This window comes from Nelumbo nucifera, chromosome 6, assembly GCF_055504915.1.
Source record: "Nelumbo nucifera cultivar China Antique chromosome 6, China Antique-T2T, whole genome shotgun sequence".
NCBI lineage: Eukaryota > Viridiplantae > Streptophyta > Magnoliopsida > Proteales > Nelumbonaceae > Nelumbo > Nelumbo nucifera.
The window spans coordinates 26738968-26811056 of record NC_142654.1 but is presented as its reverse complement, the minus strand read 5'-3'; the positions used below and the strand labels follow the sequence as shown (position 1 = coordinate 26811056).

The 72089-nt window shown below is 42.2% G+C and overlaps 1 protein-coding gene, 2 non-coding genes and 1 pseudogene across 4 annotated transcripts; 1 reads left to right on the top strand and 3 right to left on the bottom strand.

Annotated features, from left to right (window-relative positions):
* The first annotated feature begins 2774 nt into the window (after nucleotides 1-2774).
* On the top strand, nucleotides 2775-6899 carry LOC104598715 (endoglucanase 8-like). The gene is made up of 7 exons (XM_088890122.1): nucleotides 2775-4133; nucleotides 4314-4721; nucleotides 4814-4906; nucleotides 5160-5324; nucleotides 5444-5558; nucleotides 6215-6381; nucleotides 6476-6899. Exons 1-7 carry the CDS (start codon nucleotides 3921-3923, stop codon nucleotides 6854-6856), a joined length of 1542 nt encoding a protein of 513 aa, XP_088746248.1. The 5' UTR covers nucleotides 2775-3920; the 3' UTR covers nucleotides 6857-6899.
* Nucleotides 6900-30543: 23644 nt separating this feature from the next.
* Nucleotides 30544-31481, bottom strand: LOC104598595 (21 kDa protein pseudogene; annotated as a pseudogene). The gene has a single exon (XR_016077687.1). The product of XR_016077687.1 is annotated as a 21 kDa protein pseudogene (transcript).
* Nucleotides 31482-42236: 10755 nt separating this feature from the next.
* On the bottom strand, nucleotides 42237-42309 carry TRNAE-CUC (transfer RNA glutamic acid (anticodon CUC)). Its single transcript has one exon. It is a non-coding gene; the product is annotated as a tRNA-Glu (tRNA).
* A 22770-nt stretch (nucleotides 42310-65079) lies between these two features.
* TRNAE-CUC (transfer RNA glutamic acid (anticodon CUC)) lies at nucleotides 65080-65152 on the bottom strand. Its single transcript has one exon. It is a non-coding gene; the product is annotated as a tRNA-Glu (tRNA).
* Nucleotides 65153-72089: the final 6937 nt, after the last annotated feature.

Sequence of the window (72089 nt, the reverse complement as noted above, 5' to 3'; positions counted from 1 at the left end):
CCCATGAGGTTTAAAAAAAGGGAAAATCTATGATGCGGAAAAGATATGGTATGGGAAGATTTTTGAGTCTTTTTACAGATAAAAATATTCACCTTATTGATATATGCATTGACAGATAAATGATACTTTAAAATTAAGTAAGGAGATGTTTCCACATGTGCTGTTAAGTGTTTGGGAGGTTGGTTTGAACCATGTGGAATCTCCTGCCCATGAGAATTCTGCTCAAGTCTATTCACAATACACTAACTTTGTGAATTAGGAACATCTCTCCCTACATAATACTATACAGCAGGATTAAATATTCTCCATATACGGCTGCGATGTTATATGTGCGGAGTTCTCATGAACAGGAGATCCAGAATCGGTTTTAATATTGCTATGTGAGGAGGAAATCCAAATTCTTGGGGTTAAGGTTGGATTGGCTCTTTTTGGGTTGCTCAGTTGGTAGGGATGGATTATATTCATCAAACGGGATTTCAGCAAATTTTCCTATCCACTCTCATCCCCATGCAATATTAATTAGGGAAATTGTCCAAAACCCACCATCAGTTTTTCTGAATTCTCTTAAATCCATCATAACTTTTCAAAACGTCAAAAACTCACCATCTCAGTAAGATAACAGTAACTTCACTAACGGACATCGTTAATTTACCATTTTACCCTTTACGTTCGGTCCATTTTGCAATACCAAAATTACCCCGTCGTTATTCAACCCAAAATCCAAGCATTAGCCGCTGCTTTCTTCCTCCTTCGGCCACTCTTCCCCTTTGTTTGAGATTGAAGAACAGGATGCGTCTCTGAGAAGAACAGTCTGCAACTCCCCCATCATTATTCAACCCAAAACAACTGCTGATTTCTTCCTCCATCGACCCCTGCCTCCCCTTTGTTTGAGATTGAAGAACAGGATGCGTCTCTGAGAAGAAGAACTCTCGTACCTTCGTCTGATATGAAGAACGGTCGGATGCTCATCAAGACTGTTCCCTTCGTCTGAGAAGAAGAGCAGTCCGAATACAGTTTGTAACTTCTCACCGGTCGCTACTTCTCTCATCGTCTGAGAAGAAGAACGGTTGGATTACTGACTTCAGCGTAGTGGGATTAATGTTGATCATTGCCATCAGATTTTGAATCAAACTGAATCATATTTTTGCCTCTCTTTTTGTATGGACTGGAAAATCCGCGCTGCTGACTCAGTTGCAGATCTACGATTGTGAGGCACCGCCCTGATCACTGTTGTCTGCTGATCACTACTTTGACTCTGGAGTACTGGATTCTGAACCTGCCCAGCTGGAGCCATGGGAAAAAGTGGAATTCGGCAATATTATTTGCCCCAGTACTCCGTGTCCTCTCACAAGGACTGCTTGCTGTTCTCCCTTGGAGTTCACTATCTATGGACATCTGAAACTTCCAATTTGCATCCCTACCCCTGTGGAAAACAATGCTAACATAAATTTAAAAGCAATAAGTTACATAAACAGTCATAAATCAAGAAACTAAAAGTTAAGGTCTCAAGGAGGAATTTATCTTGAGCTCAGTGAATTGGAGAATTGAATACTACTTTTGGGTGGAACCATTAGCCATTAGTGCTATGACTATGCATTTATCAATGATTAATATAGGAAGAAAGGAGACCATATGGAAGTTCATTGGAGCAAATCTCCCCACAAATATATTTCTTATGAAGCTCCACGGTGCAATGAGTTGAGAATGCAATTTCAATTTTGAATGTTCATTTATCCATTCTGAGCACCCCTACGGGGACTTAAGGCAATATAAAAGCTGCCCAAATTGGAGATATGACTATTGGAACAAGGGCATTACGGCCACTTTATACACTGAACTATATAAACACATTTCTGATGTACCCAACCTATTTCTCTTTTACACTGAAATTATCCCCATCTTGTGCAACAAATCTTCAACTGTAGGTCCAGAAGAATAATCAAATTCTTCAGATATGGGTTTCTGCATTGTTGAAGCTGAAGCAAGGGTGTGCATCTTAGTGTCATCGATCACCTGGACATAGATATGCTTGTTGGAGCGGAAGACAGACAACCTTGGCCTCTCTGGTGTCCCTTCAACCTTCTTTCTAATACGGGCATGTCGAGCAAGCCTGTCTTCCCTACTGGTTATGGCCTTTGCTTAAATAACCAGAGATGGACTTGCCTTCGCTGCTACGAATTTGGGTCCAAGAGTGAGTTGTTGTGAAGAAGCGAGAGCACTGTGAAGGAAGGAAAGAGAACCAGACATGATTTCTCCTCTCTCTCTCTCTCGCTCACTCGGCTTGTTGTGCCATTTTGGGCGCCTAAGGGCATTTCGGTAAAAAAAATGTTTAGCAGGCTGAGTCACCATTCAGGGGCAATTTATTTATAAAATATTCATTTAGGCTGACGTGGACAACTTGAGTCATTCAGCTTTAACGGCGGTGTAACGGATGGTGAGTTTTAAAAAATAAAATTCACTGATATGGTGAATTTTTGATGCTTTAAGAGTTGTGATGGGTTTATGAGAATTCGGAAAAACTGATTGCGGGTTTTGGACAATTTCCCTATTAATTAAGTCTTCCACGTCCAGCAAAACCAGCAAAAGTATTGCCGAAAATTCAGCCCACCTTCTCGCCTAAATTTATCACCATCACCGTAGGATATCAAAAAACATTTAGACAAATGCTGCCGGCCATTGAAGAAACCCCGGAATTAGATATACCGTATACGTACCTATACCACCCTGTAAATCGTCGTCAAGTACAAAATCCCACTTCAAAACGCCCACATCGCGCCCAGCCCAGGTGAGAATCAAAGCCAAGGTGTGAGTTAACGCCAGAAGTAGATGATGAACCATAGTCGCCGGAAACTGGAGGGCCGGAGAGAACAATACCGGAAAAAGAACCACCATCCTCTGCTCTGGCGGCACAGAATCGTTGGGCAGCAATACTCTTCTTCGTCACCACCAAATCCTCATTAATAGCACAAGAAACACCACTACTCCCGCCCCAATCGACTGCTTTAAGAAACGAATCACCCTGAGCATCGCCAAAAAGAGATACATCCCTAAGGTTGTTGGATATCCTGTTACCAGCCATAACATCACCAGGACGTTCATCATTGTTAACTGTACCAGTGTTGAGACTGGGAAGAGCGGTGCCCATATACTGCATCATCTTAGGCATGCCATGGAGGACAGGTTCAGAAGCATTGGTGGATGAACATCAGGGGAAGACAGCGTCTTTCCCAAAACAGATCGGACTATACACAACCAAAACCTTCTCTAGCATAGTCCGATCAGATTTGGAAGATAACAACAATAAAACGAGAAAAAAAAACAAATTAAACCTCACATGTGCGAGACAGAAACTCGTAGAAGCAAGAGAGAAATTCATACCTTGGAATGTATCTATATTTACCATATATATATATATCTATTATTTGTAACATATATATAAGATATATTATCTTGTTTTTGGTAATTTATAATATCTTATATATATAGTATAATATTTCACTGAATATTATTGTTTTTATATATATGGTATATATATATATATATCTTGTACTATATGTTATACCGTATACTATATATGTAGATAAATATTTGGCATGGATATATGTATATATGGTATAATATATTGATACATAAATTTATTTATATATATTTTCTTTAATTTTGGTAATAAAAATAATTTAAATTAAAATTTTAATTTTCAAAAACTAGAATTTTATTAATTAATACGGGCAAGCCTGGATGCTTGGCCTGATCTAATTATTCTGTTACTGTTAGCTTGCTTCATTAAACGTCAATAACTAAATTTAGTTGGAGTCTTGAAGAAGACCATTTTACCAGAATATCCAAGTAAGGTTCTCTTCTCTTTATAAGTAAGAACCCCTGAACTTTCGCCTTTCATTGAGAGCGAGCGAGCGAGCGAGATGGGTTGGTTGATTTCCTTCTCCCTTGTACTGTTCTTATCTGTTTCAAACGAGATGACGCTGACGGTGGCTTCAAAAGGACAGCATAGCTATGCAGATGCATTGGCCAAGAGTATATTGTTCTTTGAGGGCCAGAGGTCAGGAAAGTTACCGGCTTCACAGCGGATGACATGGAGGAAAGACTCCGCCTTACAGGACGGCCACTACATGAAAGTGAGTTTCTTTCTCCTTTTTGATCATTGAATTGAGGGAAGACTCCGGGACTCTGTGTCTGTGTTATTGTCTTATTGACACAGAACAGAGACACAGACTAATATTTGTCTTCTGAGGCAGCGTTTAAACTTAATTTGAAGCTTGTAGATCTTGTCAACTGATCACAAAAGATGATTTCAGGTGGACCTGGTGGGAGGTTACTACGATGCTGGGGACAACGTGAAATTTAATTTCCCCATGGCATTCTCGACGACAATGTTGGCATGGAGCGTGGTGGCGTTCGGTCAATCCATGGGCTCACAACTTCAACATGCTCAGGAGGCAATTCGCTGGGCAACGGACTACTTCCTCAAATCGACAAGCACCCCGGACGTGGTCTATGCTCAAGTGGGGAACCCTTACGGGGACCATGATTGCTGGGAGAGGCCTGAGGACATGGACACACTTCGAACTGTTTATTTTGTTACTAAAGACCACCCTGGTTCGGAGGTAGCAGCAGAGACAGCTGCTGCACTTGCAGCTTCTTCCATGGTCTTTGCATCCTCTGATCCTTCCTATTCAAAATCTCTTCTTCAGAGGGCCAAAGAGGTGAACCTACTCAGGAACTTGAATCACATTTCATTTCTTCTTCTTCTTCAACTAATGATGAATATATATATATATGTGTGTGTGTGTATTAGGTTTTCCGTTTTGCAGATACGTACCGGGGATCGTATAATGATAGCATAGGTGGAGGGGCGTGCCCATTTTATTGCGATTTCAGTGGTTACATGGTATGAACTATCGACTTTTTCATCTGTTTTCGTTTCTTCCATCTTCCTGTTCGTTGTGTTGCTCTCCATTAATTGTTATATCTTTATCAGCAGCAGTTTCTTGTGTTCTTTATTTATATTCATCATGTTTTTGTACAGAAGGGTTGTGTATAATAATGAGATTCAATCCTTTCATTTACTCTTTAATCCTCAAAGTTTTTCAGGGCTTCCATCCTCTGATATGATTTTCTATTGGGGGTGGGGTGAATTGTAGGATGAATTGGTCTGGGCAGCTGCATGGCTATACAAGGCTTCTGGGAATCAGGAATACTGGGACTACTTAGCGAACAACATAGATAAATTGGAATCCATCTACTATGCCCCTACTGAATTTGGCTGGGACAGCAAGCATGCTGGCATCAATGTTCTCATGGCTGATGTAAGTCCAACTCCACCCGACCGCTTTTAATCATTCACATCTATGAACTACGTACTGAATATAGCTATTCATTCAAACTCTCTCTTTTGATCTCTCACTGTAATTTCTTGATATTGTAGGTATCGCCGTCGAGGTCTAATCCATCTGGTATCCCAATGTTACATGCGAATGCTGACAAATTTATTTGCTCGGTACTTCCCGAATCGCCAACGAAAAACGTCCGGTACTCGCCAGGTTCGTCGACTGTAGGGTGTTCAAATTTCGTCATCAAACCGAAAACCCAAATAGATCCAGTAAAAAAATTCAACTGAATTGAACCGAAAGAATATATATACTTATATTTTAATTATAAACAATAATATTTTATATTAATATATAATATGCATTTTAGTTATAAATGTTGATATGTTTTAATAACAAATATTATTATAAATATATATAACATCCATTTTTTCTGCATAAATATAATATACATTTATATTTTAATATACTGAATTAATTGATTTAAAACTGAAATGAATCGAACTAATTTGAATTCAGTTCAGTTTGATTCGATTTTAAAGCCTGATTCAGTTTGATTTATAGAAATGGCTTAACTGAAATATTGATTAAATACCAAATCGACCGAATGAACACCCCTTATTCAGTCTTCACAAAATTTGTTCTCACACCGTTCTCGCAACACTTACAGTCTTACATTTGAAACATCTGTTTATTTATTTATATATACATTTTTATTTATGAAAAATGTTCCCAATGCACATCTGTAAAAGCCTATGAACACGGTGTGAGCACAGTTTGTGAGGACTGAATCCAAATTTCCTTCGGAGATAGCCATTACAACAACTAATACAGTAATACTCAATAGAGAAAATAAATTGCTGATGCAGGTGGGCTTCTATACAAAGCAGAAGCAACCAACATGCAATGCGTAACCGCCATATCATTCCTCCTCCTTGTCTACGCTCAGCACTTGAGTGCCAGCAACAATGTCGTTCACTGTGGAGAACAAGTTGTGGCCGATCCAAACAGGCTCATAGCATTCGCCAAAAGCCAGGTAATTTAATTGATTAATGGGCCAATTGATTGCTATTTTTCTATTGGGCCAAGCGACTATGAATTAACAATTGGGCCGGAATTGGGTTTGTCAGGTGGATTACATACTGGGCCACAATCCTCTGAACATGTCTTACATGGTTGGATACGGGAATAAATTTCCACAGAGGATTCATCATCGAGGTTCTTCGCTTCCGTCGGTTGACAAGCACCCAAAGCACATGGGCTGCAAGGATGGGACTCCCTACATATTAACCAGTAACCCAAATCCTAATGTGTTGGTAGGAGCTGTCGTTGGAGGCCCAGCAGTAGATGATACATACGCTGATTCTAGGACGCTATTCAGGCAATCAGAGCCCACCACATATATTAATGCACCTCTTGTGGGTCTGTTAGCCTACTTTAATTCTCATTCAATGACTTCTAGATATTACCATCCAAACTTTCTTATGGACGCCAACAAAATGACTGAATAAATTTAATCACATTTCAGGCGTTAGAAATAAAAAAAAAGAGAACTCAACATTTTGATGATTTTATTTTTAGCAAATTTCTTAAATTAACCTTAAGGTTTAGAAAATTGGTTAGCTATATCCTTATTATTTTAATATTGTCTTAAAGTATCTCTATTATTTTTGACAATTGTCGCACAACTTCCTTTATTAATTCTGTCATAGACAGTTTATACGTGATTTCACATGTTTGATTTAATTTTAAATAATATCCAAAATTAGAGGTATAAATTGGGCCGTATTGTTTGCGACCTAGCACGAATTTGGACCGACCCGACATGATCGAATGGGCGTGCTAGGCCTCGGGTTTTAGGTTTGCGGGCCGGGTCGGCACTGCTAAGCACGACCCATATATATTATTTATATATATTATATAATATATTATCTATTATATAAATTATAATAATATAATAGTATAGTATATAATATATTAATAAAATAAATAATTATTTTCAATTTTAATATACTAATATATTTAATTATTGCATGTATAAGTAATTATATACATCAAAATTCATATAAAATTAAAATTTTAAGCCTTTTCAAATTTTTTTTAAATAAATAGCTTTGACCTGGCCTAACCCAAAGCTTGGCCCACGGGCCTGCCTAGCCCATGGCATGGCACGACACAGGTTCGCACAAGCTTGCGCCATGAGTTATGCCAGGCCGACCCGGCCCACGGCATGGCACGATACAGGCTCGCACAAGCTTGGGTCGTGGGCTGTGCCGGGCCGACCCTCAAGTTATTACACGGCCCGTATTACACCTCTATCCAAAACCACACGCCCCCATGTGACGCAGAGTGATGAAGGAAGATTTGGCCCGACCTCGCAAATCCCGCCACGTGGCAAAAAACAAGTAGCTCGGCACTTACCGAAGGAACAAACACCAAAGGGAAGAGACCAGCGGTCCAAACTCCCTACAAAGTGCCCGAACTCCCTACTTAGAGCTCGAACTCCCTGCAAGGAGCCCGAACTCCCAGCAAGGTGTCCGAACTCCCTATTTAGTGCTCGAACTCCCTACGAGGAGCCTGGACTCTCCCTTTGGCCCGGAGTCGCACAAAGCAGAGACCCGAATAGGCCCGTCCTATGACAGTTCGGGCCCCCCCTTATCCGAACTCAAGACTTCGCCTCACGCACCGCTCCGGGCACTTCGCTTCCGGAGCATTGAACTGGATGAACCACACCGTACCTAACACCGAAGGAGTCCGTATCTAGGGGCGGCGCACCTGATTGACTTGGGATCCGATGCCTGATGGCCGCATTTCAAAAGGCCACTTGCCACCGTCACCTGTCAACCGCTACCTCCAGTTACAAAGACGGCTCTAACAAAAAGAGCAGTGACGGTTCTGCCCCAGCAGAGGCTATGACGCCCGAATTGGCAGAAGCACGGAAATACTCATTCCCGACCTGGCAGGAGTCTAGGAGTGAGTGCGCGAGGTGGTTATAAAAGGCTCTCCACCCCCAAAGAGGAGGTATGCAAACTTTGCGCTATCTGGTTTTACCTTGCCTTTGAAGGATTCTAACTTAAGCTTCGGAGCCTTTACACCGGGTTCCCCCCGGAGCTTCCTCATCTCCTCCGTTTTAGGTTCTCTGCAACTCAGTTCAGAGGCAAGGTCGTTGATAGCTAAGACCGGTCGGATTGCACATCATCAATTGGCGCCGTCTGTGGGAAAGCTTCAAAAAAGCCTCCCTCCAAACTCTCATACCCCCTTTTCTTCTTCAAAAAACCCAACACTCATGGCCTCTTTCAGCAACGCCGGACGTGGCACAGAGACAAACACCACCGGGGAACAACTTCAAGTTCCCGTGGTGTGCGTTGGATAGTTCACCATCCCCCTTTCGGTGGATGGAATCCCCAGCTTGAATGCGCCACAAGCAGTGGCGCCCGTAAGCCTTCCTGCCACAAGCATCCCCTTTCCTCCCCCTATTGAGACAACCTTTACTGAACCGACTGCCGTCCCCCTGGTAGCCAGCCAAAACCGGTTGGACGACCTGATGCAGTGCATGCGGGCAATGCAAGCCCAAATGCAACTGTTCGAGCAACACCAGCTTCACCAGCACCAAGTGCTGCACAACATCTCCCAGTATCACTATCAATAGTAGTTCCCCCAACTGCCACTGAACCAACCACTACTTCCACCTTGCCACCCCGCTCTGAGGCCGGTCAAGGCCTCCCCGCACGATGGACGCCTCACCAAGGAAAGGCCTCCAGGGCCCAGAACCCCCATAACAGCCAGGCCTCGTCCCCAGGCCGAAGAGAGAAAAAAATCATCCCCGCCACGCAGCTCGCAGGCGGGTCGGGAACCTCGCCCGCAAGATCGGCACCTCGGCGCTCCAAGCCCGAGTTCCCACTCACGGAAAACTGATTCGGCGCTCTGGCAGCAGCAGACTACCAGCATTCCGGGCCCATCGAGCTCGACAACACGGAGGCCAACAGCGCCAGTACAAGGCCCACTCAACAACGAAGGCGCCGATGAAGTCGCCGAACCGCCACCCGAGTCCTGTCAGAGCTCAGAGGCAAAGAAGAAACGAGCTCGGACGAGGTAGGAGTTGCCCCGATTCTCATAGTTCCTTCCCCCCTCGCATCAGAACTCCTGGCGGTCCCCTTGCCTAGAGATTTCAAGCTCCCACCAACGACCACGTTGACGCTTTCTAGTCCCAAATGCACCTCGCTAGGGCCAACGAATCGTGCATGTGCATGGCCTTCACCACCACCTTCAGGGGGGTAGCCCGCACTTGGTACAGGAACCTGGCCCCCGGGTCGATAAAGTGTTGGGCTCAGTTCGTGCAGGTCTTCACCGCACACTTTGTCACCAGCAAATGATGCCCCAGAATAGAGGAAAGTATCTTCGGAGTAGTCCAAAGGGAAGGAGAATCCATACGGGGCTACATCAAGCGATTCAATGAAGCATGCTTGCAGATACCGCGGTTGGACCCCGCGGTGCAGTTCGCGGCGGCAAAAAGAGGGGTAACGCACAAAGAATTCAAATGGCACATGGTAGCTAACCAGCCCGCAACCGTGGCCGAATCCCTCAAGCTCGCGGACAAGTTCATGAGGATAGAGGAAGAAATCAACCAACGAACCGAGGGCGGGAACTAGAAAAAAAAGAGGGAAGGCGAGCCCTCCAACCCAGTCGACAGGAAAAACCTGGCCCGAGAGCCGAAGCCGAACCAGTCGTTCCGAGCTCCCCTAGCAGTTCGGACGGATTACACGCCGTTGAACACAAGGCAGACCGAGATCTTAATGACGATCAAGGATGCCCCATACGTGAAGGGGCCACCTCGCCTAAAGGGAAATCCGAACAAAAGAAATAAGAATTTGTATTGTAGTTTCCATAGAGACCATGGTCATAGTACCGAGCAGTGTAATAATCTCCGGGACGAGATAGAGGGGCTCATCCGTCGCGGATACTTGAGAAACTTTGTGCAACACAACAATAATAACAATAAGGCAGGTCGGCAAGGGGAGCACGAAAAGGATGCCCCCGAATCTAGCAGTAGAACTGCCAAACCGTTGCAGCGACAACCTCCGGAGGAGAGGCCAGTTCGGGGAACCATCCATGTAATTGTGGGAGGTTCGGTGGTAGCAGGGTGTACCTCGGCAGCAGCCCGGACTTCAGTTCGCGAAGCGGCCCTCGAGAAATGGAACCCCCCAAAGAGACCAAAGACCGAAGAACCAATCTTCTTCACGGAGGCCGCGCGGGGGGTCCGCTACCCCCACGATGACGCGCTTGTCATTAAACTAAGGATCAACGACTTCGAGGTCAGACGCGTACTCGTAGATTTGGGCAGCTCGGTAGACATCCTCTTTAAATCAGCATTTGACCAGCTACAGTTACAGAGGAGCGAACTAAAACCCGCGAACACTCCCCTGGTGGGTTTCAGCGGAGAGGAAGTCAGGCCCCTTGGAAAAATAACAGTACCTGTGGAAGTTGGCACATGGCCTTGTGCGGTCAGACTCAACCATGATTTCCTGCTGGTCGCGACCCCCTCCCCATACAATGCCATAATAGGGCGGCCTATCACGCATATCCTACGGGCGGTGGTCTCCACCTACTATTTGGCCATGAAGTTCCCTACGGACTTCGGGGTGGGGGTAGCGCGGGGTGACCAGCTCGAGTCCCGCAAGTGTTATGTTGCCGCCCTGAAGGGAAAAACCAAAGCAGCCGACGACCTCGAACTGGAGCGGCCTGCGGAGCAAGGCGAGGAACGAGCTTCGCCCACAGAGGAAACAGTCGCATTCCCGACTTCGGCTACGGACCCAGCTCGCACACTCTAGATCGGTGCTTCCGTCGAGGAGCCCCTAGGAACCGAACTGGTGAGTTTTTTACTTCAAAATTTAGATATTTTTGCGTGGTCCGCGGCCGATATGCTCGGTATTAACCCTGGCCTTATAACTCACAAACTTAACACTGACCTTGTAGTCAGACCCGTTAGATAGAAGAAACGCAACTTAGCCCCAGAACGCTGGAGGGCGGTCGACGAGGAGGTCGAGAAGCTCATCGCAACAGACTTCATAAGGGAAGTCCATTACCCGAGATGGGTGGCCAACCCTGTGCTGGTAAAAAAGGCGAACGGCAAGTGGCGCATGTTCGTCGACTACACCGACCTGAACCGAGCTTGCCCGAAAGATTGCTTCCCCCTCCTCAGAATTGACCGCCTAGTGGACGCGACCTCGGGACATGATTTGCTATGCTTCCTGGACGCCTACTCAGGCTACAACCAAATCAGGATGGACCAGTCCGATGAGGAAAAACCAGCTTCATAACCGAGTTCGGCCTGTACTGTTACAAGGTCATGCCCTTCGGATTAAAAAATGCTGGGGTGACCTTTCAAAGACTTGTAAATAGGCTATTTCGGCCCCTGATTGGCACGAAGATAGAGTGTTATGTAGACGACATGGTCGTCAAGACACAGTTTTCACAAGAATTAATACAATACTTAGATTCTGTCTTCCAAATCCTGCGTCAGTTCAGCATGAAATTGAACCCGAACAAATGTGTCTTTGGCGTCACCTCGGGCAAATTCCTAGGCTACATTGTCAATCGGTGCGGTATTGAGGCCAACCCGGACAAGATAAATGCCATCCTAGATATGAGACCACCTCAGAAAGTAAAAGAAGTTCAGAGGCTAAACGGCCGCATAGCCGCTCTGAACCGCTTCATGTCCAAATCAGCAGACTGCTGCCTACCTTTCTTCAAAGCAATCAATGGCAAAGGGTTCGAGTGGACCCAAGACTGTTAGCTCGCGTTTGACGAGCTAAAAGGTTACCTCGCTAGTGTGCCAACCTTAGCCCGGCTCAAGGTGGGCGAGGTCTTAGAACTGTACCTCTCGGCAAGCGACGAGGTGGTCAGTTCGGTACTAATAAAAGAAACAGACCGGGTCCACCGACCCATATACTATGTTAGTAAAATTTTGCAGGGAGCAGAGATAAGGTACCCGCAGATAGAAAAGCTAGCGTACGCACTGGTGATAGCAGCTCGTAAACTCCGCCCGTACTTCCAAGCTCACACTGTCATCATCTTGACCGATAAACATCTGAGACAAGTTTTACTCAAACCCGAGGTTTCCGGTCGACTGACGAAATGGGCCATCGAACTCAATGAGTACGACCTCCAGTACAAGCCAAGAACTGCTATTAAGGCCCAAGCTTTGGCAGATTTTATCGCCGATTGCACGTTTAGCCTCGAAGCCCCTGAGCCGGTCGAGCCCGAGATCCCCAGCACGGGCGAGCTCGGAGCTCCCGAGCCGATAGTGTCTGAACCCCGTGAAGTAGCAGCCAGTGTAGCATCTCTCCTGGTTAGACCAAACGCACACTGGGATGAGGAGCCCTGGATCCTTCATGTAGATGGCTCCTCGAACCAGCAGGGCAGCGGGGCTGGAATAGTGCTACGCGGCCCGAGCGGAACAAAGATGGAATACGCACTACCCTTTGAGTTCACGACTTCCAACAACGAGGTGGAGTATGAGGCACTGATAGCCGGGCTGAACCTAGCGCAGAAGGTCGGAGCAAAGCACATAGTTATCTGCAGCGATTCCCAGCTCATGATCAACCAAGTTACTGGAGAGTACAAAGCACGCGAGCTCACTATGATTGCATACTTGGCAAAAGTAAAGGAGGCCCTGCTTAACTTCCAGTAACATTCAACAAGCAAATCCCGAGGTCAGAGAACACTAAGGCCGACGCCCTGTCCCGACTAGCCAGCACGAGCCACAACGCCATGAGAACCGTGTACGTAGAAGACCTACCTCGGCCCAGCATTCTCGGTGGGGCAGAAGAGGTCGCTCCCGTCTCTGAAGCAGAGCCGAGCCGGATCAACCCACTTGCGAGCTTCCCGCTAGATGGAACCCTCCCTGCGGATCGCAATGCATCCAAGAGGGTGCAGCGCTAGGCAACCAAATACGTCATAATAGGCGAACGGTTGTACCGACGATCCTACACTTTCCCCTACCTGCGCTGCTTGCGCCCTGCCGAAGCCGAGCTCGTACTCCGCGACACTCATGAAGGCTTGTGCGGCGGACACCTGGGGGGCAGAGCCGTCGCTCAAAAGGCACTTTGACAGGGATACTACTGGCCAACGATGAAGACAGAGGCCGTCGAGCTCGTCAGAAAATGCGACAAGTCTCAGAAGCATGCTAATATCCACCATCAGTCTGTTGCCGACCTCAAGTACCTCACCAGTCCATGGCCTTTCGCCCAATGGGGCATCGACCTTCTGGGGCCATTCCCACCAGTGACAGGTGGGAGAAAATTCCTAGTGGTGGCAGTAGATTACTTCACAAAGTGGATAGAAGCTGAACCTCTAGCAACAGTTACAGCCCGAAACATACAAAACTTATTTTGGAAGAACATAGTATGTCGCTTCGGGCTACCTCGGGTATTGATCTCCGACAACGGCAAACAGTTCGAGGATATCAAGTTCCAAGAATGGTGCCAAAGTATGGGAATTAGTCAGAACTTCACGTAGGTTGCACACTCGCAGGCAAATGGCAAAACAGAAGTAATGAACAGAGCCATCCTCCGCGGACTGAAAGCACGACTAGACCGAGCTAAAGGGTTGTGGGCGGATGAGCTACCAAGTGTTCTATGGGCACACCGAACCACGGAAAAAACCGCCACAGGAGAGACCCCCTTTAACCTCACCTACGACACCGAGGCGGTAATCCCGGCGGAAATCAAAGTACCTACGCTGCGACTAGAAGCATACGACGAGCAGACAAATGAAGACGAGTAACGCACCAACCACGACCTACTAGACGAGGTGAGAGACCTCGCGCACATCCGAACTGCGGCCATCAGCAAAAGGTAGCTCGGTACTATAACGCGCGAGTAAAGAAGAGGAACTTCCACGTCGGCGACCTGGTTCTCCGTAAGGTCATGTTACCCGAACCCGGCGTAGGAAAACTCGGACCAAATTGGGAGGGACCCTACAGAGTAAAGAAAGCACTCGGGGGGGCATACGAGCTCGAAACCCTAGAGGGAAAACAAGTACCCCGAGCATGGAACATTGTCAACCTAAGGCGATACTACCTATAGGCCGCCAAGCAAAGTTAATAAAATCACCACCAAAGCCTATTGGCTAGAATGCCAAGCTAACGAAGGAACCTCGGCACAAGCAAGCAAAGAAAACAGGCCGCGCGAGTGCGGAAACCCGGGCAAAAAACAGACCGGACGTATAGTCAGTTCGGCAAATACGTTTAGTTCGGCAAATATGCTCAGTTTGGGAGAGAATAACCAGCGGTTAAACAAAAGTCATTCCATTGCAAAAGTAGGGTAGTACAAAAAAAAAATTTTTTTACAAGCCCGGAGCTATTTCTTCATCATCAGAAGGCACTTCGACAAAACCCAAAGGCCCCACCTCGCCCTTGGAGTCTGGCTCGACGTCAGTAGCATTAGCCATCTCCTGAGTTATGTGCGAAGTGGATATGACGCTAACATCGAGCTCGGGGTACGTATTCCGGATCATCCACCGGCTTTGTTTAAAACCCCTCCTATATGAATCCACCATCAGGTCATCAAAACCCGACGAAGCGATGTACTCATCGACGGCCTTCTTCTTGGCATCTTTGATACCTCGAGAAAAGATCTGTGCCCTCTCCCTGATGTCCTCCTAAAGATACTCGACCTGATGCTGCAAATCCAGCCTCATGTCCGCCATGTGCTTCACCACCACTCCCATGACCTCGGTATCTCTCTGAGACCTCGCCTGCCTGACCCGGGAAAAACGAGCAGTCTCTTCAGCAGCACGACGAGCCTCTTCAGCAGCTCGCGCTTGCCTCGAGCTCCTCTCCACCTGAGCCGCCAAGGTGTGAATAGAAGAATTCACCTACCAAAAGAGACCGAATGATCAAAAGGACCAACAAAACAAAAGCCAAAGAGCTCTAAAAAAGGAGAACACTTACCACCATGGCATGGGTAACGGCTCGGCAGGCCACTTGATGCAGAGGGAGATCAGTCCACGCCGTGACCTCCTCGGGGAAGATAGCCTCTTTACTCTTTTGAAGAGCATGGGTCGGCATCAACACACTCCTGAGATCCCCCGGGGCCCCCGAGCCCGAGGGCCCAACTCGCGTATGAGCTGACCCGGAGTAAGCAGGAGCACCGGAGTATGTAGGAGCCCCTGTGTATGTAGTCTCAGCATAAGGGCCCCCTGCCGGCTCCTGGGCGGATCTTCTAGCTGGTAGCCCGGCTCCTCGGGCTCCGCATCCAGAGGTGTCTCGTCGCGAGTTCGCTTGGCAACCCGCTTTTCTCCTCTTCATACCTTGAAACAAGTGCCCCCCCGGGTCCCTCGCGAATCCATCACACCTACGAAAAGAAGTTCGCCATTAGTAAAAAGCAAGAAAGACAGCAAGATAAGAGTCTCTAAGTGAAGAACCTACCCGAGCTCAGGCCGGCCGCAATGAGCTTGGCCTCCGTCAGATACTGTTGACACTTCAGCCCAAGCCACGCCCATTGCCGGAGGCCCTTCGCCGTCTCCTTATCAAGCGTGACCTCGGAGTCAGGAGTGGCCATTCCCCACCCGGTCTGAAAAGGCCACCCTAGTACACTTCGCACCCCGAAATAGTCCCGCTTCCATGCTGGGACCTTGTTGGGGAGCTCGTGTAGAAGCTTAAAGCCCGGGCGAGGAGATAGGTAGTAAGCCTGCCTGCGCCCGGGGAGGGGATCCGCTTGCTTCTTAAGCATCAAGATTGAAGAAAAAAATCTCCAAGTCCAACGGAAAGCTCTCGTCGCAGAATTAGGAGATTGTCCCCACCAAGTTTCGAATGGAATTTGGGTGAAGTTGGCCGACCATCACGTCGAAGTGGTTCAAGACTTCGACAAAGAGGGGGTGGAAAGGCAATTGCAGCCCCGCGGTGAGCTGCTCCCGGAATATCACGATCTCTTCAGGACCGTGTTCCCAAGAAAGCTACCCGAAGGTATGAAATAAGCGTACTCCCCGGGCAACTTATAGTAAGTAATGAGGGATTGAAGCCCCTCGGGCGTCATGGTCGAAGGGCCAAACTTGTCTAACATTCGACCCCGGCGAGAGGTGAATGCCAAACTATTCGAAGCGCCACAGCCTACGAGCTCGAACTCTTCCTCGAGCTCTACCTCCGGCTCGCTAGGGCTATCTAGGGATGCAACCTGGTTCGTAGAACCTGCATCAGACCCGTTGAAAGGACTATCTGAGCCATCTGAGCTAGACATCGGGAGTGATGAGATCTAGGAAAGTACTCACCTGGACAAAAGATGTAGACCACAGGAGCTCGGACGAACGGAAGACCTTGAGCACGATCTGGAAAAACCTGGATGCGAACTGGATGCGAGCTGAAACTCAGACGCGAGCTCGAGAGAAGTACAGAAGTGACAACTAGGGTCCCCCCGCTATTTATGCTCACAGTGACCGAAAGGCAACGGCTTAGATCAAAGCCCATCCGACGGCCTACGGCCGCACTAACCGCACATCCCCCTGAGACGTGATTGGCGCACGTCTTTCTGAAACTGACAGAACGCCAGCGCACGTTTCCTCAGAAAAAACGGCAGCGACACGTCTTTTTCAAATTTGAAGAAAATGCCCGATATCGCGGCCCCAAGTGGCGCGCTTTTTTCTAAAATTTTGAAGTAATGCGCGCGCCGCCACATCCATCAGCATTTAGACAGTCCGGCGCGCTTCCCGCCTAAATGGACGCTCGAAGAAGCCCAAGAAACCCCGACAACACACCTCGCGCCAACAGAACCAAGATTCAAAGTGCAGAACAAATCTACCTGGCACCTCACGAACTCCCCGCACCAGGGCAAGACCCTTAGCACGAGGAGTGTGGGGCAATTGATGATGGAAGATTTGGCTCGACCTCACAAATCCCGCCACGTGGCAAAAAACAAGTAGCTCGGCACTTACCGAGGGAACAAACACCAAAGGGAAGATACCAGCGGTCCGAACTCCCTACAAAGTGCCCGAACTCCCTACTTAGAGCTCGAACTCCCTGCAAGGTGCCCGAACTCCCTACTTAGTGCTCGAACTCCCTACGAGGAGCCCGAACTCTCCCTTTGGCCCCGAGTCGCACAAAGCAGAGACCCGAACTGGCCCGTCCTATGACATTTCGGGGCTCCCCTTATCCGTACTCAAGACTTCGCCTCACGCCCCGCTCTGGGCACTTCGCTTCCGGAGCATTGAACTGGACGAACCACACCGTACCTGACACCGAAGGAGTCCGTATCTAGGGGCGGCGCACCTGACTGACTTGGGATCCGATGCTTGACGGCCGCATTTCAAACGGCCACCTGCCACCGTCACCTGTCAACCGCTACCTCCAGTTACAAAGACGGCTCCGACAAAAAGAGCAGTGACGGTTCTGCCCCAACAGAGGCTATGATGCCCGAACTGGCAGAAGCACGGAAATACTCATTCCCGACTTGACAAGAGTCTAGGAGTGAGTGCGCGAGGTGGTTATAAAAGGCTCTCCACCCCCAAAGAGGAGGTATGCAAACTTTGTGCTATCTGGTTTTACCTTCCTTTGAAGGATTCTAACTTAAGCTTCGGAGCCTTTACACCGGGTTCCCCCCGGAGCTTCCTCATCTCCTCCGTTTCAGGTTCTCTGCTACTTAGTTCAGAGGCAAGGTCATTGATAGCTAAGATCGGCTGGATTGTGCATCATCATAGAGTGTGTAGCATTTCCTACAAATCATCTTGTCCACATTGTCGTCTACTCTACCTCCAGATCGGTGTGGATGGAGAAGACCATCAGCATTGGTACAACCCTCAAGGAATCAAGGGTGAGGGTTCCTACTGCAGTGAACGAATTAGGAAGCTCTGCTACTCTGTTTTGCAACCAAACTGATGGCCTTCGTCGCCGTGGAGACTTAAACACGGACTTAAACTTCGAACCTTCGAGCTTCAAAAGACGTAATACACGAACTTTGACGAACCTCCAGCTTTGCTCTGAGACCATTTGCTACTTTTAAATGACGTAAACACGAAGGCCATATGCTGCTTTGCTCTGCGACCGAACCTCCAAGCTTCAAAAGGTGTAATATAGGAGAAACTCCGAACCTCCGAGCTTCAAAAGACGTAATACATGTGATGCTGATTAATCCGAGGTGGTGCACAAATTGAGGAGAGCAACTAGATAGTTTCTTTCTGGCAGGGCGGGGCCGAGCTACAAGGACGAGGCCACGCTTCAAGGCCTTTGATCAAGGATGAAGAAGTCAGAGGCCCGAGGAGTTATCCCTGGGTAAGTACTCCGACGCTCAAGTCAATAGGAGGTGGTAGATGGTCAGGCCGAGCTATAAGGATGTTGGTCTGAGCTAAGTAGCAGTATGGGTGTCAGAAGTTGGATCCTTACCTTGAGCGTGGAGTACCTTTTTATAGCCGAAGATCCATGTTCTGCTCGGATCGGGCTTCCGGTGTTATCGGGATGAGGTTAGCCATCGAGGTTTCCGGGGTAGAGTCCCGTTCCCCAACGGAGTCCTCTTCCTTATTCTCTTTATCCGTAGTTGTGCTCATCCATGTGACGTGTAGTTGACGTGCCTGGAAGGATAAGATGGGGGACCACAATAATAGCATAGCTCGGCCGAGCTATGCCGACGTTGCCGAGATAGGATGACGTGACAGGGCGATAGTTGGGCAGCCACGTGTCTCGCAGGGCCAGCTCAACCATGACCCAAACACCACTCCCCCTGTTCTGTGGTCGAGGAATGAAGTAGTCCAATTCGTTCTTCGCCTGAAGAACTTCAAGTTGATGTCTGGGTGGGCGTCTGGCCCCTTCGGTGTTCCTCGACGCCTGTCGCAATGTTGGGAACCGGGCAATATGGAAAGTGGCCGGGGAATCTGCCCGTTGTCGGCTACAGAACTCTAAGAGCTCTGACTTCGGAATCCAAACACCACTCCCCCAGTTCTGGAGCCAAGGAGGGGGAGTGCCTAGTTCGAAGTGTTGCGCGGTTGCGTAGCTTGATAGAGAGCCAAGGTGTCGAATTGAGTTTCCAGGTCCATCCTCCTGGTGGAGCCGAGGAACGACTCTGATTCCATGTGGAAGTCGAGCTTCTGTGCCATGGTGATGCTCGGCCATGGTGCGCCGAGCTTTGGAGTTGGGTCCGAACTTCGGAGTTGAGGCCGCTGTGATGCTCGACCATGATGTGCCGAGCTTCTGAAGTCAGAGGCTGAGCTCCGGAATTGAGGTCGTGATGCTCATCCATGAGGCGCCGAGCTATGGAGGCAAGCTATGGAACTGAGGCCGTTGTGATGCTCGGCTATGACTTGTCAAGCTCCGAAGCCGAGGGCCCCTAGGTGCCGAGCTATTGAGATCTTCGAAGGCCTCCAGGTGCCGAGCTTGTTGTGATGTTCGGTTGAGGCTTGCCGATCTTCGAAGCTGAGGGCCTTGTTGGTGCCGAGCTTGTTGTGATGTTCAATTGAGGCTTGCCAATCTTCGAAGTTGAGGGCCTCGCCGATGTCGAACTATTATGATGCTCGGTTGTGGTATGCCGAGCATTGAAGTTGGGGTCTCTGCAAGTGCCAAGCTATCGTGATGGTCGGTTGTGGTTTGCCGAGCTTCGAAGTTGAGGATATGCTCTTCGACTGAGGAACTTGTTCTTGAAATTTCGAGATCCGGGCACCACTCCCCCAGTTCCGAAGTCGAAGAGTGGGATGCTCGGCTGGGATAGAGCGAGGCCTTCTTTGCTGTTGGGCGCTCCGATGAAATCAGAGGAACTGGTTGACCCGGTAGGCCTGAGTGAACCTCAAGCACATGCGTCGGTGGTTGGACCACTGCTGTGGGGTTGAATGGAGAAATTAATGCACTGGCCGTTGCTTGTCAAGGTTGCCGCTTCGATTTTCGAGGCTTTGCGCATGCGGTAACAGTCACGTCGATTGGTCTTCCTGAGCTTTGTCAGGGCAACGCTTGATCTCTACGGTAGATCTGGCGTCAATTCGCATCCCTATGGGCTATAAGAAGGGGTGGAGGGGCATTCCCCCTTTGCCATTTATGAGAGGAGTTGTTGGGATAGCTCGGCGGGGTGTTGTCATCGTTGCTCGACGCTTTATTTTTATTCATCGACTTCATGCTCGGTAAGATGTCTTCCTCATCTTCCCATTCTTCTTCCACTTCTAGCTCTTCTGGTTCTAGTGGGTCTGATTACGAGTCCGAGGTTGGGGTTTTCTAGGATGTTGAGGTTGAGGAGGTCGAGGTTGGTCCCTCTAGTATAGAAGCTGAGCTTCCGCTGCGGGCTGGTCGTCGGTTTGGGACCACACCCTGTGTGTTGGACCTCGAGGATATGGCTCAGATCCAAGCTATGTATGACATCCCTGAGGATTTTTGAATGAGGTGCTTGCAGCACGGTGAGATGGCAGCCGATGCTCGGCCCGATGAACTTTGTGTGTACGATAACAGTCTAGAAGCCGGGTTGAGGTTCCCTCTGAACGAAGGGGTTGCCGAGGTACTTGCATGGTTCTGAGTACTACTGGTGCAGTTGATGCCGAACTCCTTTAGGTTTTTGGTTGGCCTTCTGTCCTACTGCGCCGTCCGTGATATCGAGTTGACCCTAGGTATGGTAAGCTTTAAACCTGTTCATGGGTCGGGCTCGGGCCGGCCCGTCGGGCCACCCGGCCCATGAACAGGTCTAGTGAGCTTCCTTCTTCAGCTCAAACCTCACCAGCCGGGCTATTACTATTTCTCGACTAGGAAGAACGCCAAAGTGCTGGTCGCGGCTCCTTCCTCTGTGAAGCACTAGAAGGAGAATTTTTTCTTTATCCACTGCCTTGGGGGTCCCCTTCCCGGCCGTGCTACAAGATCCAAGAACGAGAGTGACCCAACCTCAATGGTTGGCGCTTACTTGGGAGGAAAGGTCAGCTCTGAGCATGATCCACAAGATAGACGTAACTATGTATACATGCTCGGAGATGCTGATGCTTGGCGGGCTGATGCGTAGGGTGGCTAGTTTGTCCTTTTCGTTGCTTTATCTTCCTGTACTTTCTTTGCTTCTTTGTTCTCGTACTTACTGTCGTGCTTCCGTGACGCAGGTGTTGAAATGGCGAGTGAAGAGGAGATCGTACACCGGATGAAGGAGAATCGCCAAAAGTAGAGCTAGGCTGGCGCGGTACCACAGGTTCGTGCCAAGGTAGTTCCTCCCTCGAGGTCTTTCGAGAGGGCACCTCGTCGGAAAAAGAGATCTCGGCGACAGGGAAACGGTGACGAGGACGTGGTGGTCGTGGAACTTGGGGAAGCTCGGCCGACGACTTTCCCTATGCAAGTCGAGGTGAGTAGCAACAGCTCAGACATCCATGTGTCGCACTGGACAGTTCATAGTCGGGATGGCCTAGAGACTCCCAGAGTTCCCAAGCAACTGCTCCGCGAAATGATGACAGCCTACATCAATGAAGAGGCCGGGAATACTGGGAACAACATATTAGAGTACTCGCTCATCCGGGCTGCCGCTCAGGTAAATTCATACTTTGGTTACTATTAATGGACTATTTAGTTACCCACTTATCGCACTTCCTGCCATTTCCAATATTCCTCATCATTCCTCTTTTTTTTTTTCTTTTTTTCTTGCATTTACTTGGATAAAGTCCTTATATTTAGATACTTTTTTTTTCACAACTTCTACCCATAGACTTTTTCATTTCGTAACAATCTCCAACCTAGCTTCATTATATTGGAATTATTAATCCATTCCGAATGTCTCACTACTAGGCCGCCATTTGCCTTGAGCATTATGACCTTATGCCATGTTTTAAAGGCATGGATGTTTTTTTTATCTCCTTTGCTCCTCCACAAGAATTTTTGTTGAAGTTTGTCCATTTCCCTCATTAATTTTCTATGAAAATGAAAGATACTCATTTGATATTGGGTTATATTGCCAATGGTTTCTTTTAATAGGGGTAGTCTTCTACCTTTTGATCGAATTCTACCCCTCTATTCTTCCTTTTATCATTGGGCCTCCCACATACTTACCCCTCACTTCCTTTCCATGGATCTTAATGATTTTTGATATAATTTTCTTTAACTTTTTTAGTAATATTTTTTGAAAACAAATTCTGATTTCTAATAATTAGGGAGTTGACTAGTTGCTTTAGCATACTTTTCTAGGATGCCCTTGATTTTTAGTGTATTTACGATGGAGGCTTTCTAAAATATCATGCAGTCATTTGCAAATTGACATATTTTGGCTATTTCTATCTGCTTGGATACGAAGGCCTTATTTTTCTTGGTTGCTTTGATTATTTGTCTTGTCAAAGCCTCACCACAAAGTACAAAAACGTAAGGGAACAAATGGTGTCATTGTCTATTCCCTCGTGAGGGGTGAATGATCTCCGAGGGATCCATTTACTACACTTGGTAGCTCATTGATGCTATGTACTCCATCACTAAATCAATACATTTTTTATTTAGTCAAAAATTTTCTGGAGTTTTTATTAATGTATGATCATTCTAGTCGATCATATGCTTTTTCCATATCTATTTTATAGGCTAATAGGCCAATTCTAACTTTTTTTTGTTTCTTATCGTATTTATTATCTCATGAGCCACTAGTATATTATTTATTTGCCTATCTGGTACAAAGGCAAACTGGTAGTTGGACACCATTTTTTCTAGATGATTTTTTACTCTATTTATTATAATTTGATAACTTATAAATGACATTGAAAAGACTAATAGGCCTGAAATGGTTGCTTTTTGGATTCTCATTTTTGGGGATTGAGGTGATAAATACATTGTATAATTGTTGTCATTTTTCTAGAATGAAAGAAAGCTTCAATTACTAATTTTGACATTCTCTCCTACTATTTCCCAATGGGTTTTGAAGAGGTTAGCATTTAATCCATCAAGGCATGGAGCTTTAAACCCCCCCCCCCATATGACTTCAGAGCTTTCATTATTTCCTCCTCTTGAACCATTTGGCTTAGATGTTCATTTTCCTCTAGAGCTAGCAGGGTTGGTTTGATTAACTCTAGAAATTGGTCTGCGTTCTCAGTTATCCTGGCTTAACTGTTTTTTAAAAGCTTCACTCAGACTTTCCTTAATTTTGTTCAGTCCGGATGAGCTGGAGACAAAATTATACACACCCGCCTGAACTATCAATCACAGTTAAACACATTAGTGCTCATTGTGTATTCAACCATGATAGGTAATTCAGCCGGATGTGCATGTTTTTGTCTCAATCCACCCCCAATTTTGTTGGGGTCCTTTGTCCAATCCCTTGATTAATTTTTGATTTTGGTTATTTTATTTTTATATTTTTTTATGGTGGCTATCAGTTGAAAAACCTTTGTATTTGTATCTCCATTTTGGAGCCAATTAACTCTAGATCTTTTGGGCCTAATGTAATTCCTCTTTTTTTTTTAGGATTTTCTTGAGCCATTTTTGTAAGGCCTTTTCCTTATTAATGGATCCTCCATCTAGGTTCATGGGTAGTTTTTGTTGAGTCTCCTTGAAATTTTCTAGAGTACTTGTTTTTCTTTGAACATATTTCCAAATTTATTTTTATTCCATTCTTTTAAGTTCTGGGCCAGCTCTTTTGTTTTTGTTGCAAATTAAAACCCACTCGATCCATTATGATCCCTCAGCCGTTAACAAACACCCCCAATGTTATTACAAAGGAAACTGTAAGGCTGTGTTTAGTTGGAAAGGTATATTACATATTACATACGTGTATATATAATTGGGCTGAGTTTAGGTGGAATAAGGTTAAAGTTTGTTAAGCTACTTAAGAGCAAAGTCTAGGCCCAATACAAAAATAAAAAAGCTCAACCTTTTGGACCTAAGTCCAACGATAAAAATGCAAACCCACTTTGTATAAAATGGGCACTGTTGGAGTGAGGGCTCTATACGACTGCTTGTGGGGATTTTCATCAAAATTAATTATGTCCAAAGTCAATTAGTTTCAAGAGTAAGACGTACAGAAAGGTTGGTCCATATCCACTCCGAGGGCTGGATTTAACATTGGGCTTTCTTTTTATTTATTTATTTATTGAGAACTTAAACCTTGGTCCTTAAGTACATCTTAACTTTGGTAGATCTCTTTATTTCCCAATTTAGCCATCCTAATTTGTACTCGTCAAAAATTAACGCCCCGTTTGGTTTGCGGGAATAGGGGTTTGGAATTGGAATTGGAATGGGTTATTTCGATTTCAACTGTTTGGTTGAGAGGAATTGGAATTCCATTCTCATTCTTGTTGGAATGGTATTCCCCCATTTGAAGGAATGGCCATTCCCTGCCTTTTCCTTGGGAATGAAATCTCATTCTTATTGATTTTAATTTTCATTCTCATTCCTGTCTGAACCAAACAGACTATGGGAATAAACCATTCCAATTCCAATTATGAACCAAATAGACCCTAAACCTATTTTTATTTATTTTTCCTTTAGGCTTAGTTTGAAAGGAGTACAAATACAAATATATACAATATAAATCTATACAAAATATAAAATTTTACATTCTACATATTTGTATTTATACTTCTTTCAAATGGAACCTTAGTTTTCTCTATTTCCTTGGGAGTCGAACTGATCCGGATATGCACATGGATCAGGCATATGTGATGATGTGGGGAACTTGCGGATGCAGCTGCTTGAACCGAAGTCTCTCTCTCTTATATATATAGAGAGAGAGATAGATAGATAGATAAATAAAGCTTCAACTTTGAGACAAGGTCAATCATCAATGCACTTTGTCTAGTTTAATGAAAGCTCTACTAGATTAGGTCCATTCGTATCTCGTCATATTTCTGAGAAGTTTACCAATCAATTAGTTACTGTTTGTCTTTGAACTTGTCTGTTTGTGTTATAACTGTTCAACAGTGTGATGTGGAAGTTCATGAACTTCAGTATTCTTGATTTTTTTTTCTTATTTTCAGAACAAAATGCAAAAGGAATCAGAGTTTTAATTGTTTGTCTAGGGACCATTTTAATTATTGCCTCCATGGACCATCTAGATAGCGATATGAGGATTGAAGCTTGAAAAAGTGTTCATAATTTTAATGCTCTGAGAAGGAAGACCACTTGCAAGCGTTAATAATGAAGGAGGCATTTCTTTTTTTGATCAATAATACTTTCATTAAATTATCAATAGAAGATTTATAAGAGGAAGACAAACATATTTATCTTCTAAGAGCAACAAAGAACCTCAAGAAAAGGAAAAAACGGAAAAAAACACTAAAGTTACAGTTTAGCCCAAAACAGTGAATCCCTTTCTGCCCATTGTTTAGCTAAACCGTCAGCTAGGGAATTAGCCGATCTTTTAACCCAACATATCTTAACTTCCATCTCCCGCACCAGCCATTTGAATTTCCTCCTCTTGTACTTCCATAGGCCATTGTTATCTTTAATCAGCCACCCTATCACCACCTCTGAATCCCCTTCAATTATGAATTTTCTGATGTTCAACTCCTTAGCTTTCTGGACTCATTCCATAACTGCAAAGATCTTAGCTCTAAAGGAGTCACCCACTCCAATTGGGCCTGAGAACATGGCAGAAATGACCCCATTCTCATCCCTAAAAACACTCACAATCCTCGATTTTCCCGGATTTCTCCTACTACACCCATCAAAGTTTAATTTCAAGAATCCACCAGGTGGAGGGGTCCAAGACACACTCATTACTGACTTGGTCTGTGTGTAATTTGCAATTTCACCCCACCTCCTCAACATGTCATTTACAGTGTAATCTGTGAATAGCTCGAAAGATTTCAACCACTGTACAACCATAATATGTATGATAGCCCTAGATCTACTGCTCCTCTCTCAGCTTTTGAGAATATTCTGAAGTTTCTTTCTTCCCAAAGTGTTCAACATACTGAAGCCCTTAGTCCTCTCCACATAGTCCTTCCCCTTTTTATCCGCCACCTGAAAAAAGAAGGGGAAAAGAGGCCCTGCAAGTCTGATGGAGGATTCCAGCTACATTCAAATAAGGAGAAAGCCCAATCCCAAATTGACCTCGCAAAATGGCAAGACAACAGTAAGTGAAAACCAGTCTCCTTCTCCACTTTACAAAAAACACACCAATGAGTGAAGGAGGCATTTCTCTTAAAACAAAAAAAAGTTTTTATGCTTTAATCAAGCAACAGAAGAAAGAAAAAAATGTATTCAGTCACATATGCTTGGATGAATTGTAATGGGTTTCTGACCATTGTCGGCAATGGGCTGAGGACTGAAGGGCATAGATTAATTTACAAGCCTGAAGAAGAACTGGACATTGGCCCGGCTAGGCTTTTGCTACGTTTCAGCCCAGCCATTTCAGTCTTTATCATGGCTAAAGATAGAAGGAAAAACTTCCAAGGGATGTCTTGTCAAAGCTGAAACTGGTCATCTCCAGACCCCAAACTGGACCATCGGCATTGTAATGAAATACAAAGTATTTTTGTCTATACATCTTATCATATGTCTAGGTTATGATCAATGAGTTAGAATTAAATTTAATGACTATTTATTTAGTTGTAAAAATTTCTATGTTACAGAAAATTATCTCAAAAGAAAAAGTTATGATCTATATTTTAAAATCCATTTGGGCTTTCATTTGATATGTGGCGAAGGGTGTTTTGGGCTCAACCAATCCCACAAACCTTGCCACTCAACTGAAGTGGTGAGGAAGGTGAGGGAAATACCTATTAGGGTTTTTATCTGAATTCGAATTCGAATTTGATAATTTTAAGGGTGATCTGGGTTTGATTTGGATCATATATGGATCAATCCTATCCAATCTAATATGCTTAATATTTATATTAAAGTTGGATTAGTTGTTATAATTTTACCAAGTTTCGTAAAATTTATTTTCAAATCTGATATCCCATTCAATCCAAATGTATTTGCAACTCTAAAACCTAGGGGTGCAAGTGCTTGGGTTGGGAATTTATTACATTTTCAATTGGCCCTAACTCTAACCCAAGTCCAATGTGATTATAATTTTTTAAGTCAGGTAACCCGGCTTACAGGTTGTAGCTCTGAAATTGGTGGTTTTAATTTAGGTTGTATTTAGTAACATTGTTATTTTTATTTGTAACATTTTAGATTGGTCAATACAAATTTTATGAGATTATATTCTTAGAAAACATCAAATTTGGTGTTTTTATTATAAATGCCAACACCCAATGTCCCAATTCAATGCTTGTATCTTTTTAGTGGAAGTGGTTATCAGGTGAGATGTGACAAGACAATTTTTCAAAATTTTGTATTGGCCTATCTAAAACGCTGCAAGTAGAAATTGCAATGGTACAGAAAACAACCTAGTGTTTAGAGACTCAAATAATGGTTCTTTCTTGGTTGTTTCCTTTATAAATCTTGTATAGGTTTTTTCAAGGACCCAAACAATGAACTGGTCAGGGGTTCGGTTCCTAGGTTGAATGGTTCGATCGTTCGAACCGAACGGATAGCCTGTTTTGACAAAAAAATTTAAAAATAAAAACCGGCCAAACCGTTAAACGGTTTAAATCATAGTTTTCAAAACCGGACTGGACTGAAAACCCGGGAACCGGTCAGGTGACTGGTTTCGTTTCCCCCCAAAACCGGATTTTCTCAAAAAACCATTGATTTTGGTTAGCAAACCACTGAACCGGGTGGTTAACCGTTTGAATGGTTTTGACCATTTTTTTATTTTATTTTTTAAAATTTTTTTGTCAGAACGGGCCGACTGTTCGAATCGAATGATCGGACTGTTCGACTCGGTAACTGGACCCTTGACCGATTCGATCTCCGATCGATTTTAAAAACCATGGTTCAAATGGTTTGATCACCCAGATTAACGGTTTGCTGACCAAAACAACGATTTTGAAGGAAAAAACAGTTCTAGGGTAAAATGGAACCAATCACCTAATCAATTCCCAGTTTTTCCAGTCCAACCTTCCAGTCCTGTCCGATTTTGAAAACCATGGGTTTTTCTATCTTTTACTTCTTTTCCCTACCTTTTCTATCAAACCGAAGGTAACATTAGGTTCAGTAAAATATATAAAGTGTAAATTTTTTTATTTTTATTATTATATACATTTGTATTCGCACTCTTTCAAAATAGAGCCTCAACAAAAGCTGATATTATCTTACTACGACTAAAAATAATTTAAATAACAACTCCAACTAGTTATAATTATTAATCTTGATTTTAGTTTTCAATTAATGGACTACATGACCTCAACCAAGTGCGGGCCAACTATTTGGACCTTTAAATCGACCAGCAAAAGATATTTTTTAATTCAAATGAAGATATTTTTATTTCGGTTTCATGGCCAACCAATATATTTTGGTCTCAGACGTCTATGCAGAAGATTTTTTCTTTTCTGCTTTCATATAATTGAAAAGTCATTGTTTTGAAGTTGAATGCTTATATCAGGCATGTGCTTCCATATAAAATCCACATCCGAGGTATATAGGCACGTGATTATTGGTCCAAAATCTGACCGGACCCATCTGTTGTACTTGGACCAATTTATGATAGAAAATGGATTATTGTGAGGATCCAAAACTGCAAATATGGTTAATTGATCCGGGTCAAAAAATTAGGAGCCAACCCGCCTATTCGATGCCTATGGCTTGAACCAACTTAACCTGTCCTGCCCTGACAAAGAAGGGGAGGAATTATTGAATCCGACCCGAGGAGCCGTCCCATATAGTCAATGAAGCCTAGTTAACATGAATATTTCAATGCTTCAATGTCAATGGGGCATTCCAGTGTGGGTTCACCTCGATTCGAACTCAACCTAAACCGGGTTATTGCTGGTCTGACCCTAACCTGATTGAGTCGGGTTTGTGCGGGCTTACCACTTAACCAGACCAAATAACATCCCTATTACTACCTGCCAACAGAAATGTGGATATGGATGACAATGTCGAAAAGATGGATATTTGGATATATCTCTTCCTGCAATCATTCCATGTGATATTATCATCCATAGTTGCAATCAAGTGACGCAAGTTTACTGCAAGTCTCGCCATGTTCATGAACGAGTCGCAAGCGCCAAACGCTGTTTATGCTATTCAAGTCTAACAGCTGACTAATTCTGATTTAATTTCTTTGTAACTTGCGCAGTTAGCTGTGTTGGCGCTGTTTGGTTCGCACTTCGCAGGAATAGGATCTGGATTTGGATCATTCCAGTTCTAACTGTCCGGTTGAGTGAAATCAGAATCGCATTTTTATTTTTGTTGAGATGACATTCCCCTATTCGATAGAATGGCCATTTCTTCCCTTTCTCGTATAAATGAAATCTCATTCTAGTTTATTCTCAATTTTAATTCCCATTCCAACTGTCTGAATCAAACAGGTTATGGGAATAAGGGAATGTTTGTAACCGTGGCCGTTTTTCAAAAAAGCGGTGCCACATCGGATATACATAGGCGTTTCAACAAACACCCATATATATGAATGTTTGGTTCGGGCATTTATTGAAAAATCGGGCATAGCTCGTAAATTGTGACCCCACCGATGCATGAACATCAGTGAACTGTTTCCTTGGCAAGGGCCAACCTTTAAACAGGAGACATGTTCCGCATGTCACAGAGCTAGGCCAGCAGCTACTTGTGTTATAATCAGAAAACCAGAGAAATTTAATTAGATTATTTCAACAATGTTAAGGGTTCAATTATTGCACCATGTTCTGTGGATGAATTAGATAGAGATAATGGATTGATGATCATGACTTCTTAACATGACTGCTCGGAGGAAACACCACCCCACCATGCATGAATACGTGACCATGTGCATTCACTTAAGTCCGGCCGCTCGAAACACTGCACAGCATTTGTACTCCATCGCTGTCAAGCTTGACTAGCTATATATGTATTTAATTACATGGAGATCTTTTTTAATTGTACCGCTCCCAATGAATGTACCCACTGGTTCAAAAGAGAGAAGTTAGTTTGTCGTGGCAAAGTAGGATTCTTTTCAAGTTTTCTTAAAAAAAGAAGATATCCGGCCAGAATCTGTTTGAAGATTCCTAGGCAAAATATCTTATATCAAACTTTTGAAGCCTAATCAAGAGGAAATAATTGATCAGACTTGGATAAAGGGTGCTCCACCGACACGTGATGGACCTCTACATGGTTGGGTTTCAGTCATCATCTTCATCATTTAATCCTCGACCCACCTATCTGAATCCCGTTTCGCCATTCCCTTTTATTCAAGCTAGGATTCAGCACGCTTTTTTATTGTTCACAAACTCTCTCTCTCTCTGATCAGAAATGGAACCAACCAGCACTACAAACTTTTTTCTTAACTAAAGTAAGAAGCGATTTATATTTTATAATACACAGCTTCATTATAGTTTTCTACTTAATTAATTAATTACAATCAGAAGAAGCAGGACAATTACAACAATTCATAGGAGCAAGAAGCTACGGTAGCAGGATTGCAGTTGCAGAGGCACTTAAACACAACTAATCCACCAACGAAACCATTACTAACAACAAATTAACAGAGCAGGAGCGATGAGTGAATTAGGGTGAGGTCTTGACAAGTCCGTTGATGAAGGACAGAGCATTGCTTGTGAGCTGGGCAAGGTTCAGAATGCGGGCTCTGACTGTGGTCTTGATACTCCCGTCGACAGCCTTGCCAGCGAACCCGTCCATGCATGTGTCCTCGTTCGTCAAGGCCGCGCTCACCCATGTCTGGATGTTGCTTATCTGAAAGGCCAAGTTGGGTCCCCCCAGATGACCCATCTCCGCCATAGACCTCTGCAGCTCGTCGACCGAGTCTCCGACGGTCTCGACGCAGTCTTGCATTGCCGCAGCCTCCCTGGGCTTCATTCCGTGGCTTCTTGATAGCTCTGTCATCATGGTTGAAGTGGAGCGGGCGTTTGTGAGGGAAACGTTCAGGGCGGCGTCGGCCAGCAACTTTGGGTCTGTTTGAATCGCGCTTGCGTAGCCCGAGAGGCTGCTGATGCACAGCTTCGGATACATTGTAGTGTCACAGGACGTCTTTATGAATTCGGTGTTTGTCGTCCCAGGATTGAGTACTCTCGCAGCTGAGCATGGTTTTGGGTTGCAACTGATGAATAATACCAACAGAATGAGCAAACCTGCAAAGACACAGCGACAAGAGCTAGAACCATTGAACCTTTCCATCTCTCTCTCTCTGAAACAAAATGATGGGCAAGAGGATAATTGAGGTGAGGCGATGACTGAAGAGAGTAAAGGTCCCTCCCTTTTATAGGAGAAGTATTTCATGCTTGTGGTTCCCCACAATGATCAATAATTGTAACTCGAAAAGCTACATCAAACCATACATATATACAATGCAAGTAGTAATACACAAGTATATATATAGATTTTAACCAGAACTTTATTCAAGTCAATAACACTATATATTAATAAGGAAGGCAACCTTTGATCCTAAACTAACATCTGGGGAAGCTATAAAACTAACCCAAAATTGCTGCTAGACACATTTGCTTTAATTTGATCAACAACGTAAAAAGCACAGGAGATGATCCCTTGATTGGTTTTCTTGGGGCCCAGGAAAGGAGCTAGGCTGAGAGTGATATGACGGTGAAATTGTGAGATGATGAGAATCATATCTGGGATAATCAGTTGAAGCCCTCAGGGTCAGGGTGGTTCCTTTCCTTAAGAAGATGCATATTGGTGACTATGGGGCCATCTTGATCCATAGAACAGAGCAGTAAAGAGTAAGAATAGGTTGCCAAGAGGGGGCAAGTAGGACCGGAGTCTCTGGCTAAGGTTGGCAAAGGTTTGCATCATGATTTTGAAATTTCGACGTGATAGAAATGAAACCTATATATAAAACAAAAAAGAAAAATAATTATGTGTGAATGCATTTCATTTCCACTAGAAACTCCATCGAAGATAACGAATGTGTGAAAAATTGATACTTCATGGAGGATACGTAATTATACAGCACAAAAATTCCTTCAATTCCCAGTCCCAAATCCCAACCTAAAAATTAAACACACACACACCAAGAAAAAAACACAAGATATCTTACCACCAAACAGGGTCACACACCACAAGCAAAAACTGAACTTTATCAAAAGTTCGCTCAACTAGAATATAAAATAAAAGCCACACTTCAGTTATCATGCTAGCTGCTTAATTATTCTCAACTAAAAGGGAGAAGAAATTCAGAATCTTCACTATTTTCATATATATATAATCTGTAAAAAGGAAGAAGCCCCTTCTTCATGGTCTATTTTCAATTTCAGGAGTGAGTCCCACATAAAAAGGAGCTAAATAGAAGAGTGACCTGTTGTATAGCTCCATGATGCAAAAAATAAGAAAAAATAAAAAATAAAAAATAAAAAAAGAAAAGAAAAAAGAGTGACCCTTACTGAAACGGTGACTTATCTCTGTAAACAAACGATTTTCAAAATTTGAAATCAAAATTGCCAAAAAAAATCGAAATCAAATCAAAGATCACAACAACAAATTGGTTTCTAATTTTGTGGCAAAAATTTGTTAAGCAGGAACTATGGACGTAAAAAAAAAAAGCAATAAATCCTAAATTGAAGACAAATGAAGGAAAAATCCAAGGTTTTTAAAATCGAACAGAAACTGTTCTGGATCCGATTCCCAGGTCAAATGGTCTGATCGTTTGAATTGAATAAACAGCCTGTTCTGACAAACAAAAAGTAAAAAGTGGCCAAAAATTATTATTCGGATCGACGATTGAACTTCCCAGATCAACGGTTCATTGACCAAATCAATAGTTTTTTACCAAAAAGTGGTTCTGGGCTGAAACAGACTGATTCCCTAGTTTTTCTGATCTGAACGTCTGGTCCAACTCGGTTTTGAAAACATTCGAAAAAAATCTATAATGCTGATAGATTGATAATACAAAATGAAATAGGAGAGAGTTCATTATCAAAAATTATAAAATGATAATAACAATGTTTGAACTCATGCTACCCTACTAATGCATAACAGCATTCCACCATTAATCCATCAGACCATTTACACCTATCCTTGTCTCTTTAATATCTATATCATAAAATATGTATACATTTTTTATTGAAATATTAATGAAAAGACTTAAACCCTGGTCACTTTTATTTAAAAGCTAAGAAGAAATCATTTAGTCACTACTTTTACATGTTTTATAATATACATAATATTTTATATCTTATTTTTATGATGTCACGGATCACTGGAGGGCCAGTGGTTAGACCATTTGACCCATGATGACTGCAAAATTCTAATTTTGTATCCTGTCTCTCACAACATTGCTCATGCCCTTACCATGAACTTCTTTGTTTTCTTTCTTTCTTTTAGCCTGTTTTATTTGCATGTGTATAAATGCATAGGAGTGCAAATGAAAAGAATGTAAAATTTGGCTTAATTTTATTTTGGGTTTTACTTTATTCTATTTTAGGTCTTATTTTACTTTATTTTTACTGTAATCAAACAAAATAAGATAAAATTTGTAATAAAAATAAATCATAATTTGCACCAATCGTTATGTTTTGCATAGCATTTGAATCCACTCTATGTTGTCTGAAACGGGTTTAATTCATGTTGTCAATTGAGAACTGAAATGGTAAGAGATAATGACACTCGAAATTTTATATACAGCTAACACTTCATAATTTGGATGCATGGTGAAACTTTGAAGTTTCCTGCAGGTGCCCCATATGTATACCGTCTCAGTGTGTATTGGGAATATCGAGATCAAATCAGCCCCCCACAACGTCCCACAGCACATCCCCGCCGTGTATTGAAAATATCTTTTGATGATAATACTAGAAAAATGATAATGTTATCATTGGGAGATGTTCCCAATACATAATAGGAATGTATTGTGGGACATTGTGGGGGCAATCTTGTAGGGACTAATTTGAACTCGGGAACATCTCTCCAATACACAGTTCGGATGTACTGTTGGGTGCCTGTGAGGCGCAAATATAATGTAAACATGAAACTTTGCTGTGTGAAGATATACCTGCAGAATAAAGTATACGGGTCATTGTTTTTTCATGGAAAGTGCTTCTTACATGAACCAAAAGAACTTGGTTGGTAGTAACAGAAAATGTTTTGTTTTCTTCTACGTGAGTTGTACCGTAAAGAAAATGTTTTGTTTTCTTATACGTGAGTTGTGCCGTAAAGTTTCAGAGAAGGTCGAGAATAGTTCATTAATTGCACCTGTGAGATCGATATTACATCTTAAATAGAGTCAAGAGGAGATATAAAGATAAAACATATGATAAAACTCTATCCTAACCTATTCTTATCCTAATCTGATTCTTCATCTTATCTAAACTTTAGGTTGTGTTTGGTTGCAGTGCAAATTTATTTGTATTAATACAAATGCATGAGAGTGCAAATATAATAAATGCAAATATTTATTTAATTTTGCTTTGATTTTTACTTTATTCTACTTCATGTCTTAATGCACTTCATGTGTACTGCAATCAAATAAAATAAACTAAAATTTTGAAACAACAGAATTTACACTTAAATCATTTGCACTGCCACAATTTTATATCAGTGCAAATTTATTTGCATTGCAATCAAATACAACCTTAACAATCTATATATATATGTTCCCTAATATTGACATTAACATTACCAGTTTTGATTCAAATTCTCTTAAATTCTCTTCTATATCAGTGCAAGTGCACAATTCAGGCAAGGAAGCTGCCAAAGAGGAGATGCAGGCCGAGACACGTATTATGTGGGGTTGAGTATCGGTTTGTAATAGTCAAGTATAGATATGTGGCTCTTGAATATGGGTTTGTAATAGTTGAATATGGATTTGTAACAGTTGAATATAGACTTGTGACAATTTAGTACTGGTTCAGTGGGTTGTAATGATTTGTAATAGTTGACTTTGAGTTTGTAACTGTTTGTAGTGATTGTGTATTACGGGGGATCCAGGGGAGCCATGCCCCCTTATGGTTCAGAAAATCTTCATAGTAATACAGTTTTTTATGTAAAATTTCTCCTCCCCCCACTGTCCATCTCAATGGTTCCCCCCCTATGGGTCCATCTATATTTCATTTAGGTTTTGACCTCCTTTATAAAAATTTCCTGGCTCTGCCCTTATGTATCAATTTGTAACAGTTGAATAATAATTGGTACAGATTGATACTAACATGATATATATCAAGATATTGTGAATACTGAATAGCCAAAAGTTTTATGAAGGGTCTAAGACCAATGGTTTCCTACTCCCAATTAACCAAATTAACCATCCAATTTAAGGTTGTGTTTGGTTTGAAAGAATAGGTAGAGAAAGGTATCTTGTATAGGTTTTCTTATTTTTCCCTTCCTTTCCCTATCTTTTCCTTCAAACCAAATATAGCTTAAAAGCTTAAGCTTTTAGGTGATGTCTCGGAATATGTTTTTATTATCCTCACATGGCCCCTCATTCAAAAGTCCATTGGGCTTGAAACTTGGATAAACCTAGGCCCACCGTATCTTATGCTAAAATTTAATTAAATATGATGGAACGACAATGATAAAACATTAGACCAGTTGGTCGAATAGTTTTGATACCATGTCATTCAATATAAATGCCCCATTTGCTTTTTGGTAATTTACTTATTTGGGTAAATGCAGCTACCTGGGTAAGTTTTTCCTAGGAAACACTTACCCGGGAATGATCATTTTAGCCATGTTCTTTTATTTCTCATGTAAATAAGGCAATGATCATTTTAGCCATAAAAATCCATTATTAAAAAGAGCAATTTTGTCTCATTCAATTGTTGGCAACTTTCCCCCTTAGTGGGAAAGTTATTTACCCACCTAGGAGATGAGTATCATTTACCCGGATAAGTGATACCCAGGAAAATAAACTTTCCCTGGTCGTCACATAAATCTAAAAAAAGAACATGGAATTCTCGGTCATGGGAACCAAAATCCCATTAACCAACTTTCCCCCCTCTCAAAATCCAAAAAAAGAATGCCCCAAAAAATTTAAGCTACTAGGTGAGGTCTCTAAAATAACTTTTTATTCTCTAGCATCTATGCACCAAACACCACTTCAAATTAATACTTTAAACCTTCGAGTTAATGTTAGACTGAAATGTTATTGGATAATTTGGATCCAATTTTTTGTCACTAATCCAATTCAATCCAATAACGTAATGGTTTATTTGGATTCTGATTGTGTACAATCAAAATTCTATCTGACTGTCTATAGAGGATTCTAGATAGGGACGGCAATTTCCACCCTACCTAGTGGGGCTTTTTTTTTTTGAAAGCAAATTTTAGGGTGAAGACGGGTTTTGGGATTTTACAAGTTGTACAGACACATGCCAGTGGGATATGGTGGTATTAGACTAAACCTGACCCTCCCCAACTTATAAATTGAATTTACTAAAACACCCATAATTCTTATAATTAAATTGTTTTTGTAACGCATGTGAACTTATATGTTAGATTAAACAATGTTTTGAATATTAGGTGAAAGGGTAATTGGTAAAATGTATTTTTATATGTTTCAATCAAACAATTGAAAATTTTGATGTTTGTTCATATTATTTTGCTTGTTTATTACTTTATATATAATAGAAAATTAGATGCCCGTTTGAAACCCAACCTGTGCCAACTTGCTGAAAACCCACTCAAATGTGAATAGGGTTTTGCATTTTCATGTGATGCTGGTTTGGATTCTGAAAATCCAACTTGCTGTGAGTGTTGAATAAGGTACATGTTGAGATATTTGGGGAGACAGAAAGAGTCTAAAATTTACAAAACCCTCCCATTCTGATATTCTGATATGCTACAAACAAGGGTGCGTTTAATGGGCTATATGTAAACACTTGAAATGGAACCGTTTTATTTATTTATTGCATAGCATTTGAGCCCACACTATTATCATCCGAAATGCATCCGATTCATGTTGTTAAGGAAGAAATGAAATGATGGGAGTCCCTTACTTCTAAATCCTAAAATATGGCATTCCACTGTTTTAAATACACAGCACCCCACTGTAATGTTTGAAGATAAAAACCAGAATAAAATACACAGGCTCATATCAATTGCTTTCTGGAACTGTTTGGAGGGTTCTTATATGTAACAAGATAACTTGGTTGGTGGTACCAATAAATGTTTTGTTTATCCTTATATGTGACTCATCGTGACGACATCATCAATTTGATTGAAATTGTCTTAAATTCCCTTGTACAAAAGTGCACGAATCAGGCATGGAAGAGATGGCACAGTATCAGTCCGTGATGCACTCAACCAGCTTCTGCTTGTCCTGATGATAAAAATCCAAGACATTTGAGTAGTTAAGAATTGAAAATGTTAGAAGGGAATCCCATGGGCCATGGCTGTTGCCTTCATCACACACTCTGAAGCGATTGTTCCCTCCCTTCTCTGCAATAGATTACCTTCACATCAACGATTGCTTGATCGATTAAATCACCTTGTCGAAGAACACCTTCCTGTTTCCTCTGGTTCTTTATTTCCCTGTAGAAATATTGTTTTTGCTTTGGATTCTCGTTGAATGTTACAATTATATATTACACCAGAAAAAACCAATCCTTGTTTGACAATCACACAGTGTATGGTCTGTTCATGCCAATGCCAATGTTTTAAAAATTGACCCCGAATCGGAATCGTTTTATCCACCGGTTTTTATGTTAGCGGTTTGGCTGTTCAGTTCAAATAGACAGTTCGTTCTGATTTAAAAAAAATAAAAAATAAAAATAAAAAATAACAAAAAACTGTTGTCTGGGCTGAATGACTTGACGGTTTAATCGTTCAGGCCAATGAATTATTGACCAAGTCAATGATTTTTGACCGAGGCCCATGTTAAGGGTGAAATGGAACTGATTTTCTGAATGGTTCCCGAACCAAATGGTCCAACCATCTAAGTTAACAAATGGTTTGAAAACACTGGTTCATTCATATTCTTTTCTAATTAGCACATAGTTAGATGTCAATGGTATTTCCCTCTTCAGCAGAATAACTCACCAAGTGGCCTAGGTTAATTATTTTACTGGTCCGTGGTCTGTGGCTACTTGCTTCCCTTCTCTTGGCCACATTCTTTGCTCCAGTAGGGATGTCAACGGGTTAGGTTTAACACAGGTTTGCCTCAATCCTAACCCAACCCTACAGTGCCTTAATCCGAACCCGAGCTGACCTGTCTTAAAATACATAATTTTTAAACTCGACCTGACCCTATAGGGTCTAACTCTAACCCGATACTGATCCGACATGACCCATATCATTTCAATTGTATTTTTTAACACATTTTGAAGACCTAAAATCCATTAATTTAAGTTAGAAAATTGTTCCATATAATCTAAGATGTTACTTTTCCCATTAAAAAAAAAGAAAAAAAAATCAAAACCAACATGTAAATAAATCTTAAACTTTAAAGCTATAGAGTTAGAAGTCAAAAAGTTATAAAAATACTTTGTATATATGCAGAATATCATGACCCAGCGGAACAGGTCAACCAAAATCCAAAGTTGACTTGAACCTGATTTAGATTGAATAATCAAAATCCTAAATTGACCATAAAACCAAATATGTTGACCCTAATCTGACGGAACAGGGTCGGGCCAAACTACATTTACGATTTAACCCGACCCATTGACATATCTAGACTCTAACAATTGCTTGTTTGTTAAGCAAAAGCAGACATGCAAGCAATAATATCATATTGTTGTACTATCCTAGCTGCTAACAAACAACATCCTTTTATATTCCTTGACACTTAAGATTTGTTCAGAATTGAAAGAAAATCTGGAGATTTTACTCACAAACTCAGACAAACTCGGTATTTGGTTGTATATTTTCAAAAGAAAGATGGAGAAAAGGAAAGGCAACTTGCTGAGTTATGTTAATTTTATATTTATGGACCAGCCGACCAGGTAGAAGATACCTAATATATGTCGGTGAGTATAATTGTGGAAATACATTTAAGAGCCCAAGAACTGGATGCATTTAAATCTGAAACAAGTGGAAAATATATAAAAGAACATAGGTTCTTGCACATTAATTGAGTAAAGCCCAGAAATTCTAATGCCTTCAACTCCGTAACCTTTATTTTTTATTTATTTATTCTTTTTGAGAATTAACCTTTATGTTATGTTTGGTTTGAAGGAAAAGATAAACTTATATAAAATTTGTAAAAGTTTTCTTATCTTTTTCTTCCTGTCCCTATTTTTTCCTTTAAAACAAATATAATCTTAATGAAATAATCATGGGTTAAGGCAAAAACCAGCGCATTAAGAATTCCTTTTTCTCCTTTTTTTTTTCTTTTTTGCTTTTTTGCTTTTTGGCTTTTTGGTCTATGTAGATGTGTTGGGGAAAGGGGAACAAGGTTAGTGGTAAGCAGTTGGGGGGGGTGAAGGAACCCCTTTGCAACCCAGGTCAGTGTTATCAAATAGCATTCATTTTCTTTTTGAAACCTCAACTAGCATAGATGATGGAGGGTCCCCACATAAAGTTGATTGAACATTGAAGCCAAAACAACTAAACAGGAAATAAATTACACACATGCAAATCCTTCGTGTTGTTAAGTCGTTTCTTCTTTCTGGCCTAGGTGGTAGGAAACAACGTAATGTTAGTAGTTGACAGTTGCGTTATATTTTTAGTGTTTGAAACAAAATATGCTAGTCATATTAACTAATGTTTAGAGAATATTGGACCAGGCATAGAATTGGAGAAGGGAGAAGGTTCATGGGTCAGAAGTTCGACAGGGGTTGAAATAGAGGTCGGACCATGATAATGTGATAGATACATATATATACTATACATCACAAAAAGACTGTATAGTATATAATATATTTTACAAATTTTAAAGTATTTAAATACAGTGGATGGATGATAAGATTCTTAATTTTTAAAACAAATGATTAGGTTCAAGTCTTTTAACTTGCTTTCTTTAAAATACCTTTATAGTAATGTAATATGTACAATAAATAGTTACTACTTAACACAAGTAAAGGGGTGGATTAATCTTAATTAAGTAATCTCTGAAATGAAAGGTATTTGGTTCAAATCTTATTAACAACATTTTAAAATTTCACTTATGTATGGATCCGGGCAGTTTCACAAAGCTAGGACCGGTTCATTGGTTTCTTGGTTAAACCGACCAATCAGCCATCTTTTAATGGGTTTTGAACAAACCCGATTTTTGGGGTGTGACTGAACCGGTCAAGGCCCCGGGTTACGGTTCAACCGGCCGCTCCGGTTTAATTTTCTTAACATTGATATTAACAAGCTTTTTCTTGTCTTTTTTTTTCCCATTTTGTTAACTCTTTCTGTTTCTAACTCCAAATTAAATTCCTCAAGTAGACTTCTGCATCTAAACATCTAATTGATTAGCTCGGATCTCCTACCCACAAGCAGATCCAGGATCGGCTGTGGATTACTCTTCAAAGAATGTTGATAATTGAGGTCAAATCCATAGCTAGCTCGCCTATATAATACATAGGAATCGATCGAATCCCACAACATCCCAGATCAGCCATATAAGTGTAGTTAGGGCTGGCCTTGGATTATTGGTTAATTAGGGCCCCAAGCCTATAAGGTCCTGTTTGTTTTTTGGGAAGATAATTGGGTAAATGTATTTATTCATATTCTTTTATTTTTCAGATAAATAAGATAATGACTGTTTTAGTCTTACAAAGTCATTATTAAAAGGGGTAATTTTGTCCAATCTAAGTGTTAACTATGGTTTTCAAAACCAGACCGCAAAAATTGGAAACTGTTTTTCTTCAAAACCGTTGATTTTGGTCAGCAAACCGCTGAGCCGGCCGATTAACCGTTCGAACCATTTGAATATTTTTCAAAATTTTTTTAATTTTTTTTGTCGGTAACACAAACGGTCGAACCGTTTGAACCTGTAACCGGACCCTTGACCAGTTTGATCACCAGATAGGTTTTAAAAACTATGGTGTTAACAACTTTCTCCTTGGGTATAAAAATTATTTACCCACCTAGCTAGAAGATATGTATCACTCTTCCTGGTAAGTGATACATAGGAAAAATAAATTTTATATAGACACCACATAAATCTAAAAAAAACAAACATACGTACAAGATGGTCAACATGGTCAAGATCATTAAATGCCTTTATCCCTACATGTCACTCGACATGATCTTTTATCATAAATAATGCCATGATCTGTTTATTACGCATACACTTTCCAAAAACAATTAACATGATTTGCTTTTAAGCTTCCATCCGAGAGCTGTGCTGTCCCAGATTTTGTGGCTACCCGCGGCACTTGGGGCCTTTGTCGTATCAAATCATCTACAACAATAACAAAGACTATAAACCATGGTTACCTTAGTCGATACTAGATAGAGATGCTTACTGTTTGGGCTGTTTCCAACATGTGTCGTGGCACCAGTTATTAGCTTTGGTACTCTGTTTGATAGCATAAAAAAGGGAAAAGGGAAGCCCATATACTTTTAGGAGTACTGTGACACACGACACTTAGGTCCTATGCGATCGATCTCTTTTGCCTTTGTTTGATTTTCGGGACAAGACTAAAAGCTAATAACCCATTGCAAAGGCGCCAATTATTAACACCAGATATATCCTCAACATCAGCTGGAGGATCACATAAAAACAGCAATGATGATTTTGTATCATAGCCATGCTAACTTATCAGCACACCTATTGAGGTTGACTATTTTACATTAAATTGATAGTTTTTTAAAAATTTAGGTCCTGCAGTGACATAGATTATTTTTAAAATTTAATGTATTAATATGAATTTTTCTTTTTAAAATATAACAAAAATTGCATGATAATCAAGAGCCGGGTTTCAGTCGGCTTCTTTCAACCTTCCATTGAGAATATTTTCCCATGAAATAAAGTACATAAGTATGGAGATATTCCCAATGCAAAAGCTGTAAAGAGTATTTTCCCTGCACTGACTGAAGCTGATCTTAATAATTAGGAGACCATCTAGGATTTCTTCAACAACACTTCAAAGTTCAAACTGTTTATGTACAAAATGGTATATTTCCGTTGCCGGGACTCGAACCCGGGTCTCTCGGGTGAGAGACGAGTATCCTAACCAACTAGACTACAACGGAAAGAGGCCTTTTCATTCCAATAAGCTCTTATAAAAACGGAAAGTAGACACAGTCGACAAATAATATGTAGGAATTCTCAAGCCAGCCAAAAAAGAAAAACAGATACTATTAATTTATCATCTATTCGAAGCTGCCACAGGTATTAGATAAATGTTTGGATTTCTGCTATTATTTTTTAACAGAGGTTGTTGAATATCAATGGCTTATTACATGGAATTCCATTTTTTTGGAACCAGTTGAAGGAGTGGGCATTATTGGTGGAGAGGAAATAATAAATTGGGGTTGGACTGGGTCCATCCATTTGGATGGATTGAATGGACCAATAAGACATATTGGATTTGAATGGACTGGATGGACCAATAGAACATATTGTTTTGGACCGGGTCTATCCATAATGAATTTATATTGGATTGGGCCAATATAACATATAGAAGATTAGAACATAGGTGTCAATGGACCAAGTTTGAGTTAAAAAACCAATCTAAATTAATAAGAACTTGAACAAATTAGATAGTCTCTAGACCAGTCCAAAATAATCATTGGACTGGATTGGACCAGGTCCAATTGTAATAGACTCACATTGGACTGGACCGGATTGGACCAAATCCAGTCCAATTGACACCCTTACTGCTGAGGGCCTGTTGCCATCTGATCATTGGCCTTGGGACCAACAACCATGGACTATGTTGTCGCTTTGGTCAAACTGTCAATCGTAATACACATTCAAATACATACATATATACATTAGGCATTCTTTTTTAAATTAATGATTATTAATTCTGTACTGGAGGTGTTTCACCATCTTAGAAGATTGAAGAGAACTCTTAAAGACTCTCCCACTGTTCTGTTGAATATGTTCGTAGGCATGGTAATGGGGTAGCCCCATACACCATCATCTTTTCTTTTCTCTTCTTTGAATTCTGATTGTAGCTTTGAGCAGATAATAAAAATTTGCTTTATTAGCCAAAAGAAAAATAATAATAAGAAGCATCCATTTGACATTACAACATTGGACGGGATTGGGTTGGGTTGGAAAATGAACACCTTTTCTCTTGCAGGCAGAGCTACCCTTCTAAACACATCCATAGGTACGATGCCACAGTATGTGATGAGAGCTTTTAGAATTCTAAAAAATGTAGTTGAGGATATTGACAGAAAAACAGAGAGAGTTCCTATGAAAAAACGGAAGGAAAATGGATAAGCAAAATCAAGTGGAATACGGTATGCAAAATGGAATCCAATGGTGGGTGGGGTATTAGAAATTTACATTGGGTAAATACTGCCTGCATTGCTAAGTTAGGGTGAAAAATCCTTACCAAGCCAAATAACTTATGGGTGCAAGTAGTTAGAAGTAAATATTTAAAATGTGAGTATATTTGAAATGTCGCCAAAAACCAAGAAAACATTTCATGGGCTTTCTTGTAGGGATGACAATTTTTCCCATTTTTTTGATCCTCGTGGAGATCTGCCCCGAATGGTGCGGGGATGGGGATGAATTTTCATTCCTGTTAGCGGGGATGGGGAGAGCACTCCCCGCCCCACGGGGACCCTCATCCCCGCCCCATGGAATCCTCACTAATATATATATATATATATATATATATATATATATATATATATGTTAAATATGTATATATGTACACATATATCGATATATTAATATTTTCAAAAATATGGTTGAACTTTTTGTAATAGGATCGTAAATTATAATTATTTTATTTTTTATTTTTTTTTATTTTTTATATTTTTTATATTTTTAAATAAAATAAAAAATAATACAAAAATGATTAACATTATTACCACTCGAACCTGGGTCTCTCGGGTGAGAGCCGAGTATCCTAACCAACTAGACTACAAGGGAATTAACTGTTTGTTTTCTTTCCTTCCATAAAACAAATATTCAATGCCATACATAAAAATACTATTTTGAGATGGATAATCGTGGTAAAGTTTGAAAATATGTTTCTTTCCTCCAGAATTTTCAATTGGCTCTTTCCTTCCCTCCCATTGTAACATTCTGACTAGCAACTTCGAATTGTTGAATACTTTGATCTATATAATTGAAAAGTGAAAACCATTAGGAAAAGCTGAAGCCAATCGTTTGCGGTTTAGATTTTGCAGAAATTGTGGGATAAGTGTGCACCATGCACCGCAAATCAATTACTGACCACTTCGAACTTTTTGGAAATTGGACTTAATCAGAGTTTCGGATTGGATTTGGATTGAAAATAACACATATAAGTGGTAGACCCACATTGAGCTTGGGCTTAATCAAAGTTTCAGATTGGGTTTGGATTGAGATTAACACATGTTGAATCCCATTCGTTGACATTGTAGCATTGAAATTAAGGGAGTGTTTTTGTAATGTAGATGATAAATTGGGTGGTGTGTTTTCATTCACACCACACTCCAACAGAATAGTTGATCTGTGATGGAGAGTGATTTGACCCAACCTCGTAGCACGGGGACATGTGGGTACAACCTAGCACAAATGACAACTCAGCGTGGCAGTCTGGCCATAAATCGGCGTAATGAACTCGCCGGAGCTCGGCGATACAACTCGGTGGGCGTGGCAACTCGCTGAGAAGAAGCATCCAGCTTACCCCGAATTCTCCCTAAGGGAGGAGCGCCCCGAGCTCCCTCCATGCGAGGACTCCCGAGCTCCTCCCTGCAGGTCCCGAACTCTTCCTTCCTGAGAAGGGAACACCCCGATCTACGGGTAAGTATCCCGAAGTGGAAGCACTTCGGGACAGCCCCATCAACACTCCTGCCCATACTTACCTAAGGCTCGCCTCAAGCATAAGCACCTCGGCGTACCCCCAGCACCCCAGCGTAAGGCAGATCAGCGCAAAGTAGCTCGGCAATCAGTAGGAAAGATTTGCCTAACAATAGTACCTACCGAATTTGGAGGCTGCGCCCACGTCTCTTGTAAGGTGCCTGCCACTTCTGCCAGATGTGGCACACCTGACAAGTTCGTACCCTGCAACGGCTGCCCGCATCCGCCACCTCGGCTCTAGTAGTAACGGCTGTGGCAGAGGCGGTTATGCCTGATTTGAGTGATCCCCAATATAAAAAGACCCCGACCCTCGAGGAGCCAAGGTACTAAACTTGCGCCATCTCACTCTTAGCTCTCTCTTTGTATTTTTCAGTTCTCTCAGAGTTCTAACTTAAGCATCGAAGTGTTCCCGCCGGGTGAGCTCCCCGGGAATTCTTCACCTTCTGCTTCGTCTCAGGCACTGTCCGTCACCAGCTAGGAGTCAGGTTTCTGCTAGCTAGGAGTGCCTGGATCGCGCAACATCATTTGAAGCAGTTTGTGGGAACCGCTTCAAAAAGCCTTCCTCCAATCTCTACAACTCTCAAAACTCAGCATCCATGGCTTCCTCTAGCAATGCCGGACGAGGTGCAAACCGAAACACCTCTGAGGAACAACCCCAGCTTCCTACTGTCTACATTGGACAATTCACTGTCTCCCTCTCTGTGGACGGAGTTCCCAGTCTAAATGTGCCTCAGACAGTGGCACCAGTGAACGTTCCACTTCCCTCTACGATCGGAACAACCTTCGTTGAACCCTCCATCATCCCTCCGGTGGCTAGCCAAAGCCAGCTTGAGGACCTTATGCAATGCATGCGAGCTATGCAATCTCAAATGCAACAGTTCCAATAACTTCAACTTTATCAACAGCAAGTGCTGCACCAAGTTTCCTAGTATCAGTATCAACAGCAGTTTCCTCCACTGCCTCAGGCCCAGCAGCCGCTCTCTCTTCGGCATCCGCCACGCAGCAAGCCAAGCCCCGCTGCCGGAATGTACTTCCTTCTCGCCGTGGAGAGACCTCAACATCATCTCACGGCGGGAAAGAGAGACCAACTACCCCTGCCTCACAGCCCGCAGTCAGGTCGGGAGACTCTCAGCTAGTTAGGCCTGCGTCGCCTCTGCATTCGCAGTTCGAACTCCCACTTGCTGAAAACCAGTTTGAGGTGTTGGTCGTAGACTTGAGGCAAGGCCCCTCGGTTCGCAACTACCAATAGCAGTCCGAGCCCCTCCCTGGGCCCATCGAGCTCGGTAATACCGAAGCCAACAGCACCAACGCCGGGCCAACATGGAAGCAGCGGAGGCGCCGCCGAGCTCGCCGAGCTCCCACTCACGATCTTGTCGAGCTCCGTGGCAAGGAAGAGGTAAGCTCGGGCGAAGTAAAAGTTACTCCACTTCTTTTAGTTCCTTCTCCTCTGTCGCCAGAACTTCTTGTTGTTCCTATGCCGAAGGACTTCAAGCTTCCCCCACTGGATAAGTATGACGGATCCTTCGACCCGAACGACCACGTGGATGCCTTCCAGTCCCAGATGCACCTGGCAAGGGTCAGTGAATCCTGTATGTGTGTGGCTTTCTCCACCACCATCAAAGGGGTAGACTACACATGGTACCGAAACCTTGCGCCCGGATCGATAAGAAGCTGGGCGCAGTTCGTGCAAGTCTTTGTTTCCCACTTTGTTACCAGCAAGAGATGCCCAAGAACTCAAGAGAGCCTCTTTGGCATAGTCCAGAAGGAAGGGGAGTCCATCTGAAGTTATATCAAGCGGTTCAATGACGCTTGTTTGCAAATACCCGATCTGGACCCCGCAGTTTGGCTCACTGCGGCTAAGCGAGGCATCACCCATAAAGAATTCAAGTGGCACGTAGTTGTTAATCAACCCAAGATTGTGACCGAGTTCCTCAAGCTCACAGATCAGTTTATAGGGACGGAGGAGGAGATCAACCAGAAAGGTGAACAAGCCCTTGAGAAAAGAAAAAGGGAGACAGAGCCCCCAACTCAGGGCGATAGTAAGAAGAAGAAGAACCGAGCTCGGGGGGCAAGGGCAGGACAACCTTTCCGAGCTCCAGCAGTAGAAAGGATGGACTACACGCCCCTGAACGCAAAGCGGGCCGAGATCCTTATGGCCATCAAGGACGCCCTGTATGTGAAGTGGCCACCTCGGTTGAAGGCAGACCCTAATATAAGGAATAAAAATTTGTATTGTAATTTCCATAAAGACCACGGTCATAGTACCGAAAACTGTAAAAACCTCTGCGACGAGATAGAGGAGCTCATTCGTCGCAGATACTTGAGGAATTTTGTATAGAATAATAATAATAATAAAGCAGGTTGGCAGGGGGAGCAGAGTAGAGATGCTCCCGAACCCAGCAGGCAGGCAGAGCAACCGCTGAGGCAGCCCTCGGAAGAGAGACCAATTCAGGGGACTATCCACGTGATCGTCGGAGGTTCGATTGTCGCGGGCTGCACTTTGGCTGCAGCTCGGACATCGGCTCGCGAGGCCGCTAGAGAAGAGCAGAATCCCCCGAAGCGGCCAAGGACGGAAGACCCGATCTTCTTCACAGAGGACAACGTGCACGGGGTCCACTACCCCCATGATGACGCGCTCGTCATAAAGATAAAGATTAATGATTTTGAAGTCAGCCGTGTCCTCGTCGACTCAGACAGCTCGCCGGATATCCTTTTCAAAGCAGCATTCGACCAGCTCCAACTCCAAGAAAGCGACTTGAAGCCCGCGCATACTCCCTTGGTAGGCTTTAGCGGAGAGGAAGTCAGGCCCCTAGGAAGGATTACAGTACCTGTGGAAGTCGGCACCTGGCCTAGCATAGTGAGGCTCAACCACGACTTCTTAGTGGTCGCAACCCCCTCCCCGTACAATGCCATAGTAGGTCGGACGATCACCCATGCCCTACGTGTTGTGGTCTCCACTTACTATTTGGCAATGAAGTTCCCCATAGACTTCGGAATCGGGATAGCGCGGGGTGTCACAAGTGTTAAGTTGTCGCCCTCAAAGGGAAAGCCAAGGTGGCCGACGACCTCGAGCTGGAGCGACCTGCGGAGCAGTATGAGGAGTGAGCTACACCCACAGAAGAGACTGTCTCCATCCCAGCATCGACAGAAGACTCAGCTCAGGCACTTCAGATCGGCGCTTCTATTGAGGAGCCTCTGTGATCCCAACTGGTAAGTTTCTTACTTAAAAATTTAGATGTTTTTGCTTGGTCCGCGGGAGAGATGCCCAGCATAGACCCCAACAGGAGGTCGGGAAGCTCCTCGCAGCCGACTTTATCAGGGAAGTCCACTAACTGAGTTGGGTAGCCAAACCCCGTTCTGGTAAAAAAGGCTAACGGTAAGTGGCGCATGTGCGTCGATTTTACCGACCTAAACCGAGCTTGCTCGAAGGACTGCTTCCCACTACCCAAGATCGACTGTCTGGTGGACGTGACCTCAGGGCATGAGTTGCTGAGTTTCTTAGATGCCTATTCGGGCTACAACCAGATCAGGATGGACCCAGCTAACGAAGAAAAGACTGCCTTCATAACCGAGCTAGGCCTGTACTGTTACAAGGTCATGCCCTTTGGGTTGAAAAATGCAGGGGCAACCTTTCAGGGACTTGTAAATAAATTATTTGAGCCATTAATTGGCAGGAAGATAGAATGATATGTAGATGACATGGTCGTCAAAACCCAAATTTCACATGATTTAATACAAGATTTGCATTCAGTTTTTGAAATTCTGCGGAAGTTTAATATGAAATTGAATCCGAATAAGTGTGTCTTCGGTGTCACCTCGGGTAAATTCCTAGGGTACATCGTCAACTGGTGCGACATTGAGGCTAACCCGGACAAAATTAATGCTATCCTAGAAATGAGACCACCCCGGAAATTGAAGGAGGTTCAGAAGTTGAACGGCCGTTTAGCTGCTTTGAGTCGTTTCATGTCCAAGTCGGCAGACCGTTGCCTACCTTTCTTTAAGGCAAGAAAAAGCAAAGGCTTCGGATGGACCGAAGAGTGGCAGCTTGCATTCGATGAGCTCAAAAAGTACCTCACCAGCATCCCAGTCTTAACCCGACCCGAAGAGGGTGATGCTTTAGAGCTGTACCTCTCGGCAAGTGACGAGGTGGTCAGCTCGGTACTAACAAGAGAAGTAGATCAGGTCCAACGACCTGTCTACTATGTTAGTAAAGTGTTGTAGGGAGCAGAGATGAGGTACCCAGAGATAGAAAAGCTAGCATATGCCCTAGTCATTGCAGCTTCGAAGCTTCGTCCGTATTTCCAAGCTCACACCATCATCATCCTTACCAACAAACCTCTAAGGCAAGTCCTGCTCAAGCCCGAGGTCTCTGGAAGGTTGACGAAGTGGGCCATCGAGCTTAGCGAGTACGAGCTCCAGTACAAACCGTGAACTATAATCAAGGCCCAAGCCTTAGTATATTTTGTCGCAAAATGCACCTTTAACTTCGAAGTCCCCAGGTCGGTCGAACACGAGGCCCCCAGCTCGGGCGAGCCCGAGGTTCCCAGGCCGGTTGAGCTCGAGCACTGTGAAGTAACAACCAGCGCGGGAATCTCTCCTAGTTAAACCAAGCGCGAACTAGGATGAGGAGCCCTGGATCCTTCACGTAGATGGCTCGTCAAACTAGCAGGGCAGGAGAACTGGGATCGTTCTGTACGGGCTAAGCGGTGTGAAACTGGAGTATGCGCTACTCTTCTAGTTCGCAGCATCCAACAACGAAGCAGAGTACGCGACGTTACTAGCCGGGCTGGATATAGCAAACAAAGTGAAAGCCAAGCACATTATCGTCTACAGTGATTCTTAGCTCATGGTCAACTAGGTTACGGGTGAGTACGAAGCTCGCGACCCAACCATGATAGCTTACTTAGCCAAAGTAAGAGGGGTTCTACTCAACTTCCAGTCACACTTTATCCAGCAGATCCCGAGATCGGAGAACGTTGAGGCCGATGCCCTTTCCCGGTTAGCCAGCACTAGTGGTAACACCATGAGAACCGTGTATATAGAGAACTTACCTCGGCCTAGCATTCTCCGAGGGGGCAGAGGAGGTTGCTCCTGTCGTTCAAGCAGAGCCGAGCTGGATCGATCTACTCGCGAGCTTCCTGCTACATGGAACCCTCCCTGCAGATTGTAATTCCTCTAGAAGGGTAGAGCGTTAGACAGCCAAATACGTCATGATAGACAAACAGTTGTACCGAAGGTCCTACACGCTCCCCTATCTGCGCTGCTTGTGACCCTCTGAGGTTGAGCTCATCCTCCGTGATACTCATGAGGGCTTGTGCGGCGGACACTTGGGGGGCAGGGCCCTCGCCCAGAAAGCTCTGCGACAAGGGTACTACTGGCCAACGATGATGGCAGACACAACCGAGCTCATTAATAGATGCGGCAAGTGTTAGAAGCATGCCAACATCCACCACCAGCCTACTGCCGACCTAAAGTAATTTACTAGCCCGTGGCCATTCGCACAGAGGGGGATTGACATACTCGGGCCATTCCCACCAGCAACAGGGCAAAGAAGATTCCTAGTGGTAGCAGTCGATTATTTCACTAAGTGGGTTGAGGCTGAACCCCTCACAACAATCACAACTCGGAATGTGCATAACTTCTTTTAGAAGAGCATAGTGTGTCATTTCGTACTACCTTGGGTACTGATCTCTGACAACGGTAAGCAGTTCGAGAACATCAAATTCTAGAACTGGTGCCAAGACATGGGAATTCAATAGAACTTCACCTCGGTGGCACACCCTCAAGCAAACGGTCAAGCGAAAGTCACGAACAGAGCTATCCTCCATGGAGTAAAGGCATGCCTAGACCGAGCTAAGGGACTATGGGCAGATGAGTTGCCCAACGTATTCTGGGCTTATTGGACCACAGTAAACACCGCAACAGGTGAGACTCCCTTCAATCTCACTTACGGCACTGAAGCAGTCATCCTAGCCGAGATCGAGGTTCCCACGCTTCGACTAGAAGCATATGATGACAAGGAAAATGAAGACGAGCTACGCACCAATCTCGACCTACTTGATGAGGTACGGGACCTCGCATATATTAGGACCGCGGCCACCAGCAAAGAGTAGCTCGGTACTATAACGTAAAGGTCAAAAAGCGGAACTTCCGCGTCGGAGACCTGGTTCTTCGTAAAGTTATGGTGCCTAAGCCTGGTGTTGGTAAGTTTGGCCCTAATTGGGAAGGACCCTATCGCGTAAAGCAGGTGCTCGGGGAAGGTATGTACGAGCTCGAAACCCTAGAAGGGAAACATGTACCTTGGGCATGAAACATTGTCAACTTAAGGAAATATTACCCATGATCGCCGAGCTGAGTGAACTACAAATCGCTCCTAGAGCCTAAGGGCCAAAATGCTGAGCTACTCGGCACTATAAGACCCAGTCGCCTCTTCGGCATGGGCAGACTCTAGGAGAGAGTAGCTAAAGTCACTCGCCCAAGCCAAAGGGCTAAAATGCCGAGCTAACCAAGGGTTTCGGCACTGCAGTGCATAGTATGCCAAGGACGCAAGCAGCTCGGGTATGGACCCTACGGCACTTAGCCCACCTTGGCATACTACGGGTTCGACCTGCTTGGGACAGCCAACAAGTCAAGTACTGGAAGACAGTTCGGGCATATGCCTTACTATGTCGCTCACCTCGGTGTACATTATAAAAACCACCCCTACAAGGTATTGGGAGACAGTTCGGGGAGGCGACAGTTGAGAAACCCTACTTCGTGCGTTTAACTATGATAGCTCGGATAAAGCAATCATTTCGGCAAGTAACAATACTTGGCAAAAAAACAAATTCCATTAATGGAGAGTTCTATACAATGAGCTCGATAAAAAAGAAAAGAAGAAAAAGAAGAAACTAAAATTGAGCTCGTAGGCTCATAGTACAAGGATAACTATTTTGGCTCATCATTTCTGATCGGGACCTCCTCAGGAGCTTCGGGCAAGTCGGTGACATCCACCTCATCATCGCCACCCTCTTCTTCGGAATCTGGATCCTCTGTAGCTTGTCGGGCTATGCCACTCGTGATCTGTGAAGTGGTGATGGCACTTGTGTCAAGCTTGGGGTATGTGTGCCTTATCAACCACCTGCTGAGTTTGAAGCCCTTACGATAGGCCTCCCCCAGCACGGTGTCAAACCGGTCCGACTTGACATAGTCTATGACGGCCTTGACCATGGCCTCCTCTATGGCCTGGGTGAAGATCTCGGTCTTCTCCTCGATGTCAGCCTTGAGGAACTCCACCTCGTGCTCTTGGACTCCCTTATCTTCCTTGAGGCCTTTCACCTCTAGCTCTAAAGCCCCTTTGCCTGCCTTGAGGGTGTTCACCTCGCTCTTTAGCTCATCCCTCTCGTTTGCCAGCTCCTCCTTCTCCGCCATCATCGCCTCGATGACATTCTTCTGAGCTGAAGCATCACTCTCCAGTCGATAGATTTGGTCGCGAGCTGTCCTCAGATCGGTGTGGGCTGTGCGAGCCGAGTTTTCGGCAGCTAGAGCCCACTTCAGGTGCCTCTCGGACTGAAGGGTCAAGGCGTGCACAGTGGAGTTCACCTAACCAAAGAGGATTGGTTAGCACCGAAGAGATGTAAAAAAAGAGAGAGAGAGAGAGAGAGAGTAGGGAGATAGGGGGAGAAAGTCTTCATAACTTACCACCATTGTGTGGGTCGCAGCCCGGGCTCCGAGTTGAGTAGGAGTGAGGTCGGTCCAAACAGAGACCTCTTCGGCATAGACAGCCCCTTGCTCTTTCGAAGGCTGTATTGAGGAATCAGGATGCTCTGGGTTCCCTCTTGACTCTTCGAGCTGGAAATGGCCGTCTTGGCTGTGCGAATGGGCTCAGCAGAAGCTTCAGCCACTGCATCAGCGGCCTCGGTGGTGACCTCGGGCTCCGCAGCTGCCTTTGGAGCAGGCTCTGCCGATGTCTCGGGCTCCCGAGGCGGTAAGATCTCCTCCAAGTCGATGATTGAAGGAACGTCAGGGAGCTTAGGCTCAGAAGTAGGAGCCTGCAGAAGCTCGGGCTCGGAAGTGGGGCCTGCGGGGACTCGACACGGGCTCTCTTGGTAGCTCTCTTCTTCCTCCCCTTCATATGGATGAAGAGCCTCTCTCCCTTGAGCTTCTCTTCTTCCTTGGGTCCTGCAATAAAGCTCGGCGTCAGTAACTCAAAGGTACAAACCACAAAAGGAAATTGTTTTAACTCTAGGTAAGACGACCTACCCGGGCTTAAGCCGGCCTGTATGAGCTTGCTTTCGGCGATATAATCCTTGTAATTAAACCCGAGCTCAGCCCATGATTGGAGCATCTCCCTTGTCTTCTTGTCCAGGATAACGCTGGGGTCTTGAATAGCCGCCCTTCAATGAGTGGGGAAGGGCCACCCCGCGGTGTTTTGGATTACAAAGTAGTCCTACTTCCTGGCCGGGACTTGCAGTTACTTGAAACCCGGGCGAGGGGACAGGTAGTAGGCCCACCTGTGCTCGGGGAGAACGCTTGAAGCGCTTTTCTTTATTGAGAGGATCGAGCAAAAAATATCTAAGTTCAAAGGAAGGACGTACTCGAAGCAATGGGATATGGTCTCGATCATGTTGCGAACGGAGTTTGGGTGAAGTTGGTCTATTGTGACGTTTAAGTGGTTCATGACCTCTATGATAAGAGGGTGGAAAGGAAGATAGAGCCCGACTATAAGCTACTCCCGAAAGATCATGATCTCGTTAGGACCGTGCTCCCATGGGAAGTTACCGGCAGGAAGACTGTAAGTATACTCCCTAGGTAGATTGTATTGCCGGATGAGGTATCGGAGCCTCTCCAGGGTCATCGTGGAGGGACCAAACCTATCTGGCATCCGACCTCGGTGAGAGGTGGACGCCAGATTACACGAGGCTTACATGCCTCGTGAGACTGGACTTCAATGGGGTCACCCTGAGCCGATGAACCCACCTCGAGCTCATTCAGTTGGCTATCGAAACTAGACATAGTGGAGAAAATGAAAACGAATTGGAAGGAAAGGAAACTGAAAGAAAAGCTAAGGAGACTCACCAAGGAAAAACGACCGAGCTGGAAAGAATTGACCCGAGCTCAAGACGAATGATGAGAACTTATGGTGAGGGAAAAATGACCAGGACCCTCGCTATTTATAGCCACGTGACCCCCGAGGCGAAATCGGTTTAGCGCGTTTTTTGACGCCCGCGGAGTCCATAGATCGTGTTACGTCCGCATGTAGACTGTACGCGACCTGGGTTGCCCTTGATTGAGCCGAGCAATGAACTGGTTCAGAACCCCCAGCTCTTCCCAGCGGACTCCCCGCGCTGGGTCAGAACCCCCAGCACGGGGAGTGGGGGGCAATTGATGGAGGGTGATTTGGCCTGACCTCGTAGCTTGGGGACACGTGGGTACAACCTGGCATAAGTGACAACTCAGCGTGAAAGCCTGGCCATAACTCGGCGTAATGAACTTGCCGGAGCCCGGTGATACAACTCGGTGGGCGTGGCAACTCGCCGAGAAGAGGGATCTAGCTTACCCCGAATTCTCCCTAAGGGAGGAGCGCCCCGAGCTCCCTCCAAGCGAGGACTCCCGAGCTCTTCCCAGCGGTCCCCGAACTCTTCCTTCCTAAGAAGGGAACACCCCGATCTACGGGTAAGTATCCCGAAGTGGTAGCACTTTGGGACAGCCCCATCAATACTCCTGCCCCTAACTTAAGCATCGGAGTGTTCCCGCCAGGTGAGCTCCCCGGGAATTCTTCACCTTCTTCTTCGTCTCATGCATCGTCCGTCGCCAGATTGGAGCTAGGTTTTCGCCAGCTAGGAGTGCCTGAATCGTGCAACATCATTTTGCATCATGGACAAAAATGTGTGTACTGATCCATATCACACCTTAATGGGTGTTCTACAAGGTGTGGCATATTTCTGTCCACATCTTGTGTTTGACTCCATATATCTCAACTACAAATGTGAGATTATCTATGCCGTTAATCATTAAAACATAATATTTTATTTTTTAGAAATATATATAATAGAAAATTTTTAATAAATTACAAAAAAATTAATAATTAAAAAAATAATATTAATAATATTTAATAACAAGTAATGATATCAATATTAACTAAAAATAGTAATAATAAATATTAATATTAATAAAATGATTAATCAAATAATGTTAACAATAATTAACATTATTAATAATAATATTTATAATATTTGATAATAATTAATAATATTGTTACTAATTACTAATAATTAACCATGATTAGTAATATTCAAAACTTATTAATTAATAAAAATATTACTAATATTGTTTTATGAAGTTATTGACAATTTGACACTACTACTATTTATTTATGTAAAATAATAAATAATAAAATATACATTTATCCAATTGAATGTTATTACTTTTTCCATGGTTTTCAAAACCAGATCAGATCAGATCAGATGGTCGGACTGGAAAAACTAGAAACCAGTCAGGTCAACGGTTAAAACGTTGATTTGGTCAACAAACTGCTGGCTCGAGCAGTTGAACCATTTGAACTGTTCAATGGTTTTAACCGTTTTTTGTTTTTATTTTTTTGTCAAAACAGGCTGGCCATTCGGTTTGAACGGTTAGACCAGAAAATCCGGGAACTGGTCAAGTGACCAGTTCCGTTTTTCACCAAAATCAGATTTTGGCCATAAAATGTTGATTTGGTCAGCAAACCATTGACTCGGGAGGTTGAACCGTCAAGGTTCTACCAGCGTATCAGGTGAATCGATACCTTTTTTTTACTTTTTTTTTTATTTTTTTTAAACCGGTTCAGGGGGCCGGTTTAGGGCTCCTCCACCCCCCTGAACCAATCAGACCCCCAATACACCCACTGTAGGGGCATATCGGAGAGGTCCTGGAATGATATGTATCATCCGTGATGGGCCGATACGTGTCGACACTTTGAACCTTGCTCGAACCGTTCAATGGTTTTGACCGTTTTTTATTTTTTCTGTTAGAACGGGTCGACAGTTTGGTTCAAACGGTCAGACTGAAAAAACTAGGAATCAGTAAGGTGACCGGTTCTGTTTTTTGCCAAAACCGAATTTTGGCCAAAAAATGTTAATTTGGTCAACAAACCATTGACCCAGGTGTTTGAACCGTTCAAACCATTCAACCGTTTTGACCGCTTTTTATCTTTTTTATTTTTTCTATATTGACAAGATAACAGTGGTTCAATCCCAAATAAACATCTGTGATAAAAAAATCTAGATGAATATCTATTCAAATAGTTGATGAACAAATGTTCAATGGGAGAACAAGAGCTACAATGGTTTCTTCAAAAAAGAGCTACAATATTTATTAGGATGGAATAATGATGCGAAGTAGGGAATCAATGGCTTTAGAATTTTTTACCGTTGTGTGGATTCCACGTTCTTACCCGTGGAAGAGATTTTGCGATATAGTGTGGAGTGTTCCACGAGATATTGTGGTTCGGTCCACACCATACTGAACCGAACGATGGAAATGACTATAGTATGTTTTGAAACGCAATATATCGTGGATAACCACGATGGAAATGACTATATAGCTAGGTTTGGTTGAGCAGTACTCCGTATGGGACGTGTTGGATTCTATTTTTCTTCTCATTTTAGTTAGGATGGGTAGGCCTCGATCTGAAATTCCATCCAAACCAGATTTGTTGACATCCTTGGATGTCAGGATTAATCGCTTTTGTAGATTAATGGAGGTCTGTAGAATTTCCATCTATTGTGGATTAAGTGGGTAGATGCAATGGAAAGAGGAGCCTTAGATATCTATAAAACTTGTGTGCAAAGTTAAGTGCAATTTGGTTGTAGTGATGTTTGAAAAGCAAAAAAACAAAAGCACTGTTGAAATTCATAATTTTTTATTTTTTTTCTGATATTTAAATATAGTGAATGTTGTTCCAACGTATGAATGTTGGGTTCTGTGAAATGACAGTTAAAAAAGTTTGTCAATGAGTAGTAGAACATTTGATATTAACAAAATATAGAAAATGGTTAAAAATAAGAAACATATTAAAAAATTAATAAATAAAAAATAACTAGTAATTATTAAATTATTACTAATTTATAAATTAATATATTAATCAGTAATGTATATCAACAATTATGAATTAAGCTATTAGCATAACCGAACTAGGCCTAGCTTACTCATCATTCTTGATGTATCAATTTTTTGCGCTAAGTACCTCGTTATTCAGTCTGCTTCCTAATGGCCGATGATTCAGAGGTCGAAGTGGAGAATTTTGCTGGGTGAGGACCTAGATACCAAGCTGACCAGGCCGAGCTGGGAGTGGGCTAGGTGCCGAGCTGACCAGAGGGCTGAGTTGCATATTAGGCGCCGATCTGACTAGGCCGAGCCGGGGGCAAGCTAGGTGTCAAGCTGACTCGGTAGAGCTGCAGATAAGGTGCTGAGCTGCATTGATTGTTGAGCGTTGTAATTCTTTAGAGACCTGCAAGGAATCAATGTCAGAGCACCCGAGGTGGCTAACCTGACGATGTCGCTCCGATGCTTAAGTAAGTACTCTCATAGTAGACTGCGAACTAAAAATCATAAAGTATGAGAGCTAGAATATGCTTACTTGCCCCCTATGCCATTGGGGTTGGTGCCTTTATATAGGCATTGTTTGGCGTGGGCTTCACGCACCGCATCCGAGATTTCCGCAAGGTCGTCTAACTGGTTCGAGATTCTCGGAGGCAACCGCCATGCACGTTGACCACCCTCTGGAATGTTCGGTACGTGGGCCAACTTCCAAGGATCATGGGAGTGCTGGGATATGAATGCCGAATTTTTCGGCGAGCACGTCTCGCAGGTCGCCACCTGGACCTCAATCAGGCTGGCATGCCCTCAAGGGAGGTCGCTCCTTGCGTCGAGGTCACTTCGGCTAGTGATGAGGTGCTGCAGGCCGGCCCTAGACGAGGTGCTTCTAGCCGACCTGAATTGTGGTCGAGGTCGCCAGTTCAGCGCATGTGCCAGGTTGCCAGTTCGGCGCCTGTGCCAGGTCGCCTGGTTGGCGCCTGTGCCAGGCCGCCAAGTCGGTGCCTGTGCCAGGTCGCCAAGTTGGCGCCAATGCTAGGTTGCTAGTTCGTCGCCTATGCCAGGTCACCAGGTCAGCGCTTGTGCCAGGTCGCCAGTTCGGGACACCATCATCTTGGCTAAGTTGTTGCCTAAGTGGTTCCGGGTGTCACCTAATTGTTCCGAGATGCTATGTGTCACAATGTCATTGGAGGGCCAAATCCGCCCTCATCAATTCTGATTGCTTGTACACCACAAAATTTAGCAGCTCCAGACCCTAAAACAAATCTATACTACTAATAAAAGAGCAAATTGCCGTATTTTTTAGACTTTTCATTAGACATTTTACTTCTTATCTAAGCAACATACGGGCATAAAAAAAGGGCATATATGTTCTTAACTCTCACTCCAAAATCTACCCACTTATAACAGTTAAGAAACTGCCCACTTATAATAACTATTCAAAAACTATCCACTTATAACAGTTAAGAAACTGCCCACTTATAACTATTCAAAAACTCTCTTTGAATTGTAAATACTTTTGACTTAGAGATACTTTCATGTGCAAATGCATGTACATGTTTACTAGTAAAATATAAAGGGATAGTGGGACACCATAAACATCACTCATTCTTTCGACCACATCAGGGGTAGGGGTGTCAAAGGACCGATTTTGGATTAGACTTGTGCAAATAAAAATTAATTTGGATGGATTTGACGGACCAACAAGACATATTGAATTGGACCAGTCCATACTTAATGGCCCAAAGTATTTATTGGATTGGACCTAGTCCATCCATAATGAATTTATATTGGATTGGGTTGGATTGAGCCATTATCTGGTCCATTGATAGAAGATAGGAATATAGGAGTGAATGGACCATTTTAGGTTAGAATTAATCTAAATTAAAACAAATTTGAACATATTATCCAAACATTGAATTGGAATGGTCCAAAATGGTCCCAAATATTCATTGGATTGATTTGGACCTGGTGCATTTGTAATATCGGACTCACATTAGACTGAATCAGATTAACCAAATCCAGTCTAATTGACACCCCTAATAAGGGGGTCACATATATACAAGGGGCATTAGCCAATATTGATCCCTGGTTTTGGGAGGGTGAACTGATGGGTCTAACCTAGCATTTTCTTTTATGAAGTAGTTGCTCTTAGCCTTTGTCAATAAATAAATAAAAAAGAGAAAAAGTAGCTGCTGTTAGACTTGAAATTCAACATTTAAAGAAAATTAAGAGAATGTGTGATTTCTTAGTGTGTGTTTTATGAAGGTGGTACTTGGCTAAAATGTTTTGGATTTTGACAAGTAATATTCTTTGGGTTTGAAAGAAAAAAGAGAGAACAGCTTACGGTTGCTTTTGATGACATATATAACATATGCAATCATGTATTGACCTCCAATCCTTAGTGAAGAAGAGACTTATCTCTTCTCTCCTGGGCCATAATTGAAATGACAAACCACATAAACCTTGTTTTTTATTGTATTTTTTTACATTTTCTATCTAGTGTTCTTTGTCATGATTTTACATCCAAGGATAACATTTGAAGCTAATAAATATACCTAAAAAAAGGCTTTTGGTACATTTTAAAATTGGTGGGAATGCTTCAATAAACAGCTTCTGAAAATATTTAAAAATTTTTACTTTTGAGCTCTTGCTTGGAAAGGCTTAAGCTTTGGTTGTGTTGCTTTATTTGAACTGCTTTAAAGAAACTTTTAGGGGGTGTTCTTTTTTTGAATTTTGGGAGGGGGAAAGTTGGTCAATGGGTTTTGGTTTCCATTGACCAAGGATCCCATGTTCTTTTTTTAGATTTGTGTGAGGGCTAGGGAAAATTTATTTTCCTGGGTATCACCTAGGTGGATAAATAACTTTCCCACCTAGGGGGAAAGTTGCCAACACTTGAATGTGACAAAAATGCCCTTTTTAAAATGGTCATTGCCATATTTACATGAGAAATAAAAGAACATGAGAAATAACTGTAGAAAGAACTATACTACCATTAGAACGTTAACAAATCCAACCATGAAGTGCTCGTCATGAAATATTGAGAAATTAACCAAATTAAATCATTAATTATACTTATAAATAATATTTTTTAAAATTATTAAAAATATTATAATATTCAATTTAATAATGGGTTTCAAATAGTTAAAAAAAGAGTTTTGAGGCAGGTGTGTTGCACCGAATCATTTATCCATTTTGTCCACAACATGAACCGGTCCCAACCCCGAGATAATGACAAAGATGAGAAAATGCTCTATGGATCGTCCCTATCTATATTATATTGTGGACGAGGATGGTTCATGTAGAGGTGGATTCGAGTCAAGCTGAGCCGGATATTTGGCTATTTGAGCTTGGCTCGCTGAAATTGTATTAGGCTCGAGCTGACTTGAGCTTGAGTTTGGCTTTGTTCAAATCTCAAAAGTTTGAGTTCGGTTCGGCTTGAGCTTAACTCCAAGACAAGTTTTTTTTCTAAAAAATAAAAATTATACATATAAAAATATTTTTTATTTTATATATAAAAAATTAAGAATTATAGAAGTCATTTATTATCATACATATAAAAAATAAAAAATAAACATATTAAAATGTTTTTATTTTACATACAAAAATAAGAATTATAAAAATTATTTACTATTATACATAAAAAACAAAAATATTATATATAATAAAAATTATTTATTATACATATGTATATGTATATGTATATGCATGTATGTTTGTATGCATATAATAAAAAGTTATTTATTTATTATACTAGGCTCGATTAAGCTTGCGAGCCTCACGAGTCGAGCTCAGCTCAATTAGCAAACTAGCCTATATATTAGGCTCAAGCTTGTCTTGAAGCTCGATTTAAACCGAGCTGAGCTGAGCTTTTCAAGAACCGAACTCGAATAACTCGTGAAAAGTTCGGCTTGTGACCACTCCTAAATGAAACTAAACGCTACCTTATTGGTATGCAAAACAGCCATGTGACAACCATGTCATGCTTACATCCAAAAATCATCTGTTTTGAAATTGGCATGTCTAAAGGGGAGATTTCTGCTCGTTCTTGTACCATGTATCAATTCTTGATTCCATGAAAATTAATGGAATGCAATCCCACTTGCTTTTCATTCTAGAACCAACTAAAACCCAAATGCAGCCACAAACAAAACAAGCCCTTAATTTGGTGGATGCAAATGACATGCTTGTCCATATATTTTGGAAGGTTTGAATGCTAGGGGCTAGCTTTTATCTTTCTAAGGTGGGCGTATACCAACACCTTATAAGTGAATATGTGGAGAGCCCAAATTGGTTGTTATTCATTTGAATTTTGAAGGATTGTAATGGATTTAGAGGTGAGGAAATGGGTAAGAAATCTGGAACCAACCTTGGATTGGCCTTGAATCGACCCTATCCGATCTGTTTTAGGGTAGGGTCTGGTTCCAAATTCTTGAAACTAACCCCCTCCTAGGCTGGTTCTAGGGTTAGGGGTTTATCCTACTTGAACCGACCCAATGTACTAGCCTTGGTAGAATCTACCATGAAATAAACCCCAAAATACTTTTGGGGATGTGAAGATTTGAACCCAAGCACTCATGGTTACAAAGACCATGCTCTCACTTGGCCATTAAGTTACTTTAAGTGATTTGTTCATTTGTTTTTGATGAGGGCTAATTTGGTCATCCAATGACTTCATGACACGTGGCATCTCAGAACATTTGGGTGACACCTTGGCACCACATAAGCATATCACCTCAGACACTTTATAATTGCATTAGTAACCTTTGGGCCACCTTGGTAGACTGAACTACGAACAGCTAGGTGGGGCCTCAGGTCAGTGAGTGATAAGACCTGCATCTACCAAACTACCTCGGTCCCATCAAGACATCAGGTCAGCATGAGAGAAGACCTGCTTCTGTTGACCTAACCTTAGTTCAACTAGCAACCTGCCAGATTTCCCCCTTGAGTGAGTTATTGTCTCCGACTTCTCCGAGATCACGACGCTCGACCGTTAGACTCGTCTATCCGCATCAGAGTTGATTAAACAAACCTTATCCCTCTGTATGGATCATGTATTCGACTGAGAGATCTCCTCCAAAATTGGTGGGCATGGTTTCCCAGAAATCTCGGGTGTGTTATAGGAAGCTCTTGATACGCTTATATAAAGGCATCCCCTCCCTTAGAGAAGGTATGCGAATGATTCGGCTCTCAAATGCTCTAGCTATCTCGCTCTCTATCTCTCTCCAAAATCTTTAATTCGATAACTTAAGCATCGAAGTGCCCACCCTGGGTAAGGCAGCCCGAGCACTTTAATATTGTCTCTTTGCAGGTCGACCTAGCAAATTAGCCAACTCGGCATCCAAATCATCTTCCAATAGAGAGTTGCTAGATCACACATCATTAGTTTCTATGTTAATATTTGAATGTGTATAATAAGTAATGTAAAAGGTAATATTTACAAAATTTAAATTATAATTTTTGAACCATATAGTGATAGTCTACATATTAATTTATTCAATTTAATCAATAAAGATAATATAAGTTTTAAATATATATCATATTTATTGATAATCAAGTTTTTAGAAAACATATATATTTTTTTTCAAGGGGAGAGTAAACAAAGAATAGGTTCCATGGGTAGATCCTGGACCAACCACGAAACCACCAAGGCCAAAACCAGCCCTGAAATTGACTTTCGCAACATAGGTTTTGGTTCCAAAAACTTAGAACTGACCCCTATAGGGTAGGTTCTAGGTTTTGCCATAGAATTGAACCAAATTGACCCATGTTCACCCCTATGTAGATTGTAGTGTGGCGTGGATTGGTCTCTACCATAATAGTGTGAAAAAGTTCACACCTATTAATTTCTCATCCACACTATAGAGCACCCCCTTATCTAGAGCGGTTCAAAATAATTGAACCAATTTAACTAAATCTGACTCAGCCTTTTCAAACAACCCATCACTAAACTTTAGGCTATGTTTGGTTTGAAGGAAAATGTAGGGAAAGGAAGGGAAGGACTGGGAATCTCTACCTTTTCCTTCAAACCAAACATAGCCTTGAAGTGCAATGAGAGAGATGTCAATGGCTCGGGTCCAGTTCCAGACAAGGTAAACCAGTCCCAAACTGGTTTTTTTTTTTTTCGCGTAGCAGTCAAATACCTTAAAACCATATATCATTAACTATGTAAAACAAGTGTTTTTAACGAAAATGCATGATCAATTATTGCTGTTCATAAAGTATTTGCTTGGCATCTGCAGATACAACACCATTTTCTGATGTGTGGGTTGGAAGTACCGTGTTCTGATAAAATGGTGTCTTTTTTTGTTTGGAAACGTTGCAGCCAGGTATGACGTTTCCTGGAGCAACAACAACATTTTCTGTTTGGTACCATTGCTCCAGAAAACGTTTTCAACATTGGTACCTATTATCTAGTGCCACCTCATGTCCCTGTTGGCAGCAACGAGCTGAAACTCCAGGAAACACCAAATTTGGTATTGCTCCAAGCCATGTCTTCATGATTTCAAAGGCATGGCTTAGAGCACCGTTTTTTTATGAAAAAATGATTCAGAACAAACATGTGTTTCCTGGAGCACAATTTTTCCGACATGACGCTGATATGTCGCCATTTTCTGGAGCAACGGCATCAATGCCAAGCAGACGCAAAATAAACCTTTTTAGAAATAAAATATAACAGAACCAGGAGGCCATTATATATAATATTAATTATATAATAAAAGTAAGGGCCGGTCCCAATCCAATTATCAATCAGGATAAAAAACTACGGAATCAGAATCGGCATAATTGGTTTGCTCGGTTTGGTTCTGTAGGTGACCCGATTCACTGACAGCTTTAGGAGGAAGAGGAAATACAAGGGGATATTATAAAATAAATTGAAAAGGTTATTGATGGAAGGGAGGCTTGGTGAAAGAGGGATGGGCAATTATAACACTAGTATGGGCATGGGCGTATTTGCGATGGAAATAAAGCTAGCTAGAGAATCAGAGTTCAAAAATAAACCCTATAAATTGGTAAATGGTGAGCAAGGACTACCCTATTACTAACTGGTACGTATTCTCTCACCTCACCAATCGTTCTCAAAACACTAAAATCGTTTTAGTATTAGCTAGCCTTCAATATGCTAGATCTCCTTGGACCTTGAGAGTTGAGATGGAAGGTTGTTCTGTAGTCTCCTCGGGCCTCCTGCTCCTTCTAACTCGATCTCTTCTCATCCAATGTCAATACCAGTTGATGCTCCGGAGCAAGACTGGATGATTATCCTCATCATGGCTCATGAGAAGATGATCAACAGTACAACACCGACTTCATGTAACGCGACTGAGTATCCACAGTTGTATTTCCAGTCTCTCTCCCCCTACGCTAGAACCAGCCCCATACGTTTGGTTGAAGGAGCTCTCTCTGTAAGCCTGAAGGGCTCTAAACACGGTCTTCAATCTGTCAAAAGCGGAAGCCAATACCTCCAGAGAAGCATTTGTGACCTGTGCAGAGGTGATGTCAATGGGCTATGGCTGTGGACGAGCTTCGACAGTCTCTGTGGCAGATAGAAGATGTCAATCTCACAGGTCCAGATCTGAACCAGAGAATAAGTATCGGAAAACACGGCAAGTACGTGCTTAATTGTAAGCCTTCGATGGCACGGATGGAAAAAATAAGCAGCAGTATCCACAGAGTTTCCGACCTCACTCTCAACGCCTTGGCGCCAACTGTTGAGAACATTCTCAAGTGAAGTCAACCACTGACCACTGTTCACTGCTCACGGTCGTCCAACTCCGATTCCAATATGTTAATGCTGTATTTTAAAGCACAGAAATTTTAATAATAATAATAATAATATCAATATAGTTCGAAAAATACGCATGGAAGAACCATAGATGTTTTCAATTGTAGTTCTCACTTGTTAGGCAAATTCCTGTTTTTTAATGGGAAAAACATGATTATTCCGTTGCCGGGACTCGAACCCGGGTCTGTCGGGTGAGAGCCGAGTATCCTAACCAACTAGACTACAACGGAACGACACCAACACGCCTCCTAGTATTTAATCTAGAACAGTTTGAACTAAGAAATACACGCACCACTTTACTGACCACTTCGAACTTTGTGGAAAGGGGCTCAAAAGCACTAATAAAGATCTAAAATGCCACCAGAGAACAAGGATGCCAGTAGGTTGGGCTAAGTGGTAGACCACACTGAACTTGGGTTTAATCGGAATTTTGGATTGGGTTTTGATTGAGATTGAGACGTATTGAATCCGATTCGTTGACATTATGGTATGGAAATCTTTGGATATATAGGTTTGGTTGAGCACTCTATATGGGACGAGTTGGGTTGGATTCCATAATTCTTCTCATTTTAGTCAGATTAGTTAAGGTTCAGTCTAAAATTACGATTTTATTCAAGTCTGAATAAATCATTTATTTGAGTAAATGCATCAACTTCCAGGAAAAAAAAACGAACGAGAAATGCATCCGAACCCAAGATGTCGGGATTAATCGCTTTTGTACATTAATGGAGGTCTGTAGAATTTCCATCTCTTGTGGATTAAGTGGGTAGATGCAATAAAAAGAGGAGCTTAATTAGATATGCTGCAATTTATGATATGCAATTAATCAGTGTGCAATAGGTGTTGTGAAAGGCAGTTAAGTGCTGTTTGGGTTGTAATGATGTTTGGAAAGCAAAACACCTCTGACAAAAGCATTGTGAAAACTTATAATTTTCTTTTTCTTTGTATCTCAATATAGCGAATATTGCTGTAACCTATGAATGTTGGATTCTATGAAATGATAGTCAACAATTTTGCCAATGAGGAGAAGAATATTTGATAATTATAGAATAACCAATTAATAATAGAAAATGGTTAAAATAATAAATATATTTAAAAAACTAATAAATAACTAATAATTAGTAATTATTAAATTATTACTAATTTATAAATTAATATATTAATCAGCAATGTATCAACAAATATGAATTAAGGGACACCATTAAACATTACTCGTTTTTTCAACCACATCATGGGATCACATATATACAAGGGGCATTAGACAATGTTGAGCCCCTGTTTTTGGGAGGGTGAACTGATAGATCTAACCTAGCATTTCTTGTATGAAATAGCTGCTCTTAGACTTTTTTTTTTGGTAATACTCTTAGACTTCAACCTCAACATTCAAAGAATAGAGAAAGTGTGATTTTTTGGTATTGTGTTTTTATGAAAGTGTACTTGGCTAAAATGAGTTTTAAATTTTTGACAAATAAGAATCATTTGGTTTATAGTCGGAATTGGGATCCGAATCAAAATGATCTATTCCCATAATCTGTTACAATAAGTTTTAACAATCATCTATTCCCATTTGGTCCATTTGTTAAAATGAGTTTTAACAATGAATTTGCTTTGAAGAGTGTCTTTCATGTTCCTACTCTTATAAAGAATTTGATTTTTGTAAGTAAATTTATCAAGATAATGATTTGAATTTTGATTTTCACCCAGATTTCTTTTGTAGCTTATTTGAAATATAGGCTCCGAAACATGTAGCAATGGAAATGCATACAGAATACAAGGTTTTACACTACCTCATTTATATTTTCATTCTTCCCAACTTGAGACATCGGCTGACACTATACTTGTTTGTATTTGTATCAGCAGGGTCTTGATGTAGTATGCAGATTAGGTAAACATAATGAGTGATCACCTAATAAGCTTAGCTGTGTCCCAGCTAATGCGCCTTTCATCCAAACGCTTTTCTTTCCTTAGGCAAGAATTATCTATTATTTTATTATTTTTGTTAAAATAATTAAAAATAAAAATCTGAAAAAGAAAAACCTTCTCATATGCAGCCCTGGCCACGGTTTTATGGCCTGTGGCTTAAATATAATTTCTAGAGACGGTTATAAAATTAACCGTTGCAACACATCCTCCACTTATATCTGCGAATTTGGAACCGTTGCTATTTGATTGCGCGGGTATTTTCTAAATTTTGTCACCAGGAGCCCGTGCGGCCGCGCATTCATTACTGCTTCCACCTCTCTTGGTCTTCCATTCTCTCGCTCACTGGTTATCTACTCTGTTATTCGTGCTCCACGCTATTCATTTCTTGGTGTCCAAGGATTCACAAGATAGTTATATTTTCATCCGGTTTGTTGGAAGGAATGGAATCAAAGTAGGCCTTCTCCCTTGTAGATTCTTCTCCCGGTAAGCATCCTTCTAAAACTTATTTTTGATAAAGTAAATTTGATTGACCTTGATTCGGGCTGGGGTGTTGTAATCGATTAGAGGGATGCATAGATTTTTAGAAAATAGTTGACAATCTGTAACAGCAAGAACAGATTGACACTACTAGAATTCTTAGGTTTAGAGGCACTTGGCCGGAGGCGGTAAAAAAAAGACCGCCTCTATAATACATTAAACACGGAAAATTGGTTGGATTATTTTAGAGGCGCTTTTTAATGCCTCTGAAATTATAATTTCTGCTTCTCTATTTTGGTGGATGAACAAAGTAGTCGCTGATTTGGATTTGGCGCCCAAAAACCAACGCGCGCCCAAAGACCATCGCACTTAAAAAAGCCGAATCTCCTCTGATTCTTCTGGTTCCCTCTTTTCATTCTTCCCTCTTTCAATGCCTCTATAATACATCAAACACGGAAAATTGGTTGGATTATTTTAGAGGCGCTTTTTAATGCCTCTGAAATTATAATTTCTGCTTCTCTATTTTGGTGGATGAACAAAGTAGTCGCTGATTTGGATTTGGCGCCCAAAAACCAACGCGCGCCCAAAGACCATCGCACTTAAAAAAGCCGAATCTCCTCTGATTCTTCTGGTTCCCTCTTTTCATTCTTCCTCTTTCAATGCTTCCCTCTTTTGATTTTTCCTCTTTCGATTCTTCCCTCTTTTTTTTCTTCCTCCTCTCCTTTCTTTCCTATTTCTTTCTCTTTTCGTTCCCTTTTCTCTCCTCTTTTCCTCCTCCTCTCTTCCTTTCCCAGAGAAATCTCCAGGTACTGTCCCTTTTCGTTGTCCTCAAGAAAGCTATAATACCAGGAACGGTAGGAGGAAAAACCACTCACACAGAGAGAATCAACCATGAGTAGGGGCTTGGGGTACCAGTAAAGCTTCTACACGAACCATGAGTAGGAGCTTGAGATGTTGCTTGCAGTGATATCTCTTGTAAACGCTAAAGAAAAAAAAGGTGGTGTAAGTAAATGGTTTCTTCTTAGTTGATGTTAGATTTCAATTTCTCAATTTCTAGACTGTCTAATTTTGTGCAAACGATTTTGTTTTGTTGATGTACCATTATTATGCATAGATTATAGATTGAGCTGGTTCTCCCAGATGCCCGCCCTTCTCTGTTAAAGTGCTTAGTTACTAACATATTTGTTATTGCCTGTATGTCTGAGGTTTACTGTTTTATTTATTTTTTTTTTCGTTTTGGTTTTTATATGTCTGCATTCCCAACAGAACAAGCTAGACTTCAGGGTTATATAGATCCCTGTTTCCTCTTTCTCTTTATTTTTTTTTCAACAAAATGTGACTTAGTCACTACAGTCTGCACCTCTCTTAACTTTTCAAATTCCATTGGCTTCCACTTTTTCTCCTTCACTCCAAAACAATGATTCCTAATTATTGAAATTAGGAGAAACCAGCAGCCAGCCATCAAATGGTTAAAAGATCAACAAACAGTTTAGCCGATGATTTAACCAGGAGAAACCATCTGCTTTGGGGCACAGTCTCATAGTGAGATTGATTTTAGAGTGGGGTTGAGGATACGCTTGGGGTAGATTGGTGGACCTAGTTTACCGTTGTGGATGCAGGGCATATCTCCCATATACTGTAAATTGTAACATCTAACTATTCTTTAAATGAATTAATAAATATTGGTTTTGGTTGCTGATCCGCCTGGGGATCAACAAAAGTAGATTGACCATGCCACAAGAGAAACTTACCTATCAAAAGAAAAAAATAATACATAGATATGGAGGGATGCCAAACCAACTTTGGTGTAGCAACACCATTTCTTGCTAGGGATTTTCCCGTGGCTATTTTTAGTTGAGTTGAATTCATAATTGTTCGAATTGTAGAATCTCCAATTACTGATATTGGTAACCGACCCAAAGCAATTTGATTATAATTCAATTCGTGACGATCATAAGTAGAAAGTTCATATTCTTCAGTCATTGATAAACAATTTGTTGGACAATACTCGACACAGTTACCACAAAATATACAGATTCCAAAATCAATACTGTAATTAAGCAATCGTTTCTTTCGTTACTGACAAGAGTATATATTAACAGTGGGATCCGGATAACGAGATATTTAGTTTGGTTGCCAAGGATTTAATGTTCTTGGTGTCATGGGAAAGTTCCCAATCCAGATAATGTGTGTGTGTGGTGGAGGGGATGACCTTGAGAAGAAAGTAAGTCTTTTGTTGACGACATTTGGCAACAACCTTACTATTTCCAATAAAAAAAAAATTGGCAACAACCTATAGTTCAAGCAATTTTCACACATTTACTACTATAAGGCATCCATCTGGGTAAATTCAGAAAACCCCCTGCATAGGAAGTCAAAACTAATTTCTCAACAATGATAAGTTGTCAGTACAATGCTAGGAGTTGGGATCTTCTATCAACACAGTGTGCAACATTATCTATAGCCATATATCTTGAACATGAATGCCATATTCTCCATTAATGTCATGAAACATGTCTAAGATGTATGACTATATATCATGTTGGAAGCTATGTTGTTAAGTCTCAGTTGCTGTGGCATCCTCATAGGGGTTTATGAGCTTGTACCTTACTACAAGGGTGAGAATATAGTTTTTGATGTTTTGCCTCCTACAATGTTGGTGTTTGTTGGGCGTCATCATATTATAGTCCCTCAAAAATTTCAAGTAGTAGGACTATTTGTAGCTTTGTGTAGTTAGAATTTGGACCTTCATGTTTTTTCTCTTGACTAAACATGTGCCATTTTTTATATGAAATTGAAAATATTCTTTTTTATGAAGCCTCCCTATGAAAATATGTATCTCCAATGACTTAATTGTGTATTGCAAGTCTAATGACTGCACAATTTGCTTGAAGGTCTGATGACTTATCCTGATGCCTTGAGAAAGTCTCTTACTTCTCACTGTAAAAGGCTGTAGTATGTAGCTTATATTTTTTAAATTTTATATTGTTCTTGTTTAACATATATAACCTTCTATACTTAAATGAAATAATTTGTTCACTGCAAGTAAATCAATTGATTTACATACATCTTAATTTATACTTTTCTATTTGATTTTCATATATTCTAGTCTCATTTTTTTTTCTTTTGAATGCATCCACTTTGTGCAAAAATATTCCAAAGTTTAGGTTCACATCTAGTCCACCCCTCTCAAGACCCAAATAGCTAGGACCACTACATTCTTTTATTTGGACCGAAACTGCAATGGTAATGAAGAAGTGAGACTTCTTGACATGCATAGAAGTTCTAGAATTAATGCCTCTATGGTTAAGGGTCCTGAATCTGAAAAGTAGATAAAAGTTGCCACACTTGATAAACCAACAAAGAAAACAAGAGTGAAGATAAAAGACATGGCCGATCTAGAGGGCCTCTCATCCAATAGAGAGTATGGATCAACTACAGGATTGTTTGTATGGGACATATGCAACTATGTAAGATCATTATAATCCTGAATATTGTTCATTATGTTAGACTACTAACAATGTCTTTTTGTTTTCCAGAACAAATGGATTTGCACTTAATGTATTTGTTTCCCATTAAATTATCCTTCTACAACATGATTTCTGTATAGCAGAACTTGTATGATTTCATAGTTTGGGCTTGGAAGGGCTGGTCCATGTTTTGCTTCTTTGTGCCTTTTCTTTGGTGTTGTTGCTAGGAACATAGTCATATACAACTAATACAGCCTTTATTAAATAAGTTTTTAATTTTATTATGAAAAAAGGACAGAAAACTATAGGTGGGAGTCCCTGTCAATACTGGTTGGCTCACGCCCACTAACTTTTTGCAAGCCTTGGAAGCTCTCCCTGATGATGGGATGCTATGACTGCTCTTTGCACCCAACATTAGCATGACTTCCACTGCCACCATCTTCCCTAGGTTTACCAAGAACTAGAAATTTTTCCTTTCAATAGTTATCTGAAAAAGTAATCAAAATGGAAACCTGATTTGTCACCTCACCACAGTCACCATGCCATTGAAGTGCATTTACTTGTGCATGAAGATAAGTCAAATACTTGACTTCACCAGACAACACTTCTAAATTGAAAAGAGAAGAACATTATATAAATTCAACCATAACCTTGGAATGCTTTAGAGCAACCATAAACATTCAAATAGTCAAACCAAATCGAAGGCCAAAGAAGAAATCAAACAACAGATTAAATCCCCATCATTTGTTTGCTTGAAAAATATGGATACTTCCATGCTAACCATTTTGTTGTGGAAAGGAACTTTGCTCAAGGAAATAAACCATCTATTTTATCTTGGTCTGCCTTTGTGAATTGAACCATGAAGATTTAAGGTTTTGATTTATTTAGTTGATCTTGCTAATAAGCTGTAAATATTGCAGAAATTGCTAGTATTTTTACTTTGATTTGAATGTCCATCCAAAATTTGGCAATGGAGGGGATCACTCATTGAATGAAGTCTGTAGGTATAACAAATAGAGATATCTTAGGGTTCCAACCTGAATTCTAGGGCAATGGAGGGGATCATTCATATCGTTCACCATAGAACTCTTCAAAGCTTTCATCAATGGTAGGTACCTCCAAAGGAGGCTGTCTACTTACTTTGGAGTAAACCTGGAGAGAACAAGTAGATTATTTTTTATTTAGTTGGAGAGTTGTGCAAAATTAATGCACATGAAAATTAGTCTAATTAGAGAGAGCGAGCGAGCGAGCCAGAGAGAGCGAGAGAGAGAGAGAGAGAGGAGAAACAAAAATATAA

Bases quoted from the DNA above. Each gene is read 5' to 3' on its own strand.
- LOC104598715 (XM_088890122.1), top strand. From the start codon at position 3,921: ATGGGTTGGTTGATTTCCTTCTCCCTTGTACTGTTCTTATCTGTTTCA. The intron at 4,134-4,313 runs GTGAGTTTCTTT...AGATGATTTCAG, and splicing joins AGGACGGCCACTACATGAAA to GTGGACCTGGTGGGAGGTTA. The intron at 4,907-5,159 runs GTATGAACTATC...GGTGAATTGTAG, and splicing joins GCGATTTCAGTGGTTACATG to GATGAATTGGTCTGGGCAGC.